Here is a 72089-nt window from a genome sequence, read left to right on the forward strand (position 1 = left end):
GTAAAAGCTTTACTTGTAATAGCCCCAAAATGGAAACAACCCAAATGTCCTTCTCTAAGTGAATGGTTAAGCAAACTGGGGCACATCCATCTCATGGAACACGACCCAGAAATAAAAAGGAACAAATTATTGATACACACAACAACTAAGGTTGCATCTCCTTAGTCTCTGGATGAATCTCCAGAGACTAATGCTGAGTGGAAAAGACCAATCTTGAAAGGTTATATACTGTATGAGCTGGTTTATATAGTTTTTGAAAAGACAAAATTATAGAGGTGGAGAGCAGATTAGTGGTTGCCAGGAGTTAAAGAGGGAATGGGGGCAGGAGGGATGTGGATGTGACGAGGAAAGGGCAACATGAGGGAGCCCTTGGGACAGAAAGCTTCCATCTCTTGACTGCATCAGTGGCAAGATCTATGTTGTAATATTGCACCGTAGTTTAGCAAAATGTCATCACTAGGGGAAACTGGATAAAGCATTCATGGGATCTCATTGTGTTATTTCTTAGAACTGCATCTAAATCAATCATGATCTCAAAATAAAAAAAAATTTAAATAAGTAAACTATTGTTAAGTAAAGGTGCCAACACCTCCAAACAATACGGAATAAAAGAAGGATGTTTTTGCTATGTGCAAACACACGACTCTCCAACACAGAACGCATCATCCAGCTCTGTTCATTCCTGTTATGTGATGTTGTCACTTCATATTTACATTATCATCAAAGACTTGGAAAAACAAGTATGTCTTTCCTCTACCAATGGTAATCATGGAGCTGCCCACTTCCTTAATTATACTCTGGAGAAATACACAAATATCCTACTACTACACTGAAGATGATAACATTTTTTCGATGGAGGAATGAAATAAAGTAAATTTACAAACATCTTTCTCTTGACCTAAGATATTTTATAAATTAGACAGTAGCACAAAATATCTAAATCCAAACCGCTGTTCAGAGTAGCTAGCTTAATGAGCTGTTAGTAGTTATCATTACAATATTTAATGTTCTTTTTTTGGGAGTGCTTGCCTCTAGATTCCCTGTGTTCAAATTGCAGGAGTCTGTCTTTGCTAAGCATGAGAACGAAAACATAGGGAATGGGAAATTGGCCAAGTTATCATTAGCATCAACCAGCATTCTTTGTACACTCATTGAGAGCCTGGTACCAGACTATTGAAAAATCAGAAGTCAAGGAACTAGATATTTCTTGGATTTACCAAAGGTTTTTTAACTGCCTCTACAAGTTAAAAAAAAAAGTCATTTTACAGACCACTGAGAAGAGTGTGGTCTGCTTTCAACTGCTCATATTTATAATTGGATATGCCGCTTCACGCTACAGTGGTACCATGTTCAAGCATCCAGTGCAGGGAATAAGAATTGCTACTAAACAAAGTAGTTTACAGTCCTTGCTAGCAAGCCAAATACAGGGGTAGGTAATTGGCAAAGTGGCCGGTTAGGTCCCTTCCCAATTTAAGATTCCACAATTTCATAAATGGTATTAAATGTTCATAATGAGAACTCACATGCTTATGATGCTTTATGTCTGAAAAAGCACTTTGATTCCAATGATTCATTTCAATTCTTATAATCGACCCTATGTGCTAATTATTCTCTTTTACACATGAGAAAATGAGGTCTAAAGAGGCAAAGAGACTTTAGAAGATGAGATAACCCATGAGGAGTAGCAGATGGACTTGAACCTCTAGCTCTCTGACAACATCATATCCTGGTCACAAAGTATGTGGTACCAGAGGAGCAAGTGAAAACAAATAATTCTTCCAAAGAAGCAAAATTGGCTCTAAGCTCTCTTTCCTATGACCCAGTTACATATTAAAAAGTGACTTGATTACAAATCTGACAATTGGATAGTCTGAGGATGGTAGTCAGAAAACCACCCCCCACATCCAACTGCCAGTGAAGGCATTAATTCTCTTTATTTTTTAATATGCAGCATACTCTTTTATAGACCTCAAGCACATTTGCACAGCATATTAATAAAAGCAGTGCCTGAACCAAGGATTACAGACTCAGCATGTAAAATAAAAGCAAACAGAGGGGATATGTACTCACAGAGAGCTACACACACACACACACACACACACACACACACACACACACACACCTGCTGGCATCTGAATGAAAAGAAGCTAACTGCTGACACTCAAAGCCAAATATAATGGTTAGTAGGTAAGAAGCCATTTTCCTAGAAAGCAATTTCTGAAATGGCTAAGATGGGTTCCTTTCTCAAGGACTGCAGGAGATCATTTTTCAAGGTTTAGGATCATTCTCCATATGAAATTCTGTTTTTAAAAACAATAAGCTACTATTAATAATTCTTTTTTCTATAACTATTTTGTATCGGGCACTGAACCAGTGAAAATTTACATATACTAAGCCTACTTATTACAAAAATACTCCAGGGTAGGCATTTTTATCCATATTTACCAGAAGTATAGTAAGGTCCAAAGAGATTAAAATTACATGCCAAAGATATTATAACTGATAGCTGGGACTTCAGTCTAAGTATGTTGGACTATAAAATCTATTTTTTTCTTTCTTCTTTTTATTTTTTTATTACAAAGAGAGCACAAGGCAGGGAAGGGCCAAGAGAGGGAGAGAATCTTAAGCAGGCTCCATGCTTACCACAGAGCCCAAGTCAGGGCTTGATCTCATGACTCTGAGATCACAACCTGAACCAAAATCAAGAGTCTGACACTTAACCTACTGAGCCACCCAGGTCCCCAAGTCTACTTTCTTTTTACTATACCATCCCACCTCAATTTGATTCAGGGATATGATCACCCATCCTTTTCTATCTCTTGTCACAGATATTTGGCAGGCACCGGAGTTAAGAAAAATTGGATACTCTGTTAATGCCCCTTTTCTGTCATTTCATAGGAGGAAGATACTCTTGCTTTGGGGAGGTACTCATGTGCCAAAATTAAACAAAGCATCATCAGTACGATGTAGTAATGTCACAGGGATAGACTTGTAGGCCAACGGAATACAATGAGAGTCTAGAAATAAACCCATACACATATAGTCAATCAATTTTGACATGGTTGTTAAGATCATCCAATAGTGAAAGAATAGTCTTCAACAAATTATTCCAGTAGAGATGGATAACAATATGCAAAAATAATGAATCTGGACCCCCAACTTCACACCATATATAAAATTAATTCAAAATGGATCAAAGACTTAAATGTAAGAGCCAAAACTATTACAAAAAAAAAAAAAAAACCCACAAGGATTAATACTCATTACCCTGGATTTAGCAATGGATTCTGATATTTAACAGCCAAGTACAAGCAGCAAAAGGAAAATTAGATAAATTGAGCTTCTTAAAAATCAAAAACTTAGGTGCAACATTAGACATCAAGAAAGTGAAAGGACAACATACTGAATGAATGAAAATATCTGTAAGTCATATATGTGATAAGGGTTTAGAATATATAAGGAACTTAAACTGAATAAAAAAGGCAAATAATCCAATTAAGTAACAGGCCAATGACTTGAGTAGAAATTTCTCTAAAGAAGACATACAAATGGCTAACAAGCATATGAAAAGATGTTCAACATAATTGGCCACTAAAGAAACTAAAATCAAAACCACAATGATGAACTACTTCACACCCACTAGGATGGCTGTAGTAAGAAAAGGAAAGAAAGGAAGATAAAAGGGAAAAGGAAAAAAGGAAAGAACCCAGAAAATAACGGGTGTTCATGAGGATGTGGAGAAACAGGAACCTTCATACATTCCCATTGTGAATGTAAAATGGCACAGCCATTTTGGAAGCTGGTTTTGTGTTTCTTCAAACAGCTAATCAAAATTACAGTAAGATCCAGCAATTCCACTTCTAGATATATACCCTAAAGAATTAAAACAGGTACGCAAATACTTGTTCCCGAGTGTTCGGAGCAGCACTGTTTACAACAGCCCAAGTGTAGAAACAAATCTCATGCCTGTCAACTGATGAATGGATCAGCAGATTGTGATGTGTGTAATACTACATCATACAAAGAAACCTAATAATGATGTATCCTATAACTGGATGAAACTTGAAAATGTTGAAATGAAAACAGCAAGAACCAAAAGGTCCATGTATGATTCTTTTTATGTGAACTGTCAAGAACAGCAAATCCATAAAGACAGAAAGCCCTCAGTGGTAGCAGAGGATGAGGTCAGGGAGAAATAGGGATTATTTAGTGAGGATGTGGTAGGGATGTTCTGATGGGATTAAAAAAGAAGAAAGTTTTGTAACTAGAGAGAAATGGTAGTTTCACAATACTGTGAATGCACTAAATGACACTGGGCCATACACTTTTAAAAAGCTAATTGTGTGTTGTATGAATTTCACCTCAATCAAAGCAAGTGAGCAACTCCAGGCTTAGTCATGAGATCAAACATCTCAGATGCTTTATTTCTGGGATGCACTGAAGTAGACTGTGATCTCTGTGTTTATGTTCATATTCCCTGTCTGAATTCCTTGCTTTCATGAATCTACTTTTACACCCCTCAAAGTAGATTTCAAGGAGATCCAACCCCTGAGTTTATTTAGCTCCTGTATGTTTAAACGACCAAAATATATATCTTTATAAATAAAATGTCCTTATGTCATCAGCCTTTTCATCTGACATATTTTTTTTTAATTTTGAACTTTTCTTCTTGAGTATCATGAGAAAATGTTTGATAGACAAATCTTTTTGTATTTCATCAGAGTACTGAAAAAATGACCATCCTCTAAGAGAAAAATATCAATATCAAATTAAAATCGTTAGCATTCTAACTGCCCCACAGAAAAACTAAGGAGACCTATTTTGATTTAACCAAAAGTTTTTGTGATTGTAAAATAAGATAAAAGGTACGATGAGGAAAATTGAAACAATCTGGAAATATTCATCATGTTCACAAACAGCAGCATCACACCATTGTTGCCATCTTGACATCAACAGTCACTGAGAATTATATGATTCTCATAGACTGGCAGGTGTGGGACAGGACTAGATCTATCCTTAGAATTAAAAAAAAAATCTCTTTGAAATCCAGGCTATGCTACCTTTTTGTTTGTTTTGTTTTGTTATTTTAACTTTGAAGAAGTTACTTAATTTTCAGAGAATTCCTTCAGGCACAAAATGTGACCATGTGCAAGAAAATGTTCTGTGAAATACTGAAAAACAAAAACCAAAATCTGAAAAGCAAAACAAACCCCTAAAAGCATAAAGTAGCATTCTTAACATACTGGTAAGGAAAAAAAAAATATCAATTAAGGTGCTGTGTCGTGTAATGAGATTATTAACAAGTGTTTTCTTTCATTAAATATTTATCGTACTTACTTTGTGGAGGTAACACAAGAGGCATCGAGGATGTTGAGATGAATCAGAAAGTCTTTGACCTCAATTTATTCTCAGTATGATACGTGCTACCACTTGGGTAAAGATAGGACACAGTCGGAGGGCAGCTGGAACGTGGGGACTCAGGGAAGGGAGTGACGGGTCAAAGGATGCTTCCTCTAAGACATCATTTCAAAGCATCCCTGCAGTCCTCAGACACGGGTTAGGCAAAGGAAAACTAAAACTCAATTTCCGGCTGACAGTTAAACAGGCAAAGGCAAAGAGTTCAGATAAAGGACGTTCTAGGAAAAGAAATGCAAATATTTCAATAAAACCAAGTACGGAAGGAAGAGTTCTATAGAAATTCAAGCTAAAGTGCTCAGCAAAGATCAAACCATGAAGGAAATCAAGTCAAGCTCCTTGATGAGGAAGACCACGTCCTTCGAAGATGTTCAAGAAGAATCAAATGTTTTGAACTAATGAGATACCTGAAAATATTTGCAGTTAAGTACATAACCTGAACTTCAGCCTAACACCCCGGTTGGAGAGACTTTGTTTCTGGCAGCGCTGAAGACTAGGAGGTGGATCAGGTCTGCAGCACAAATCCCTTCAGTACAAAAACACTGTTACATTTCAAACAATGACTGTTGAAATTTAACTTACATTTTTAACAGTAAGAGATTTGGAAATAAAGAGAAACCATATGAGGCCCAAAATGTCAAAAGAGAATGATTTTTTTTTTTTTTTTTGAGAGAGAGAGAGAAGGAATGCACGCACACATTCACAAGTGGAGGGGGAGCAGGGGGAGAGGAAGAGATCATCTCAAGCAGGCTCCACACCCAGCACACAGCAGGGCTCAGTCTTAGGACCCGGACACCATGATCTGAGCCAAAATCCAGAGCGGGACGGCTGACCTCCTGGACGTTCCAGCCGCCCTGAGACTGATTCTTGGATATAGGTAAGCTCTGTGGTCTTCATTTTCTTAGGGGGTTGGTAGCATTTCTCATCCCGAGTACTTGGGAACCTGTTTATTAACAGGCCAGCCACTCATACCTTTTAAGAATAAGAGAATCGGCTTGGTGCCCAATCATTGTGGGAAATCAGAGCAGAAACGGTCAAGGAAGCAGAAGAGAGACATCACCAAGTGGTAAATCCAAAACAAAACAACACAGTGTTAGAAAGTAAGGAGAGTTTGGGTAGGGGTGAGGGGGAAATCTCGAAAATCCCTAACCAGTGCTCACGGAGTTCTATAGTTTGAATGTGTACCATCTACGAGCCATCCTTTCTCCCAAGACGTCAGCATCATAGTTTTGAAGTAGCCCTGGTTGGTCCTGACACCAGTACTAGGCCAAAGGGAATGCAGATACACTATGACATAATACACCTTAAAACCAGGCTCAAGGAATTCCCACAGATGGAGTTCCAAGGATACTAGCCAATAATACCTGAAATCACAGAACAGCAAGGAAATACATCATGAAGAATGAGAATTCTAGAGGAAAAAATATATATACCGAAGAGTCGGAGCTACAAAAATTTAAATATATTATAAATATCAGACACAAAAATACAAAATACGTTTCAAGGAATAAAAGGAACCGAAGGATGACCAAGGAAATGACAAAAATTTTCTTATCTGAAAATCAAATATGACCCAGGCAGATTTGGGGAAAAAAAAAAAAATCTAAACACCCTGAAAATAGTGAAATTATTGAATAATTGAAATTTCCACCTCCATAGACAGGTCAACAGCTAAAGATAGGAGTCATAAATTAAATAAGGGACCTTAAAAATATTAAGAATTCCACAGGGTGTGTGAATGAGATGATATGAAAACGATGTGAAGATAGATGGAGGAAGGACGGAGAAGGTCAAGTGATACCAGAGATGGAAGAAATTAGAGAGGATGGGGGAGGAGTCACATTAGAGATTCTGGATGAGTCTGTGGCCTATGGCTATGAGGAAGCTAGTATCAGACCACCCCTCGGACCCACAAGAACTGTAATATTAGGTCAATGAAACAAGCAGCTATTTAACACCGTCAGTGCACGACCAAGGCAGCCAGGCCGTGAAGAGCCACAGGCCCCGAGAGAAATCTCATTAACGGGGAGCTCGACTGTCCCCAGCTGATGTTCCCCCAGGACGCTGGCTGGTTTGTCAACATCTAGACTTCAAGCAATGGGACGTGGCTCAAATCAAAGAGAAGTCCACTTCTGGAAGACGGAATAACAGGAACTAGACTTACCCCCTAAAGTAAACAGAGAAAATACAAGAAATTACTTCCAAGACAGTGGACAGCAGACAAAAAAAAGAACAGTAATCCTGAGAGACGTGGGACAAATACCCGTTCTGCTTGAAGAGGTTCATGGCCGGGAAAGTGGCGGCCACACCCGAGCTTACAGAGGGTCACCAACATGGGAAGTGAAAAAGATTTTCATTCCAATTTCCTATTCTGAGAGAGGATAAGGATCTTTTCTTATCTTGAAAGACACTTTGCTGCATGCTTATGTCTTCTGCCAACTTTCTACAAGTCCTTTTTGTCCCCTCTAATTTTTAGATTTCTTTATAAATGGGGTTTCATTCTCTTTCACCTGAGCTGTATGTCACAAACACACTATATGTTTTTTGCATTTTAATTTGCATTTTTAATTAATACAAATATTTTATGAGTGATAGGTAAATGTATTTACTGTTTTTACTGAATCTGGATTTTGAGGCATAATTAGGATGTCTTTACCTACAGCATGGGATGTCTAAACCCCTACAGGGTTTTATTTTGTTTTTGTTTTTGTTTTAAGATTTATTTATTCATGAGAGACACAGAGAGAGGCAGAGACACAGGCAGAGGCAGAAGCAGGCTCCCTGTGGGGAGCTCCATGTGGGACTCATCCCAGGACCCAGGGGTCACACCCTGAGCCGAGGCAGACACTCACCCACTGAGCCCCCCAGGCATCCGTCTACACCAGGATTATACAGGGACTTATCTGTTTTCTTCTAATATTCTATTGTTTTACTAATTTACATTTACGTCTCTTCTCCATTGGTAATTCTTATGTAAATTAGAGATGTGAATTCTGTTTCATGGTGTTCACTTTTGTTGTTATTCAAATGTCTATCCAATTTTTTTTGAAGCACTTCTTAAGAAGATCACCTTCACCTACTAATTTAATAACTCACCCTCCTCGTAAACACAATTTCCTTGTTCATTTGAATTTATTTTTGAAAGACAATAGGAAGAACTGGCCTGTGTTCCGCTGACGTACCAGTAGCAGGACGCTTCAACAAAATGGGCTTATAGCACATCTTAATATCTGGTGGACCTAGTCATCTCTGACAGGGCTTCTTTTTCAGTTTTCCTAGCTATTCTGTGTTTCTTTTTCAATATTAGCTTTATTATCAACACATCGTTTCCACAGATACACTGACTTTTACTGGCATTGCTTTAAATCTATAAACTAGGGGAGAAACGAGATCTGCACTCTAGTTACCTTGTTTTAGAATAAAAACTATCTTCTTCATTTTGTATCTATTGGGATGTTATAAAGTTTTTTTTTTTCATTTAATTTCGGCATCTTCCTTGTTAAGCTTATGTCTACTACTTTGTCTTACTTGTAAGTAGGGTTCTCTACCATTTTATCCCCTATATGGTAATTGTGCTTGTGAGATTAATGATTTCTGTATGTTGATTCTACAACTGCTAGCTTGCTGAATTATTTTATTGTTTCGGTTTTATCTTGGACTATGTAGTATTTCCCAGTTATACCATCATATCGTCTGTGAATAGAGATTTACTTCTCCAGTGGTTATAACTCTAAATGGTTTCTCTTGTCTCATTTCACTTGCTAATACTTCTATTATAAATATCAGTGAATATGGTACGCATCCTGCCTTCATGATCATGAGGTACACATGCTTCTAGTGTTTCCCCATTAAATATGATGCTGGTTTAGGAATAGAATGGATATAAATACAGGCATAGATATAGATATTAAATTATGTTTAAAAAATATTCACCACTTCTATTTTTCTCCTTGGACCTACTAATATAGAATATTGCACATATTTTCAAATATTAAACCAACCGTGCATTCATGGGATAAATCCTACTGGGTGTTGTATTTCCTTATTGTGGTGTTGGATTCTGATTGCTAATATTTACTCAGCATATTTAATATTGATGTTTTGTGCCACATTAGTCAATCATTTTACTTTTTGTACTATCGTTTGTAGATTTAGCAACTAGCATATTTGCTTCATAAAAATGATTTGACTATTTTCCTTGATTTCTGTACTTTGGAACAATCTATGTAGCATTATGACTATGTAAACTTTTAAGTATTTGATAACTTCATAAGGAAAGTCTGTCTCTTGATAAAGTTTTATATTTCTTTCATGAAAGCTAACCTGTTTAAACTTCCCAACTCCAAAGGGTTCAATTTAAAAAATCAACTGTTTCCTATTTCATTTAGGTCTTCAACATGTATTTGTATAGGAGACAGTAATAGAATTTGTTTTAGAATTTCTTCTAGTTAAGTCCGTTCACATATATTGATAAAAATGATAAATTTTGGTGTTATAAATATTATATGTACTATGTTTTCTGTGTTTCCTTACCTAGATTACATAGAGTTTTTGTGATTATTTTTGTTGTTATATTAAAAGATTTGTTTTGGTTATATTGGTTACTTTTATACTTACATAGTTGTGAAATGCCCCTAGATTTCTATTTTCTTATTTGACTTTTCCTATTTAGTTTGTCAGCCTTTAATAGTACATTTTGACTCCCACATACTGCTTATGTAATAATCAATGAGCTTGTTCTGCTTTCTCATTATTTCTCCCTTTTTCCTTTTAGTTGCATTATATTTTCTAAGAGCATATAATATTTACACATTATTCTTCTACTCATCCTCACCTTTATTAATCTTATATTTTAAATTAAATAACTCTTTTGCTGAAATTACTCTAATTATTTTTTCTTTGATAAAGTTCACTTTCGTTTGACCCAAAAAGGACTCAAGGATACAGTATTCCTTCAATCACTGCATGTATACTATTTTAAAATGGTCATAATATTTAAATGATACCTTGGATAAGTATAATATCCTTGGCTTACAATTTCTTTGAATTTCTTCAAAATGATGTTCCTTTGATGGCTTGATTAACATGTTGCTTTTCTAAAGGCCCTGAGAATTTTCTCCTTATAATTATTAGTTTTACTCCAGTACCTATCAGAACTGATAATTCTGGGACAATTTTCTGAGGCACTGGTAAGTCATTAAAATACATTTTTTTTTAATTCTAGAAAACTTTTCTTACAATAGAATTTTAAATATGAGTCCTGTTTCAGTGTTTGAATTTTCATCTTCATGGATTCCAGCATGTTGGATCTTCCTTGATTGTATTAATTTTAAACTTTATCTCTAACAATTTCACTATATTATTGTTTTCTGAGTTTATTTAGAGTAACTTAGTTTTCATTCAAATTTATTCCTTCTAGGTATCTTGTAATTCGGTCTTCATTCCTGGCATCATTTTGCCATTACATATTTTTTCCCAAATTCAATCAATTCTTGATTTATTTATTGTTTTTGTTCATTTTTGTACTAAGTTTTTAGATATCACATATAAGCTATTTCTTCAGGTGGGTATTTGCTGATATATGGTGATATATGAATTATGCATTGCTGCTATCTTCTGCCTCCTGGTTGATTGGAGTGGGATTTTCTTCATTTGAAAATCTCTATTCATATGTTCTATTTTTTTTCTTATATTATCTTTGTACAATAAAACTCATATTTTTGCATTTCTGAGACCAGACTGATAGTTTGGCGTGGTTTAAGAGATTCCTAATTCAAGAACATTTTTCTGTCAGTGTTCTAACATCCAATTTCTTTAATAGGTGACTTTTTTTGAAGAGTTATATCCTTCAATCATTTAAAAATTTGTTTTCCAGGATCATAAATTTCCCCCTCTTGCTCTTTGCCATGTAGTTTCCAAAATATGCATCTTCCTTCTTTTTTCCTCTACTTTTCCCCAGTATTGCCCTTCCAAAGATATCTCCTTAGAGGCCTCCTTTACCTGTACATACCTTTCTTGTACTTAATGCTCAAAATTACCAGGACCCTTTTTTCAGTATTTCCTTACAGAGATTGACTTTCTGCTCCTGATGTCTATTTTAGTTCAGTTTTAGGCCCTTCATTTTCCTCTCTTCTCTTCCATAGTTTTTCTGGTCACATCTTGCTTTTTGCAAAGACTTGTGGTGAAGATCTGAAAAATAGCTCCATTGAAAATTGATGTTTATTTTTCTACTTAGGGGCATTTTGAAATATGTAATTTCTCTGACTTATAATTATACTAAAGGTACGGAATTTGTATGGTTATATTTGTTCTACTTCAGGAGCAGACACACACGGCTCCCTGGCCAGATCTAGTGCATCACCTATTTTTGAAATAAGAGTCACATTTATTTGTTTATGCATGTTTATGGTTGCTTTCACACTACAATAGCACAGTAAAATAGTTGTAACAGAGTCTTTGTGGCCCACAGAACCTAAAATATTTATTATCTGGTCCCTTTACAGAATAAGTCTACTAACCTCTGACCTACCTCATTTTTATAGTTTTTGGAGGATGTGTTAGAAGATTCAAATTTAGTTGCATGCCACTGACTCTTTAGAAATCCTCTGAGAAATCCAATTTTAAGAATTCAATTTCCGCAAAATGACACACCCTAAGAGCCTTAAAATTGAGACACTAAAATAAGCAATACCACACATAACCCTATTTTCTCTGGCAGCAGGAGAAATGTAAATAATATTTCTAAATGGCTACTATAAGATAGGCACCTGAGATTTTGCATATATTGTAATGTTCCATATAGAAACTCAAGATGTATTCATTAATTCTCTTTCCACAGATGAGAATCCTGCTTAGAAAGATTTTTTCCCCCAAGGGCTTTTTACTGACAAATAGAACAATTGGTATTCCAGCTCAGGCCTCCCTGGTTACAAGTCCTGTATTTCACCAGAACTCCTCTGCTAATTTATGAATGTGACTTAGGCAAATTATGCAGCTATTGCAGGTTAGACTCAAGAATGCTAGACGCCCTTTAAGACTATTACACTTTTCCATTTGAACTTTTTCCTATCCCTGATTAATTTGAACTATTTAATTCCACACCACACACTTCCAACCTTTTTTCATCCCTGGTACCTAACTTTTATGAGAAATAACTGTGCCTACACAAAGAACACCAAGCCACGCATTCTCATAATACACTGTCAAGCATGTCAGGAAACTATGCCTTGGGGACCTACCCATCTTTGTCATCAGAAAACTATCAAATTTAGCATCTGCTTTGGTCAAAGTGTAAGACGCTGAAAGCAAGGAAGATTATATATTTGAAGTCTTCTGGTTATGTCACATATTGTTAAGCCTCACAAATCAGTAAGAATAATATGTGTATACACACACACACACACACACACACTCATGCTGTACAGATTTGCCAAAGTAAGATATGGTCACTCTCTTTTGGGTGCTCCTAGAATTAAGACAATAGAATTAAGACAATAGGTGCTCTTAGAATTAAACTGCACCCACATAATAAAGAAACCTTAAGCAAAATGTGGACCTAGAGTGTCCTGAGGAAGTGCTTGGTATTCTTAGCAATACATACTCCCCAATTCAAAACAATCAATCCTTCTACCCCTTACCCTGTCTTAAGGGGATATTTCCCCAGGCTTTGCCTCTCATTACAAGCAGTAAATTGCTGAATCCATTCTTATTACACAAAGCAACTTCATATGAAAGGGAATTTGGTAGTTAAAAAAAACCCTAGTTTTGTCATCAGTTAACTATTACACATTCATGGGCTTTCTCTGAGTAGACAGTGTTCTGGTTGAAAATGTTATTCTTTAAAGTTCTTTGGGGACTTTAAGGATTTTTATAAAATCCTGCTTTCTTGATTCCTCTAAGATTAGTTTTCCTATAGTAGGCATTCCATAAATACTGTTTTAGGCAGTTTCTACTCAGAATATATTTTGCTTAATGTGAAAAGCAAAGAGATCTAGCAGGCCTGAAATTTTAGGGTAGCAATTTTTTTCAATAATAGGAGTGACAATAAACTGGATTACTTTTGTGTTTGAAATTCTGTTAGATTTGGGAGCTTTCACAAGTGAGTCACACTCTCTGAAGAGCTTGAAGGAGAAGTGCTCACATACATATTGAAAGAAAGAGAGAGATTAAGTATTTGAGTAATACTTTTCTGAATCCTTTTAACAACAGCAATTATAGGCCCACTGAGAACATCACGATATTTTGTAAATTTATAATTATATTTAATTGAGAGACTCATATTACTTTTTTCAAAAGGCAACTCTGATGAGCTTAGAAATATATTTGAGATTTTATGTGTGGCATCTCTTTTCCTTTTAGGCCCAGTAGGCACATGCTTGAAACCATACTTGGAAGGTTATTTACTGCTGATACTGCATCAGTAAATAAAACAAACACCATTGTTGAAAATTGACACAGAAATGATCAATGGGAATTGTAATATTTTTGAATATCATATTAAAGCTGATGTTCCCTTGTTCCTTTACATAAGGAAGTTCCTTTCTGAAAGGTAAGTATTTGGAAAGCTGCTGAAAAAGTCCCAAGTCTCTTCTACTGAGGGGAAAAATTTTTTTTGAAAAAAATAATTAAACTTTAAGGACTAAAAGATGTGTTGTACACCTAAAACTAATACTATATTTTATATTAACTGTTATTTAAATAACAACTTTAAAAAATAAGTGTTGTAGCTCCCATAAGGGTATAATTTTCAGTTAAAGGATGAAGTTTATACATTCTAAAATGATGCCTGAACAAGAATGTTAAGTGGGAAGTATTGGTCAGAAGGATAATCTAGGAGAGAAGATGAGAGGAAGATCAAGTTTGCTAATGCAAATAGAGCCAAATCATAAATTTAGGAAGAAATATTCAGTTTAGACAAATTTTGGGAAGAGTCAAAACAAGAAGAACAAACAGGTTGTACTGTCAAGTGGTTTGCTTTTTTTTTCTTTTCTTTTTTTTTTTTTTTTTTTTTTTACTCACAGTCATGAAGGTAGCCATGAGCATAAGGGGATTCTAATTAAATAGACACAAAGGTATTGGCCAAAGATGCACTGAACATATTCCCCCTTTTATATATTTGTGAAAGGAGAACCTCACTTTGTAATAATGGTAATAAAATATTAAGAAAAATGCACAGAATAAGAAATAAAAAGCACAAGTAGGCTCTCATATCTAAGTAGGCTACAACCATGAGAAACTATGGGAAAGATCTTATATTCCTGACAAAGAAGAATGCCATCAAATGAAATAAAGTGACTTAATGTAAGAAAAAAAAAAAAAAAAAAGGATGGATCCCAGCCTGTTTGCTTGAGAAACTTTCCAGCTACTGCAGACATTTTGCTTTTCCTGCAACTGGTTCAATGCAGGATTAATAACAAATCACATAATTATATAGCTATCTTATCTCATCTGCTCTATTTTCACTTTGCTGCTTAGAAAGAAACCCTAGAAATCAAGAATCCAGGACAGAGAAAAGACAGATGTATGCTTTACTGGGATTCTGAATGAGGTTCAAGGCAATATCTGCAGCCCAGTACTGGCAATGCTTGCCTACTCTCACGTTCATCCAGAGAAGGGGCTTAGAACAGAGTCAGCAAAATATTAATGCTACACCTAGATTTATAAAAGTCTATTAATTTTCATAAGTCGACGTGATCGCAAAACCCTGATTCTACCATTTCTTCGCTCAGCAACTCTATCAAATTACCAAATTATCTTTGAATCTCAAGTCACTCATCTATGTAATGGGGGTAATAATTATACTTACTTTCCAAGTCTGTATGCATAAAAGGAAATGATATATTTAAAGTTTTGAATTTTTGTTATCATTACAAACTTGAGTACTTGCTGCATAGAACACTCATTTTGTACTTGGGCATGTAAGTTTTTAGAATTCCTTAAATGTAGGTACTAGATCTTATTCTTCCTTGTTAATTACATAGTTGCTACGCCATGTCTGAGTCAACAACAGAGAAACAGAGACGCTGAGGAAATTTTTGACTGATGGCCTCAGTTTTTGTTGAAAGATATGATAGACTATGTATTAAGACTGGGGGTGGTGAGGTTAAGATGGGAGAGGAGTAGAGGACTCTAGGTTTGTCTGGTCCCTCAAATGCAGTTAGATAGTTATCAAGTCCTTCTGAACACATGCGAAATCAATTGGAGATCCGAGAAAAGAAAAGTGGCAACTCTACAAGTAGAAAAGTGACCACTTTTTGGAAAATAGGATGTGTGGAGACTTGAATCCAGGCAGATCTATCTGAGGATATGGTAGGTGGGGAGGGGGCCTGATTAAGGAGGCTTCCAGAGAGTGTATGAGCAGCAGAGCACAAAAATTGGAGCTTTTAGGAGTCTGATATAATGGGATAAGTCTCTGGCTTAAAGGTGCTCAGGCGGCAAAGTAAAGCAGAATCCCAGTGTGCAAGCATGGTCTCAGGCTTCTCAGGGTCACAAGAAGAATGGGGGTGCCTGAGTGCTGCAGAGCTCCCAGGCACAAGATGGGGAAGCTGGCTGAAAATGCCCAGTCTAAGGGCTGGCTTTAAATTACACTATGTTGCCATAGATTGCAAACCACTGCATGGTCCTGAAAATGCTTTCCTGGCAGGGGTCTGACAAAAGACAGAAGAAGCATGGGGAGACACCCCCACCCCCACCTCACTCCCACTGGGGGGAATAGTGCTGGTCTAGGTCACAGGAATCATAAAATTTGGAGTTTTGAAACTTATTTGAATACCTGAGATAAAAATTCTCTGTCATAGGTTAGGTGAACACAGGGTTCTGAAGGAACCAGGGAGACAAGAGTGATTGCTTTCCTATGAGGGCTCACTGAGGAGTGGGGGTACTGAGCTTTCAACTCCAGGGATAGACAGTGGGGTGCTACCATTTTCATCCTTCCCATCAATCCTAAAAGCCTTCAGAGAGCAAAGCAACACCACAAAATGGAATCCAGAGCCAGTTACACCCAGCCCTGCCTGCCTGTGTACTGGATGTGCATTTCCACTACCCCAAGTGCACCTGAGAATCAGCACAACAGGCCCCTCCCCCAGAAGACTAGCGCAAACAACCAGCTCCCAGCAAGTTTACTGATCATAGAGGGCTGCAAAGATTCAACTCTTGGGGAAAACAGGAAATAGAATTCATAGTTTTGTTTATTCTTCATACTTTCATCATTTTTTCATTTATTTTCTTATTTTGCAATTCTTTTAATTTTATTTTTATATATACATAATATATACATATATATATAATTTCAGTTTTTGTTTCCTTTCATTGCATTTTATTTTATTTTGCTTGTGTGTGTGTGTGTGTGTGTGTGTGTGTGTACATATATATACACACACATTTTTTATTCTTTCTTATTTTGGGATCTAGTTTCTTACAACAAGCAGAGCAAAACACACCCAGGAGCTAGTTTTCTCTTTTGTTTTTGGTTTCTTGTTGTTGTTTTTTTTTTTCCTTGTTTTGTATAATTTTTTTTGGCGGGGGGGTTCTGGTTCCTTTTTTATTTTTGTTCTGTTATTGTTGTTATTGTTATTTTTGCTCTTTCTTCTATTTCTTCTGAACAAAATGACAAGATCTCTGAACTAGAATTTAAAATGATGGTTATGAAAATAGTAGCTGAGCTTAAAAAAGGATACAGGATACAGGACAGGCTTTAAAAAGAATCCCTTATTGGAGAAATAAAAGAAATAAAATCTAGTCAGGCTGAAATTAAAAATGCTATTATCAAGATGCAGTCCCAAATGGAGGCTACAAAAACAAGAATGAATGAGGCAGAAGAGAGAGTCAGTGATATGGAAGATGAAATGATAGAAAATAAAGAAGCTGAAGAAAGAAAACTACTGAATCACTAAGAGAGACTTAGAGAACTCAGTGATTCCATAAAGTGAAATAATATCTAGTTAATAAGGATCCCAGAGGATGAGGAGCAGGAGAGAGGTGTAGAAGATTTATTTAAACAAATTAAAGATGAGAACTTCCCTAATCTGAGGAAGAGAACAGGCATTCAAGTCCAGGAGGCACAGAGAATCTCCCTCAAATCAATAAAGAAAGGTCAACATCTTGACATATAAACATGAAGCTTATAGATTTCAAAGATAAAGAGAAAATCTTGAAAGCAGCTTGGGACAAGAGGTTCTTAACCTATAAGGGTAGAAACATAAGCCTCTCAGGAAATGTGTCCACAGAGACCTGGCAGGCCAGAAAGGATTGGCATGATATATTCAATGTGTTAAATGGGAAAAATATGCAGTCAAGAATATTTTATCCTGCAAGACTGTCACTCAGAAATAAAAGGAGAGATAAAGAGTTCCCAGGACAAACAGAAACTGGAAGGATTTGTGATCACTAAACCAGCCCTGCAAGAAAAATTATAGGAGATCCTTTGAGCAGAGAGAGTGCCCAAAAGTAACAAAGAACAGGAAGGAACAGAGACAATCTACAGGAATAGTGAATTTACAGGTAATACAATAGCACTAAATTCATATCTTTCAATAATTACTCTGAATGCTCCAATCAAAAGACACAGGATATCAGAATGGATTAAAAACAACAACAAAAATCAAGACCCATTGATATGCGCTGCATATGAGAGACTCATTTTAGTCCCAAAGACACTTCCAGATTGAAAGTGAGGGGGTGGAGAACCATGTATCATGCCAATGGACATCAAAAAAAAAAAAAAAAAAAAAGCTGGGGGTAGCCATCCTTATATCAGACAAACTAGATTTTAAATCAAAGAGTATAATAAGAGATGAAGAAAGAAAGAAACTATATCACAATAAAGGGGTCTATCCAACAAGAAGATCTAACAATTGTTCATATTTATGCCCCTAACTTGGGTGCAGCCAAATATAAATCAATTAATAACAAAATGAAAGGACCTCAGTGATAATACCATAATAGTGAGGGACTTTAACACCCCACTCACAGCAATGGACATAATATTTAAGCAGAAGATCAGCAAGGAAACAAGGGCTTTGAATGACACCCTGGAGCAGATGGACTTGACAGATATATTCAGAGCATTTCATCCAAAAGCAACAGAATGCACACTCTCCTCAAATCTATATGAAACATTCTCCAGAATAGATCACAAACTGATCACAAATCAGATCTCAACTGGTACAAAATTACTGAGATTATCCATAATTTCAGACCACAATGCCTTAAAACTTGAACGACCACAAGAAAAAAATTTGGAAGGCCCACAAACACATGGAGGTTAAAGAGGATCTTACTAAAGGAAAAAAAAAATAGGTCAACCAGGAAATTAAAAAAGAATTAAAAAATACATGGAAGCAAACAAAATGAAAACATGACAGTTCATAACTTTTGGGATATGGCAAAGGTATAAGATATAAGAGGGAATTATATAGCAATACAAGCCTTTCTCAAGAAATAAGAAAAGTCTCAAATACACAAGCTAAGCTTACACCTAAAGGAGCTGGAAAAAGAATAGCAAATAAACCCTATATCCAGCATGAGAAGAGAAATAAGAAAGATTAGATCAGAAATCAATGATATAGATAACAAAAAACAAAACAGTAGAACAGATCAATGAAACTAGGAACTCGTTCTTCGAAGGAATTAATAAGATTGATAAACCCCTGGTCAGACTTATCAAAAAGAGAAAGGACCCAAATAAATAAAATCATGAATGAAAGAGGAGAGAACCAACAATGAAGAAATACACACAATTACAAGAACGTATTAACAGCAAATATATGCCAACAAATTAGGCAATCTGGAAGAAATGGATGCATTCCTAGAAACATATAAACAACCAAAACTGAGACCAGAAGAAATAGAAAACCTGAACAGACCCATAGCCAGCAAAGAGACTGAAACATAATAAAAAAATCTTCCAACCAATAGGAGTCCAGGGCTGCATGGCTTCCTAAGGGAACTCTACCGAACATTTAAAGAAGAATTAATACCTATTCTTCTGAAACTGTCTCAAAAAATAGAAATGGAAGGAAAACTTCCAAATGCATTCCACGAGGCCAGCATTACCTTGATCCTCAAAACAGACAAAAGACCCACTAAAAAAGGAAAATTACAGACCAATGTGCCTGATGAACATGGATGCAAAAATTCTCACCAAGATGCTAGCTAATAGGGTCCAACGGTACAGTAAAAGGATTATTTCTGGGCAGCAGGGTGGCTCAACAGCTATGAATCAATGTGATATATCACATTAATAAAGGACAAGAACCATATGATTCTCTCAAGAGATGCAGGAAAAGCATTTAATAAAATACAGCATCCTTTCTTCATAAAAACTCTGTGCCATGTAGGGATAGAGGGAACATACCTGAATATCATAAAATCCATATATGAAAACCCCACAGTGAATATAATCCTCAATGGGGGAAAAATAGAGAGCTTCCCCCTCAGGTCAGGAACATGGCAGGGATATCCATCTCACCACTGCTCTTCAGCACAAGTACTGGAAGTCCTGGCCTCAACAATCAAACAACAAAAAGAAATAAAAGGCATCCAAATCAGCAAAGAAAAAGTCAAACTCTCAGTCTTCACAGACAACATGATACTCTATGTATAAAACCCAAAAGACTAGAACTGATTGTTAGAACTGATACAGGAATTCAGCAAAGTCGCAGGATATAAAATCATTGCACAGAAGTCAGTTACATTTCTTTTTTTTTAATTTTATGTATTTATTTGAGAGACAGAGTGAGACAATGAGCATGAGTGGAGTGAGGGGTAAAGGGAGAAGCATACCCCCCTCTGAGCAGGGACACCAATATGGGGCTCAATCTTGGGACTACAATCATGACTATAGTCAAAGGCAGACATCTAACTGACTAAGCCACCAGGTGCCACATCAGTTGCATTTCTATACACTAACAGTGAGGTGAAGAAAGAGAAATCAAGAAATCAATCAGCATTTACAATTGCACCCAAAACATTAAGATATCTAGGAATAAAGCTAACCAAAGAGGTAAAGGATCTGTACTCCAAAAACTATAGAACACTCATGAAAGAAATGAGGAAGACACAAAGAAATGGAAAAAATATTCCATGCTCACAAATTGGAAGAATATTGTTAAAATACCTATGCTACCCAGAGCAATCTACACATTCAGTGCAATCCCTATCAAAATACCATCAGCATTTTTCACTGAGCTGGAACAAACTATCCTAAAATTTTTATCAAACCAGAAAAGATCCCAAATAGCCAGAGAAATGTTGAAAAAAGAAAACCAAAGCTGGAGGCATCACAATTCCAGACTTCAAGCTGTATTACAAAGCTGTGATCATCAAGACAGTGTGGTACTGGCACAAAAACAGACACAGAGATCAAGGAAACAGAACAGAGAACCCAGAAATGGACCCTCAACTCTATGGTCAACTGACCTTCAACAAAGCAGGAAAGAATATTCAATGGAAAAAAGAGTCTCCTCAACAAATGGTATTGGAAAAATTGGACAGCCATATGTAGAAGAATGAAACTGGACCACTTTGTAGACCATACACAAGGATAAACTCAAAATGGATGAAAGACCTAATGTGAGGCAGGAATCCATCAAAATCCTAGAGAGGAACACAGGCAGCAATCTCTTGGGCCTCAACCACAGCGACTTCTTGCTAGACATGCCTCCAAAGGCAAGAGAAACAAGCGAAAATGTACTATGAAGACCTTCTCAAGATGAAAAGCATTTGCACAACAGAGGAAACAGTCAATAAAACCAAAAGGCAACCACAGAATGGGAGAAGATATTTGCAAATGTCTTAGCAGATAAAGGGCTAGTATCCAAAATCTATAATGAACTTAACAAACTCAACACCCAAAAAAGAAAAAATCCAGTCAAGAAATGGGCAGAAGACATGAACAGATATTTCTCTAAAGAAGACATCCAGATGGCCAACAGACACATGAAAGTGCTCAACATCACTCAACATGAGAGAAATACAAATCAAAACCACAATGAGACACCACCTCACACTGTGAGAATGGCTAAAATTAGCAAGACAGGAAACAATAGATATTGGAGAGGATGTGGAGAAAGAGGAAACCTCTTGCATTGTTGCTGGGAATGCAAACTGGTGCAGCCACTCTGGAAAACTGTGTGGAGTTTACTCAAAAAGTTAAAATAGAGCTACCCTATGACCCATCAATTGTACCTTTAGGTATTTATCCAAAGGACACAAAAATAGTGATTTGAAGGGGCACCTGCACCCCAATGTTCATAGCAGCAATGTCCACAATAGCCAAACTGTGGAAAGAGCCCAGATGTCCATAGACTGATGAATGGATAAAGAAGATGTGAGATAGAGATAGGCAGGTAGGTAGGTAGGTAGGTAGGTAGATAGATAGATAGATGATAGAGATAGATAGAGATAGAGATACCTAAAACAGAATATTACTCACCAACTGAAAGGAATGAAATCTTGCCACTTACAATGATGTGGACAGAACTAAACAGTATTATCCTAAGCTACATAACTCAGAGAAAGATAAATACCATGTGATTTCACCCATATCTGAAATTTAAGAATCAAAATAGATGATTGAAGGGAAGGAAAAATAAAAGATTAAAATAGAGAAAGAGGCAAATCATAAGAGACACTGAACTCTAGGAAACAGAGGTTTGCAGGAGGGGAGGATACAGGGTAGGGGGAAGGGGTAATTGGATGATGGCATTAAGGAGGGCACCTGATGTAAGGAGCACTGGGTGTTAAAGCAACTGATGAATCACTAAATTCTATATCTAAAGTTAATAATATAGTATATGTTAACTAAATTGAATTTATTTACTTAAAGATTTATTTATTTGAGAGACAGGAATAACACAAGAGAGTGCACAAGCAAGGATGGGGAGGAACAGAGGGAGAAACAGACTCCCTGCTGAGCAGGGAGCCCAATGCAGCTGATCCCAGGACCCTGGGATCATGACCTGAGCCAAAGGCAGACACTTAACCACCTGAGCCACTCAGATGCCCCTAATTAAACCGAATTTAAATAAAGACTTAAAAAGAAAAGATTGAGATCAAGAGAGGTTAAAGAGAGAGGCACATACTTACTATACTCAATGATACCACGGGAGAGGGGGTAAACCAAAGACAGGTAGGAGGTTGAAACTTGTTCTAAAGACTCAGCTTGAGGGGTGTCTCTGTGGCTCAGTCAGTTAAGCATCTGTCCTTGGCTCAGGTCATGATACCAGGGTCCTGGAAATTGGGCTCTGCATCGGGCTCCCTGCTCAGCAGGGAGTCTGCTTCTCCTTCTCCCTCTGCTCCTTCTCCTTGCTTATGCTCTCTATCTCTCTGTCTCATAGTAAATAAAATCTTTAAAAAAAAAAAAAGACTCAGTTGGGTTAGGAAGCATATATTTGCATGTATTTAAATCAGCCTGGGACTTAAAAGTGAGAAAGGAAAATGCAAAATGAATTATGGTTATACTTCATAAGAGAACAGTGGATGGGTGTATAGGAAAGCCAAGTGAACAATTTATGAAGACATGGAAGAGTGGTCCATGGAAGACTTCTAGAAGAGAGAAATTGGGGCATTTCATGAAATGGATGCTCCTTAAGTAGAAGAAGACATATGGAAAGAGATACCTGGGGGACCAGGTCAGAACTTATTAGCAGAGAATAAAAAGGTTACTGGAGTTCAAAGTCAAGAGGCAAGCAAAGAAAAAAAGAAAACACTAGACAAACTTGAAGTTCCTGGCACCTATAGTTTCAGAAAATATTAAACAAAAACCACCTCATAGGCAGATAGCCATAAATCTTCCAACTAGAGGCCTACTGACTTCCGTTCCTATGGTAAGCAAAATAGTGCATCCACATCCCCAAAGATGTTCATGTCTTGATTTAGAATCTATGAATATATCAGGTTACATGAAATTATCATTGCCAATCAACTGACCTTGAGAACAAGATGTCCTGGATTTTCCAGGTAGGCCCAGTTTAATCATGAGGTTAAGTGAAAGAGGGAAGTGGAAAGAGAGAACCAGAAAGATAGCAGCCTATAAAAGAATTTTGCCAGAAGTTGTTGACTTTGGTGATGGAATAGGGACCACAAGCCTTGGAATACAGGTGGCCACTGGAAGCTAAAAAGGCTTCTGATTTTCCCTTAGAACCTTCAGAAAGAAATATCCATACCTTGATTTTAGCCCACAGAGACATTTTTTGGACTTCTAACCTCTAGAATTGTAAGATTATAAATTTGTGTTGTTTTAAGCCACGTTTGTGGTACTTCGTTATAGCAGTAATAGAAAACTAATGTGATTCTTTTTACCTAATATGTCTAGCTCTCAACAAAAAAAAAGATTAAAAGGCACAGAATAATGATGAAAATCAGCCTAAAAGGACAAAGTCAGCATCAGAACAAGATTCAGTTATGTTGAAATCATCAGCAGGGAATTTAAAATAACTATATGTTAATTAATTGAATTTAAATACAATTTTTAAAAAATTAAATAAAATAACTATGTTTACAATTTTAAGGGCTATAATAGAAAAAGTAGAAACATCCAAATACAGTTGGGTAATTCAATCAGAGAGATGAGAATCCTAAGAATCAAAAAGAAATGCTAGAAGTCAAAAACACCAACAGAAATGAAGAATGTCTTTTGTGTGATCACCAGTAGACTTGACAAGGCTGAGGAAAGAATCAGCGAGCTTGAAAGTATGTCAATAGATACTTCCCAAATTAAAGTGCAGAGAGAAAAAAAATTGAAAAACAAAAGGAACAGTGAATACAAAAAGTGTGAGACAATTTTGTTTTTTTTGTTGTTGTTGTTTTGTTTTTTTTTTTAATTTTTATTTATTTATGATAGTCACCAAGAGAGAGGGAGAGAGGCAGAGACACAGGCAGAGGGAGAAGCAGGCTCCATGCACCGGGAGCCCGATGTGGGATTCGATCCCGGGTCTCCAGGATCGCGCCCTGGGCCAAAGGCAGGCGCCAAACCGCTGCGCCACCCAGGGATCCCTATGAGACAATTTTGAAAGATGTAACATATGTCTAAGTGGAATAGCAGAAAGAAAAGAAACAGAGTAGAAGGCATAGCTGAAATAACAGTGGCCAAGAACTTTCTATAATCAGTGATGCACACCAAACCACAGTTCCAGGAAACTCAGAAAACATTAAGCAGAACAAAGAGAAAAAACTTTAAAACTCTATCATATTCAAATTGCAGAACACCAAAGGCAAAGGGGAAAAATCTGAGAGAAATCAGAAAAGGAACAAAAGCACATTACCTATACCAGAAAAGGAGTAAGAATTTTAGTGAACTTCTCGTGAGCAACCATGGATGCAAGGAGAGTGAAATATTTAAAGAATTAAAAGAAAAAAAACCCACCAACCTAGACTTCTTTACACAGCAAAGTTATCATTCAAAAGTACAGGAAAAATACTTTGTCAAACAAGCAAAAACTGAAGGAATTTGTTGCTAGCCACTGCCAGAAATATTAAAAGATGTTCTATGGGGGAAGGAAATGATATGTTAGGAATTTAGGTCTATAGAGGAAAAGCATCAGAGAAAGATAAATGACAGCTGAAATAAAGTCCTTTATCTTCTTATTCTTAATTGATCTAAACAACAACTGTTTATTTAAAATAATAATTGGGAAAAAATAACAATGCATTGGGTAATTATAGAATAAGGATAAATTAAATGAATGACAGTAGTATCACTAGAGACAAACGGAAGAATTAAGAGAACTCTGTTATCAGGTACCTATCGTACACATGGAGCAGAATAGGGTTATTTGAAGGACTTAGACTATTTATAAAATGTATATTACATATTCAAGGAAAGCCATTAACATTTTCAAAAAAGTATAAATGACACACTAAAAGAATGGAATGAAATAATATTAAATAGTCAATTAAAATAAGAGGCAGAAAAATAAGCTTTTGGCAATGAATATAGTAGTTAAAAATACGGTTATTAATCCAAATGTTTTAAAAACTACTTTAAATGTAAATGGTCTATGTAAACCAATTTAAAAACACAGATTGCCATAGTGGCTTAAAAAATAAGACCCAACTGTATGTTGTCTACAAGCAACTCACTTTAAATGTAAAGACACAAATAGATGAAAATAAAAGGGATAGAGAAAGATATACCGTGCTAACGCTAGTCAAAAGAAAGTTGGAGCAGCTATATTAATTTCAGACAAAGATGATTTCAGAACAAGGAAAGATATCATGGACAAAAAAAAAAAAAAACATTACATAATACTAAAGGGATCAATTCTACAAGAAGACACACCTAATCTAAACATGTATGTTGAAATACGTAAAATAAAAGCTGATAGAATTGCAAGGAGAAATAGACAAATCCACTCTGGTAGTGGGAGACTAGACGTAAGCAATCAATAAATGGGACAGGCATAAAATTAATAAGGATTTATTTGACCTATCACTATCAATCAAATTGATCTAATTCACATTTAAAGAAGACTCCATCCAACAACAGAATTTTAGAAAAGAAGAAATATCTAAAATCAATAATCTAAGCTTGAAAATTAGGAAACTAGAGAACAGCAATTTATGCCTAAAGCAAACAGAAGACACAATAAAAATTAGAATAGAGATCAATGAAATTGCAAATAGGAAAATAATTTAGAAAAATCAAGGAATTTCAAAGACTATCTTTTAAAATATCAAAAAAAAAATTGATAACCTCTAGTCAGACTTACTGGAGACAGAGTCAGAGGGAGACATAGAACACAAGTTACCAATATCAGAAATTAAAGAGGAGTCATTACTACTGATCCAATGAAAATTAAAAAAAATTCTAAGGACACTAAATCTCATCCTTGCCTCCATTCAGGCAGCAGTTCAATTTTCTCCATAGGCAGTAAGTTGAATTGTTTTGCAAAATTACACAGCAAAATAATTGAACTTCTCAATTTACAGAACTTCTCAATTTATTTTCAGTTTCTCACTGAAACTCAGTGTAGAACCAGTCATCTTGAAAGCCAAGGCTTTTACATTGTAAGTACATTTCTTTATTTCTTTATTTTTTAAAATATTTTTTTCTTTCTCTTTTAACTTTTTTTTTAAGGTTTTATTTACTTATTCATGAGAGACACAGAGAAATAGACAGAGACATAGGCAGAGGGAGAAGCAGGCTCCTCTCAGGGAGCCTGATGTGGGACTTGATCCCCAGCCTGGGATCACGCCCCGAGCTAAAGGCAGACACTCAACCGCTGAACTACCCAGGCGTCCCAGTACATTTCTTTAAAGAAATCAATATTTGTGTGCTCGCTTCGGCAGCACATATACTAAAATTAGAAATCAGTATTTGACTTAAAAACTTAAGCATGAAGAACATAGAACTATCATTCCACAAATGACAATGTTGGGAACTCTGCACCGTGTTTTAAGAGACACAGAAAACAGTTAACTGGGGGAAGCAGGGACATATTTTTTCATTAGTGAAAAATATAAGGGAATTTGGTCAGTGTGGTGAGTTGGGGAAAGTGTTGGGGTCCTTCTCCTTTCAGGACGATTTCCTGGGTGAGATAAGATATCTGAGAATCCTCAGAAAAGACCAGGAGAATCTTAGACCTGCAAGAATTGGCACACCTCCCACCAAAGTCTTGGCTCACTATTAGTCTTGGCCACGTATTAGTTTTCTAACGCTACTGTGATAAATTACCACAGATTTGGTGCCTTTCTTGTCTCTCAGTTCTGCAGAAGCTCAATGTGGGTCTCACTGGGATAAAAGCCAAGGTCTTGGCAAGGCTGTGTTCCCTTCCGGAGCCTCTCGGGGAGAAAACATTTCCATGCCTTTCCCAGACTCTATAGACCAGCTTCATTCTTTGGCTCATGACCCCTTCCCTCCATCTATAAAGCAAGTATGCTTCATCTGTACAACCATTCGTTCATAGTCACATCTCACTCTGACCTCGGCTGGAAAAAGTTCCAATTTTAAGGACCTCTGTGATTACATTTGACCCACCCAGATAATCCAGTAGATCCTTAATCACGTATGTAAACTTCTTTGTGCCACGTAAGGTAACTTACAGGTTCTGGGGATTCGAATGTAGACACGTTTGGGAGCAGGGTGATGGGCAGAGGCACTATCCTACCTTCCAGGTAATGCCTGAAAAAGATGTGTACATAGAGGGGCTATAATGGCATCTTGAAGTACCCTACATATAATTTTTTAAAAAAGCATATATTCATATATTTACTTTCTTTCCAAAAGGCACAGAAGTTTCTGAGACAGAGCAGGCTCACTGGAACAAGCTCAGGAGTACGATGCAGAGCCAGTTCAGAAGGTGTAACGTGGCATGCTCCGTCCATGACTTTGGAAAGACAAGGGATTTAAACAACAGATATGTCAAAGAAAGAGGCCATTGCCTAACGGCCAGGCTAAACGACTCACACATAACTCAATGGCCACAGAAGAGCCACAGACGGGCGTCACTTCCCATGATGTCCAATAACGTATAATCCCCTGGAGTTAAGACTTTATTGATATGCCTGTGTCCATTTTTATTTCATGGCATTCACATCATGGAACAACTGGGCTTACATGGAAGTGACTGCACTGTTACTTCTACTAGGGAGATTCTAGGCAGCAAATAAGCTTCCTAAAAAAATAAATACGTAGGTTAACATGTGGCTCACCTAAATGTGATTAGGAGATTTGTTTTCACTTTGCAAACATTACTTCTAAAGTCAAATAGACTAGAATAAAATCTCAGCTCCACATGTTGTAGCCGTGTGACCTTGAACTTAAAATGTGATGCCTCTAAACCTCAGTGTTTTTATATGTAGTAAAGTAACTTTGTAAACTATTTGATAGAAATAGGTTGTTGTAACAAAGAAAAGGAAAGTGCTAAATTGCTCTGCTAAAAAAATAAAATCAGATTAGAACCAAAGAAAAAGTACAGAAAGATATAAGCAAAGAAACCTCATGGCAGGGAGCTAGGGTTTAGCTTTGAGACTTTTGGATTAGAAATAGCCAACTGAATTTTAAATAGCTATTGAATTTTAAATTGTGTTACTTTAATGAAAATACTTCCATCTCTCGGATACTTTGAGTAGTTTTTTTTTATTATTATTATTCATCTGTCTTTGGGGTTGTTTTATTTTTGTTTTTGTTTTGTTTTTCCCCAGCTTTATTGAAGTATCCTTGCTAAATAAAAACTCCATATATTTAAAATATACAACTTGATGTTTCTTGAGTAAAGTCTTACACACACACAAATACCTTTTTGTGAATGGTTTGTGTGGTACTAATTAACTCAGTTAATGCAAAGTAGACCAAAGACAAACAAAATCACAGAAATAATCCTTAAGCTCAACTAATTCAGTGGAAGCAGCTGGAAGCCACCAAGAAGTTTAAGAACATAAGCCCCTAGCAATAGGCCAAGACCCTAGAGGGTTTATTTTATATTTCTGCAGAATATATAATAAGAAGTTTATAAGATCATTTCTAAAGCACTGATTTCCCTGTCCCTGTCTCCAACCTCTAACTCCTCTTCATTGTTATTTAGAACAGTACTATATACTCTCATGTGTTTTTGTGTATTATCTATGCTCCCCCCAAGACTGCAAGTACCGTGAAAACAGTTCTTATTTGCTATTGCACTCCTTTAGATTATAACTATGCCTGGGACACCCCAAGAGTCCAAAAACAGTGTTGGAGGACTGAACGAATGATTGTATATCCAGATCTTAAGTGGTAAGAAGATATTGGCTAACCTCTGAGCTACACATGTAAATAATCATAAAACAAATAGCAGACCAACACCATCCACTAACCTAGGAGTATATGCATCAGGAGATTATGAAAAGGAAGAGAGGATGAAGAAGATAATGCTATGTAACAATCCACCCCAAAATACAGTTGCATACGATTAAGATTTATTACTACTCGCTCATTCATCGGCACATTGACTGACGTTCTTTTGATCCAGACTAGACTCAGCTGAGCTTAACTGCAACCACAAATTCAGCTCATGACAGCTGGGGTGGGGAGGCGTTTCATTCTTTTGGGAAAAGTGAATAATCTGGATTACACTATTTTTTTAATAGGGGGACCAAAAAAAGGTCAAAGAATGTTACCTTAAACACACAAAAGTTGTAAGGCCTAGACTTAGAACCAACACACTGTTTTTTTCTGTCAACATTTCATTGGCCAAAGAAAATCAAATGGCCAAGCCCAAGATTAATGAGGAAGGAAAAAATACGTTCAAAAGACATGGACGTTCAAAAGACAAGGGAGAAGTAGGAAATATCTGCTGTACAATAATCTAATCTTCCACAACACACTAGCTGATAATAAACCCAGAAATCTCAATGACTTAAAGATTTATTCCTTACATTATAGCTCAGTGTGAAAGAGTGATATAGGACCATTTTCTACCGTCATTTAGTGACTCAGAGTTTTTCCATCTAATAGCTATGACGTTCTCTCCATGTCATCCTCTAGAAACCTATCCAACAGGATACCCGCTATCCATATGTGGCCATTGAGTACTTGAAACAGGGAGTTAGTCCAGATTGAAATCAGCTTTAAGTATAAAATAAACTTTGGATTTCGAAGGAATGGTATAAAAAATAAGCTATCTTTTAAGTAACTTTAAATTAATTTTTTTAGGATTTATTTATTTTAGAGGGGGGGGAGTACACGAGCGAGGGGAGGGGCAGAAGGAAAGAGAAAGGGGAAGCAAACTCTCTGCTGAGTGGGGAGCCCAACATGGAGCTCCATTTCCAGACCCTGAGATCACGACCTGAGCCAAAACCAAGAGTCAGACGCTTAGCCGACTGAGTCACCCAAGTGCCCGTAAATTAATTACATTGAAATGAAAATATACTGGATATATTGTGGTGGGTTTTTTTTATTTATATATATTGTGTTAAATAAGTATATTAGTGAATTAATGCCATCTGTTGTGTTATGTTTTTTTACTGTGGCTCCTAGAGAGTGTTTAATTACATATGTGCTTACTTTAATATTTTTACTGGACAGCACTGCTCTAGGACCAGCCAACAGACCAAGGAAGTAAAAATAATAGTGGAAAGACTTCACCAGGAATTTTAGGGACCAACCTGGAGAAGGCGTTCATTACTCTTTTTGTATTCCATTACCCGGAACTATCACCTAGGTGCAAGGGGCCTCAGGAAGTAGGGGATCCAGGAAGAACGGTATAATACAAATACTGCTGAGCCCTTTAATTCCTCATTTGCCATCTTACATCACATATGAAAGTGCATTTCTTTCTATAAATCAAGAAAAGAAAACTTGGGACAGGGGCCAAGATGTCACATTACAGAAGAGGGAAGAACTAGAACAGAGATCATAATGGAAGAGCCATTTTAAGTGGAGAGAAAAATAATCATTAAAGTAAAAATAACAAAGGCCCCTACCAAAGGTGGATAATGACTCAGGGACACAGGAAACCCAGACATAAGGACTCAGAGCTCTGGCTTTGAAATTATTATTTTTTCTTTCCCTTAGATTTTCCTTCCAACACTGATTGGTAGAATTTATTACATTACTTCGTACCTAATGAGAACAAAGACTCTGTGAAAACTTTGCTACTTATATGCAATCCCAGATTTGACTTTCTATTACATAAGTGTGTAAAATATACTATATAGCAGCTTCAAAGCTGGTACTTTTTTTTTTTAGCTGGTAAATTTTCACCAAAAACCTGTACTAAGAATGCTAATGAAAGGATTGTGCTGTGACCTATCTCCGTTCTCAATAGCATCTATGTCAGGTAAGCAAATACAATAATCTTCAGCTTGTGATTTGGTGGATTCAGGGGAGGAAAACGCCTGACATCAATGTTTGTATAACCACCCAGAGACACAGTGGTCAACATACTCAAATGACTCTGCTCAAACTTTTCTCAATACAATTTCTAGGAAATTTTCTAATTTTCATTTTTTTTAATTTTCTAATTTTCAAAAAAATATATAATTCTACCATATTTATTTCAGCAGGACATATACCATAAAAGGCACTCTGTGCTTGGTGAGTCCCAAAGTTTGTCTCTCACTGCTCTGTGCTTCGGTCTTGCTAAGTTTGGTGAAGGTTTCTCAAGCCATTCTTAACTTTTTATTTTATTGAAAAATACATTTGTTATAAAGTGCATTCCCATGATGCCAAATTTCAAAGATATGAGAATACAAATGCCTGTGTATGTGTATATAGATATATACAGATGTAGGTTTATAGATATAAGACTTATGTATGAATATATACTTATATATAAATAACACATAAAATCTATTTATATATGAGGTTTATATATATTGGAATCGATCATATTACTTCCTTAGAGCCCCAGAAACAGAAAATTCACAATTTTTCCAAAGACTCCATATTAAGTCCAATACAGTAATTCCTCAAACAGATATTTAAGTGACCATAATGTGCCAAACACTTTGACAGGCACTGAGGACACACCATAAACTAGAAAAAGTGTATCCTTTCTTTTATGGAGTTTACAGTCTACAAGAGAAAATCAGAAAACTAATCAAGTAATCACAAGTATGACAGGGTTAAGGCCGGTTGCTTCCCAAGGAAGAAACATTTAACTGAGACTAAAAAATGAAGAAACAGTAAGAGGCAGAGAATAATGTTATAGTCAGAGAAGCAGCACAGAAGAAGGCCCAGGGACAAGAGAGAACATCTCAGATTTAAGGAATTACACGAAACACTTTCACAGGAGTGTGGACTACAAGGGTGGAGCCGTGAGTCGGGGGTGCACAGTAGTGGGTCCAGAAGAGAAAATGATAACCTGCCTGAGGGCAAAGGACAAATCATGACCACTTCACAGGAGCTAAGGTTGAGGTACAGGTTGCCCTAGATGCAAGCTGTTTTTCAGGTAGAGGAAATCATATAATGCAAGAGGAAAGGCACATGGATGTGAAGGGACAAGTAATTTGCCCAAGTGTATCCAGTATGTGGCAATTCCAGGGCAGTCCTACTCCGAAGTCCAATCTCTAACCCCATAAACAGGCTCGGAGCCATATAAAACAGCAGTGGGGCCTACAGAATGAAAGAGTGCTAAAGCAGCTGGTCTGTGTTATGCCCTAATGTCAATCAGACTTTTGCTTAAATCCTTTTTACTGACAGCGCTCCTTCCCGTCTAATCCTTGCAACACCAGCCACTGAGCCTCGCATAAAACTTAAGAGTAAAACAAGTAGCCCAATTAAAAACTGGGCTAAAGAACTGAATAAACTTTTTCCAAAGAGGATGTACAGATGGCCAACAAGTAGAGGAAAAGGTGCTGGACATCAGTATTCATCAGAAAGAGGCAAATCAAAATCACGATAAGACGTCACCTCATACCTGTTAGAATGGCTATGATCAAAAGATGAGAAATAACAAGTATTGACAAGAATGGGGTAAAGGGGGGATGCCTGGGTGGCTCAGTGGTGGAGCGTCTGCCCTCAGCTCAGGGCGTGACCCTGGGGTCCTGGGATCGAGTCCCACATCGGGCTCCCCACAGGGAGCCTGCTTCTCCCTCTGCCTGTGGCTCTGCCTGTCCCTCTGTGTCTTTCATGAATAAATAAATAAAATTTTAAAAAAAAGAATGGAGCAAAGGGAACCCTTGTGCACTGTTGGTGAGAATGTAAATTGGTATAGCCACTATGGAAAACTGTATGAAATTAAAAATAGGATACCATACAATCCAGTAAGACCACTTCTGGATATATATCCCAAGAAAAGGAAATCAGTATCTGGAGAAGATATCTGCCTACTCATCGTCATCGCAGCATGAGCCACAATAGCCAAGATACAGAAAGGAAATAGGCGTCCATCATCTGAAGAATCCGTAAAGACGTGATGTATGATACTTTATATATCAATGTTGTTCAGCCATAAAAAAGAAGGGAATCCTACCATTTGCAACAACATGGATGAAAAGAGAGGACATTAGGCTAAGTGAAATACGCCAGACAGAGAAAGACAAATAGTATATGATCTCACTTACATATGAAGTTAAAAAAAAAAAAAAAAAAAAAAAAGCCTAACTCCTAGAAGCAGTAGAATGGTAGCCACCAGGGGCTAAGACGTGGGGGAGATGAGGAAATGCTGGGCAAAGGATATAAGCCTTAATTATAAAATGAACAAGTTGGGGATCTAATGTACTTCACAAAGACTATGGTTAATAACGATGTAGACTTGAAATTATCATGGTAAGTGAGTTGATCCTACAAACGTAACTGTGTCGTGCTGTGTTAATTAGCCACACTCTGATCATCATTTCAGAAAGTATATCAAATCATCACATTGTACACTTTAAACATATTCAATTTCATCTGTTCAGTACAAGTAAATAAAGAAAATTTTAAGTCGTGTTAGGTTTCACCAAAGAAGTTAAGGAACGATTAGTCATCCCTATAACCTTTTAGATGGGGAGCATGGAGGCCTGTTACCTGCTGTTTATCTGCTGCTTATTTTTAGTGTGTTCCAGTCAGTGTTAGCTACGTGGTCAACAAGTTTTAGCAAACACCTACGGTGAGTCCACCACGTTAGGAGCAGTAAGGGGATAAAATAGGGTCATGGTCCCTGCACTAGAATCAGTTATAATTTAGTGGAGAAGAGATAATAAAGCAGATACAATCAATGATTAGAGTAGACGTACTCAAACTATAGACCAAGCAGAGCCAAGTGGAACAATATCACCAAACCATCCAAACTTGACTTGGTAACATTTATCCCGTTACCTCTCATTATAAGTCAGTGAAAGGTAGGTTCTTAAAGCTGGTCTCTGGAATGAAAAAGACCCAAGTTCTCTGTGACTCACTTGCTCTTAGAGGTGGAGCAAGTCCCACAAGTTCTCTGTACCTTAGTTTCCTCCTTTATTTTATTTTTTATTTTTTTAAAATATTTTATTTATTCATGAGAGACAGAGAGAGAGAGAGAGAGAGAGAAACAGAGACACAGGCAGAGGGAGAAGCAGGCTCCACGCGGGGAGCCCAACGTGGGACTTGATCCCCAGGACTCCAGCATCACACCCTGAGCCGGGAAGGCAGACGCTTAACCGCTGAGCCACCCAGGTGTCCCAGTTTCCTCCTTTATACGATACAGTTAACAACACTGTCTACTTCATCAAGCAAAGATGAAAAGATAATGCACATAAAATTCTTAGCATAATATCTGGCACAATATAAGCCACTATTATTCTTCATCAAATATTTATTGGGGGATTTCATAGGTACCAGACACTCACATTATACCAAGAATACAAAGATGAATCACAGAACCCTGGACGGCTAAGTTACTTGTAAATAATCCCACCAAGGTAATGTGTAAAGCAGATTACTTCTGTCGTCAGGGCTCTATGACTCGTAAGCTAATCATGAATTCTGACAAATTCTTCAACTGTTGAGGGTAAGAATGATTCAATGTTGAGAGGGCAAGTTAAAGAACAGCCTTAAATTAGACCTTCTTGAAGGAGAATTAGCCCCATTGTTCTTATTGTCCTTATTAAAAATATGAAGAAATCTCTCATGCGAGTTATAAAGAAAGCTCTCATAACCAGTACCTACTAGCACCTCAAAATTATTGGTTTAAAATTCAGATTATTCAAGCAAGGCTAGTTCCTGTAAAGATATATTTGAGCATAAAACAGGAAACTATCTTGAACTAAAAAACACAATTGCCTTAAGTGCTTACATGTTACACAGTTCTTCCCTGTAGCAGCAAATTACAATATACAAAACTGAAAGATACTCCCTTTAGTGGAGAAAAAAAAAGAAATAAAACCTTAGTATGATATATGCTAACTCTATATTTTATATGTCTTTGTCTATATGGAGAATGTTTCTTTGTTGTTTTCATTTACATAGAATCACTAGAAAAGCACATATAAGACATGAAAACTAACATATTGTATAATAGGTCTCAGGGCAGATATAAGGGATTCAAAGCAGTAAATACGCCATTATAAGAAAACGGAGCTGAGAATTTTCTGACGGACATTTTTCTCCTTCCCTCCCCACCAAAAATTGATTTGAGAGAGAGAGATCGAAAGAGAGAGAGACCTTGGGCATGCATGTGCACATATGAGCAAGCAGGGCTGGCTGGGTGGGGGACAGAGGAAAGCATCCCACTGAGCACAGAGCCCTGACTTAGGGGCCTGATGCTCAAACTGAGCTACTCAAGTGCCCCCTGACAAACATTTTTCTTATCCACCCTCTGTATCAAAACCTTTGGCAGAAGAGTTGGTATTTTTAACAAGACCCCACATATTATTCTAAACAAGCACAGGCTATTACTGGGTCACAAATACTTATTGGATGGGTATAAAAATGACAAATAGGTCATTGTTATTACCAACATATTATCTAGACTCACCTTGCTCCTCATTTTATATGCATTAACTCATTTAATTCTTGTAATCATGTGAGCTGGTTTCCATTATTATCCATACTCTACAGATACGAAACAAGTGTTGAAAGAATAAGTAACTTGACCAAGGTTATAGAGTGAACTTCAGTTTCCTCATCTGTAAGTAGTAACGATAACAAACATGCTAATAACAGTTTTTCATTCTGAGTATATTTTTCTCTCTAATCCTCAAAAAAAACCTTCATAAGATCAGTAATGAAGTTATTAGCCTGTCTGTTTCACAAATAAAGTCATTTCACAAGTTTTATGACCAGAGCTCAAGCCACGTCCTCTGACCATGTTCTCATTTTCTTTCCATTCTCGTGTCAAACGTTCATTTCAATCCCATGAAATTGCAAAACTCTTTTCATATGTACAGAGACACAGTTCACGTAGCACTTCTATTACCAAGGCTTTTTCCGACTATGTCATATATATTTTAACTCATTTAATCCTGACAATTCCATGGATAGGTACTCTTCCTATCCCCACTTTATAGATGAGAAAACTGAGCAACCAAGAGGTAATCATTCGTTCAGTAAAATATTCATACAGCTAGCAAATGGTAGGGCTAGGATTCAGACCCAAGTAGTTGAACTCCAGTGACTGAGCTCTTGACCATCGCATGGCCCCATATATCATTACATTATATTGTTCTAGCAGGAGAAAAAAAGGAACTCAATCCTTAATGATTCTTTTTAAAAAGAAATAAAGAAAACATTTAAAATAGCATCATCTGACTTAAAACACTGTTTAGAAGGTGAGGGAAATGAATCAGTCAATAAATATTTATTGAATGTTTGCTTTGGGCAGATAGGATATTAAGCGCTGCTGAGAATATAAACAAAAGAGCTGTATCCCTGTTCTCAGAGGGAGTTTACAGTCTAGTTGGGGAGGTCTACATATGTGAAGTAAACCTTCAATAAAACTGGAACAATCATGGTTTATTGACTTAGACACAATATAAATATCAGGTGTGTAATAACGGATAATAAACGCTACAGAAAACTACTAAGACATGGAACGTGAAACTGAAGCAAAGTAAACCATGAACAGAGAAGTCTTAACTGCAGCTTAAACCAAAACAAAAATTAAGATACATCCTTATGAAAAATAGCATCCTTTTCATAGAGAAATACAAAATTTAGCCACGGATTTACCCTAAACCTCATCAACCCTTTTTTAAAAAATTATATTACTTTGTATTTTGGAACACGATTTGGAACAGAGAGAATAAGAAATGATAAATGTCTGACATCTTTTTTTTTTTTACATAGACCTGAATTCTTTAAAGCTTCTGATTGCTGAAGAGGTTGTCTATAAAGTTTAATGACATGCTTGGTCGCTAGATAACATAATAGGCTGCATTATTTCTTAAAGAGATGATCACTTTACATCTGCAATATTGATGATGATACAGCACACTACGCATGTCCAAAGAAAATGTTCAACCTAGCCTATTTCTTCCCATCTAACACAAAAAATATGAGTACCCGCCTCCTCTTCCAGTATCCTCTTCCAGGTGGATCTTACAGTATTTACATGGTAAATACAAGGTCTATCAGGAACAAAAATAAAGGCAGGGTGGAAAGGGGATCATCAAATATCATTAGTGAACATCATCCTAATTACTCATTTTGATGCTAATATCAATTGTGTTGCCAGTTAATTATATTTAGATAAGAAGACAAAAATGCACATACATACATACTGAGAAAAAATTGAAATGAATCACACTTGGACCTGGAAATCTACTACAAAGGGATAGAAGCTATAGGAGAAACTTCTATGTCAGGGGGTGAATAATCTGTCAGTCTTTTATACTGAAGGACTTTTTTCATATAATAAACATTTGAAAAGCTCTTACCATTATGCTAGGTACTAGCTATAGGAATGTGGAAAAAAGAAAACCTCTTTGATCTTTAGGTTCAGATTGATCGAGAAAAACATTGTAAGAAACATAATGGAGACTGGTCCCTACAACCGGAATACGGAAGAATTTAAGAAGAAGCAACTAACCCTCGAGAGAAATGAGAGAAGGATATAAATGAAGGGATGATTCTACGTGGTATACTGAAGCTTGCCATGTGGGAAGGAGGAAGGCAGGAAAAACAAAACCCTGGAATTACACCAGACTTTTCTCTTAGAAAGGACAAAGTTTACTTCCAAGTGGGCAAAATGAGTGAGATTTTCTTCTTAATAAAAATTTTCTGTAGAAGACTGACTAATTTTGGCTAATCTGTTAAAACAACTTCTGCATTTGCAAAAATCTTACACCTGTCTCTCAACAATCTTCAGATTAGCCAAAAATCTGGTGCATTAAAAAAAAGAAAAGGGAGGACCGCTGGGTGGCTCAGCGGTTAAGCGTCCACCTTGGGTTCAGGGCGTGAATAAATAAATAAAATCTTTTAAAAAAATGGAAAGGATGCTACCCTCCTGACCACCACTGCCACCACGGTACTCCACTGGTAAAAATCAGTTTTAATAATGTAGGCAAAATTCACAGGTTAATAAAATGGAAATTCAGGATTTAAAAGTACAGATTCTTTGTAAGACATTATCTGCAGCAAGCATACTTAATGCTGTTCTTAATGTGATGCAAACACAACTCCACCCTTACTGTAAGGACTGTGTTTGGACTGGTCAGAATCTTTTTTTTTTTTTTTTTTTTTTTTTTGATAAATGATAGGACTAATAATACTCAGAAGAGGATTGCAGTTTTCCTAATAAGCGAATGCAGAATCTTGAAAACCGATTGTTGCATACTTAATCAAAATGGCTCACATTCCACAAAAACAGAAAAGGATGGCAAGCATAGAAGGGTCCTCTTCAGCAGTGACCCTCTGGGTAAGCCAATATTGAAGGACTGGACAAAACTAAAATCCCTTGAGGACAGCCCCTCAACTCCATAATATGTAAGTTCCCTACGGGCATCAGGAAGGGACGGGGCATTCCTCTATCGAACGTGTAGTAACGAGTCCTGCAAAAGCCCTCAAGCTCTGAGCATTAGTCCCTTGAGCAAATCTGGCTAGGTAGCTAGTGTCCTGTAGGAGATTTGTTAAACCCATTTCTTTTTCTTTTCTTTTTTTTTTTAATTTAAATGTCGTTAGTTAACATACAGTGCAACATGGGCTTCTGGAGTAGAATTCAGCGACTCATCACTTGCATACAACACCCAGCGCTCATCACAAGTGCCCTCCTTAAGGCCATCGCCTTCTTGCCCATCCACCTCACATCCCTCCATCATCCCCCAGTTTATTCTCTGCTGTTGAGAGTCACGCACGGTTTGCCTCCCTCTCTCCTTTTTCTTCTCCCCCTTTCCATATGTTCATCTGCTTTCTTTCTTAAAGTCCACATATGAGTGAGGTCATATGGCATCCGTCTTTCCGACTCATTTCACTTAGCATAATACCCTGGTTCCATCCACATCATCGCAAATGGCAAGATCACATTCTTTTTGGTGACTGAATAATACCCCATTATGTGTAGTACTGCATCATCTTTCTAATGGACCAGATGGAATTATTGTTGCCAAAAAGAGATGACCCAGTGCTTTAATAGAAGATACATGGGTTGGTTTTTCCCCTCTTTCTTTCCAACTGCCTCTGGGTTCCTGTTTCTGAGAATACAATACACAAGGACACACAATGTAAACAATACTGTGGTTTTAGAAACTACCCAAGAAAAGTGGTCTGAGACACACAGGACAAAATGACAACCCACCACTAAAAAAAAATGAAGAAAAATTCCCAGGAAACTACACTTTACATTTAAAGCTTTGTCAATGGCAAATGCCTCCAAGGAGTAATTTAAGTGAAGAATATGGATTGTTTGCTGAATTTTATCATTCTTATTACTAGGGACATAACTTCCTCTTAATTTGGGGGTAGTATTACATTCAGAACTTTCAGGAATTTATTTTCTTAATACAGAATAAGTTTTCTGAACGTATCCTACTTCTCCTTGTTACCAGGGATTGCTAGCAAAAAAAGGAAGGCTACTTTCTTTGTATGAAAAGGAAATAATTTGTTGATCTCTTCCAAATCCATCCTCTTGAATACAATAGAAATTAAGTTATCAGGTCTTTAGTTTGAGCTTTGACCTTCAAATCTTGAGACATGAGAGGAAAAATGCTATTTTTAAAGCAATAGCTTTTCCTCATTCCCTAGATATTAAGGATTTGATTCACCTCTAAGAAAAGGTTGGGTCTTTGTTTTAGGATAAGACAACTAAAAACATAACTTAGCTAGATAAAAACAAGCAAAGAACCCATAGGGGCATGGAAACGTAGGAGATCTTAGGGTGCTAAAGTGCTCCTCATGAAATGTCTGTAGCCTATGTATTCATTGCTGGTAATACTACAAATATCTAGACTACGTATCTTCTTTAGAATTGTTGTTTTTCAGGATCCCTGGGTGGCGCAGCGGTTTAGCGCCTGCCTTTGGCCCAGGGCATGATCCTGGAGACCCAGGATCGAATCCCACGTCGGGCTCCTGGTGCATAGAGCCTGCTTCTCCCTCTGCCTGTGTCTCTGCCTCTCTCTCTCTGTGTGGGACTATCGTAAATAAATAAATAAAAATAAATAAATAAATAAATAAATAAATAAATAAATAAATAAATAAATAAATAAATAAATAAGAATTGTTGTTTTTCCTTTAGAGAACCTGAAAAGTTGGGCTTGAACTTCAAGGAGGAAGTGGCAGCAGGACCTCCTCAAGGGATTGTGTCTCTAAACATGGTAGAAAGCCAGACACTAAGAGTCTTCTCATGGAAAGTCTTGGTATATGAGTCTGATATATTGTATCACAATATTACTATAGATAGCTAATTTTTAAGTATTTTTCTTGTTATTTCAGCTACTATTACCCCAAATTACTTCATACTTAGTAGCAAAAAAACCCATTTATTTTGTTCATGCTTTTATACATCAGGAATTCAAATAGGCCACAGTAGAGATGACTTGCCTATGCTTTATGATGTCTTAGGTCTCAGATGGAAGACTCAAAGCCAAGAAACTAGAATCATCTAAAGGCTTGGCACACTTAGGCATCTGATGTCTACCGTTGGCTAGTAGTCTCCTCCAAATGGGTCTCTCCATTAAGTCTCTCCAAAAGCACATGTCCTGAGAGATAAAGATGAGGTAGGACAGAAAAAGAGAGAGAGACCAATCATCCTCTAGGACTTTGGCACCACTTTTACTATGTTCTAATATGATAAAAGCAAGTCACAAAGAAGGACTCATATTCAAGGGGAAGAAACACAATAGACCTTACCTCTTGATGTACGAATGTGTCAATAGCACCATAGTGGACACACTTTAAGAGAGCCCCAATGAGACATGTGCTTATATGATTCCCTCCCTGTGAGTATAAACCTTGTGATTTGCTTCCAACCAACAGAATATGGCAAAGGCAGCAAAACATCACTCCTTTGACTAGATTATGGTACAGGGCAAAGGTGGTATTATGTTGCGCCACAGAAAGTACTGCTTTAATATGCTACAGACAAATGTCTGTGTCCTCCTCCCTCAAATTCATAGGTTGAGGCTCTAACCTGCAATGTAATGGTATTTGGAGATGGGTATTTGGGAAGTAATTAGTAAAAGGGTGGGGCCCTCATGATGGGATTAGTACCCTTATAAGAAGAGGCACCAGGGAACTTGTTCTCTCTCTCTGCCTAGACATAGCCAGGAAGAGTCCTTACCAGATGTGCCCATGCAAGCCTGTGACCTTGGACTTCCAGACCCCAGAACTGTGGGAGAATAAATTTGCCATCTAAGCCATCCAGTCTATAGTATTTTGTTATGACAGCTTGAGAAGACTAATATGTTTTATAGCAAAGGTGATTGGATCTAATTCCCAGGATTATGTTATGCTACGTGAGACTTGATTTTGGCAAAGCTGGAAAGAGATTATCCTGCTGGCCTTGAAGAAACAAATTGCTATGACGTAACCTGCCTGTGGAGAGGTCCACATGGCAAGTAATCGCAGTCACCTGGAGGAGTTGAAGGTCTCAGTGCTACAGTTGTAAGGCACTGTGGAAACACCTGAACAAGTCTGGAAGTAGATCCTTTCCAGCCAAATCTCCAGTCAACACCTTGACTGTTACTCCTTGAGACCCTTCAGCAGAAAACCCAGCTAAGCTCTGCCTGAGACTGGACTTTTGACCAACAGAAATGGAAAGAGTACATCAGTGTTGTTTAAACCACTAAATTTCTGGTAAATTATTACACAGAAACAGAAAACCAACACAATCACTTTGTAGAGAAGAGCATGTGGGATGATGTGGCCATCTTTGAGGACAGTGTGCCATCTGAGGCAAATACAATCCACCACAATTATTCATTCTTTTCTGTCATCCCTAAACCTTCAAAAACCTAAGCTGAACACAGCAGTTGAGGGCAGAAGAGCGGCCTAGGAAGAACCATTCTCAAGATCCCAGTAAATAATCTGCAAAAAAAAAAATTGGAGCAAAGGCTCACAGGTAACTGGATGAAATCACAAACAATATCCAGGACAGCTCTGTCCAACATGTCCCTCAAGGATTCCAGGAAATGACTGCTATTGGGAATCTGGTAAAATGACAGGGCTTCTGATTTCAAGTGGATTTGAGCATCAGACTGTTGATATTTGGGCATTCAAGGGAAATGCGATCTAGACAATGGCAAATTCAATGATTTAGAGGTCACATATATGTAACATAACTAGAAAGGAAATATTGGAATGGACTATTTATACAAATCACAGAAATCTCTAACTTCTTAAATTCAATTATTTTTTTGTTTAATCTTTTAAGAGTTACCACCCAAAATTCAAATCTTTTTAATACAATATGTCTTTATATTCATCAGCAAATATTTAATAGACATCAGCTATGTGCTAGGCTAAAAGTACATAGACAAAGCCATTCTCAATGGAGAAATCAAATATGTTCATCAAGCATATGAATTTTTTCATGGTTCCCATTATTTTACTAGGGCAATTTTCTTATTGCATTAAAATACATAAAAACACTTCCTTCATGTTTTCTCTTTTGAGGAGATTTAATAATGCTGATGCTAAAGAAAATAAAACTAATGTTACTGAGTATATTTATGCACCAGACATTGTGCTAAAAATTTATACTCATTATCTCTTTTAATCTTCATAATTTCTTAAGGTAGATACTATCATTATCCTTATTTTACTGAGGAGGAAATTGAGAATTAAACACAAAAGTTGCCTAAGGTAACCCAATCAGTGATAGAGGGTTGGAGTATTAAAGTTTCCTTTCAGGGGATCCCTGGGTGGCTCAGAGGTTTGGCGCCTGCCTTCGGCCCAGGACATAATCCTGGAGTCCTGGGATCGAGTCCTGGGTCGGGCTCCCTGCGTGGAGGCTGCTTCTCCCTCTGCCTATGTCTCTGCCTCTCTCTCTCTGTGTCTCTCATGAATAAATAAATAAAAATCTTCAAAGAAAAGATTTCCCTTCATATTCAAAATCATGCAGACTAATAAGAGATCTCAAAAATTATTTAATCTCACTGCCCTTCTAAATATTCTTTTGCAAGTAACTTATTGAGGAAATTCTCAACTAATATAGATGTGGTTTCAGAATTCTAGTCTCAGCTGATCTCCTGGGGAGACCTGGGATAGGAATTACATCAGAGTTTTTTCCACCCGGAGGCAAGGGTACTGGGCTGTTACACCTCCACATCCTGATAGTCACTGGCTGCAAGCTGGGGTGGGGAGAAAAGGAAGAAAGGACAGATATCTTCTGGCATCTCCAGAGAAGGTGGCTCCTCCTGGAAATCCTCAGGAAAAGGATGCAGATACATGCTGTTAATGGCCAACACCTTCAGAGGCCAGAATACGAATAGAAAGCCTGCTAAAGGGAATCTGGGCAAAGCTCCAATAACACCTGCTACATCTGCCAGGAGTTGAGCCAACTCCTGTTTGGGTACTTTCAGTAAGAACTAACTCACCATCATGCTCCCTTCTGCACCCAGCAAGATAGCCCATTACAATCACTGGAAGGCTTAGAAGAGTCTTCCTCTTGCTGGATGTGAGGGAATTAAGGGAGGTCATTCCAGGACAGCATATGCAAAGGCCCAGAGTATAAAAGAAAATATTGTGTCCATACTTATTAGTAAGATTTATTATAGTTAAACTTAGGATGTGAAAATATAAAGTGAAAAAGAGGGTCTAGGAAGATGGTTGTAGGCCAGATAGCCAGATAATGAAAGACCTGCATGCCTCATCAAGGACTTGTGATGATGTTATAAGACACCAATAAATATATTTTTGCAAAAAAAGGGAAATGATCATCTCCTGTATAAAACCCATTCTGGCAGCAACGTGGAGAGCAACCCTACCTCATTATATCAACTTTATGAGCTTTCTCATGTGTTTCTTCTGGACTATCAGCTCTTCAGGACAGAAACCTAAATACCTAAAACTGTGTTTATGGAACTGAAATGAACTGGTCATAAGGAAGAGAAATCATTACAACAACCCAGATGAGGAATGCTAAAGGACTAAATCGGGAGTCAGCAACCATAGCCCGCAGGTCTAAGCCAGCCTAACACCTCTTTTTGTAAGTAAAATCCTATTAGAATACAGCCACAGCAATTTGCTTACATGTTGTCTGTAGTTGCATTCATGCTGTACAGCACATTAAATACTTACAACAGAGACCATATGGCCTACAAACCTAAAATAGCATCTGGCCCTTTACAGAAAAGTTCACCGATCCCTGGACCAAACTGAAACAATAGTTATATAAATAATAGGTGGGATGGATGGAAGTTATAGTTAGGAGGGAAAAAAAAAAATCAATTGGAGTAGCCACTACTCATTGCTCCTAGTTCTATTTCTTGATATTATGTACACATTAGGCACCCACATTATAAATATGTATAAAAAGCTTGCAAGTGCACCAACACGTATTTGGACAATTCCTATTTGTCAAATTTAAACTGAACTATCATTTCCATAAAGTTCTTTACACTCTGAAGAACACACAGGCTAGTCCATGTACCACCAGCCCTACATATTCCAAACAGAAGCATCATCCTGTTTGGTCCACTTAGACTAAGATAGTCCTGCAGTAATGGGACAGTATCAGCCCTGGGGTGTCTTACATAAATCTTCTAAAAGACTCCCAACCTCTAAATCATTGCTACATTCTGGTCTTCAGAGATGGCCTAAATCTTTTTCACCTCATTAAGCTGCTGTGCACCAGAGTCCTCTAAAAACTTTTCATCTGAAAAGTGCCCATAAGGCCTGAAATTTCTTTTCCCTTCTCTATGTGGTCGGAACATAAAAGATTGCAATTCAAAGAAAAAGTAAAGAACTGTCATGGTCCTTTTTGTTGGTATTAATCTCTGAACAGCAGATTTAGGGTGACTTTTTTTTTTTTTCCAGTTCCTGGTTCTCCACTTCCTGTTTGAATATACACTACAAAGTGTCAGTGAAATGTATTTATAGGACACAGTGAGCCAGTTGCTAGGTCTTTTGTATCAGGACTTAAAAGATAAAGGCAGGCTCCTTTCTTAAAAAAAAAAAAAAAAAAAAAAAAGGAAAGAAAGAAAAAGAAAGCAACCAAGCAATCTGCAGCCATAGAAACATCTAATCGTAGTCATAGCACCACCACCCCCAGATGGAGGAAAAAAAGATAATTTAGATTAAAAGTTGCTCATAAAAATAGATTTTTAAACATCACACCTTGAATAACAAACCAATGAGGATAACTTTTCCTGCCTTCCATGGAATAAATTTAAGAAAAATGAAACAACAAATGATAGATTGGTACTTTTATATTTGAAGATTATTTACCTCAAATATTTAGTTGCTGTCATTATTTGGAAGAAACTAAAGTGTAGTCTACCATATATCATACGCCAAAATATTTTTAAAATCAATTAAATATTTAAGTGTGAAGACAAGCATAAAAATAAAGACCTAGAGGAAAACATAAGCAAACATTTCTGATTTTACAATGGGCAAGGATTCTTTAAGAACATGAATGAGTAAAAGCAGAATCTGAAAGAAAGACTCATAGATTTCAATATATAAAAACTTAAGACTTTGGATATATTAAAACAGAAAATTCAAAATTTGAAAACAAGTTAATAATATGTTTCAATGGCTAGGACTAGAAATTTCATTCTTTTATCTACAAGAAGAAATACATGAAAACATAATTTTAAAAAATGAGCACAGAACATGAGAGTATGCATAAAGAAGGAATAAAAATTATCATATATGAAAAATTCTGTCTTCCATATAATCAAATAAATATAAATTAAAATAGCAAAAAAAAATTTTTTTGCCTGTATGTAAGCAAAGATTTTTATTTAAAAAATAGTACACAGATATATTAGTTCAAATGTTTTTGGTTGTGAATAACAGAAAACCAATTCAAAGTAATTTAAACACTGAAAAATTAGTGAACCTTCGGAATTTTCTAAGTCCAGAGATAGGTTTGCCTTCAGGCATGGTTTAACCAGTAATCGAGCTCCAACTCTGAAATTTTTTGGATCTGGTCTATTTATCAGCATTGTGCTAAACCTGGCCAGCCTCATGAAGGCAAAATGGCTACAGTAATTCCAGGAGTTGGCTCTGTACTACACCATTCAAAAAAAAAAAAAAAAAAAGAGAGAGTATCTCTTCTATCAGACACCTCAGTCCTGGCATTCATTCTGATTAGATAAATTCAGGTCATGTTTCCAAACCTTGATCAATCATCCTTGATCATATGATAACTGATCACCATAATTTGATTAGGCCTGTGTTAAATGTCCATGCCTGGACCAATCACTGTGGCAAAAGGGAAATAACAGTTTGATAATTCACTTAAAGCATTCAGGGTCCATTCTTGGTATTCCAGGTGGGGCATATTCTCTTCAAGTCACGCAGCTGATACATAGTGGGGCTTCAAAGAGACTAGCTGCACTGATAACGTGCAGAGAAACAAGCTCCATTAGGCACAGTGCATGGAACAATAAATCACTTAAATATTTATAAGAAAATTGGACTATAAATATCAAAGCCTTAAAAATGTACACGCCACATTTTTTTCCAGAATGCCAGATGTTAAGATTTATTCTAGGGGAATAATCATGGTGAATACAAAGATATATTTATTATGCTCTTTTAGGATACCCAAAAATTAATATCCAACAATGGAAAATTAATTAAACAAATTACAATACATGAATGGTATATTATATAACCTTTAATATCATGGTGTAGAAGAATATTTACTGACATGTAAAACTGTTCAAGATGTATTAAATACTTAAAACCAACAGAATAAGCCATATTTGTTATTTGTTTTTGAATTCTTAATAATATGTTTTGAGATATCCAAAAGTCTTGAGATATTACCTTATTTTTATAAAATACATACACACATATATATACATTGAGAAAAGACAAATATATCAAAACAGTTATCTCTGGATAGAAGAATTATGGTTTTTACTTCTTTTTCATGATTTTCTGTATTTTGTAAATTTTCTAAGTGCTCATGAACTATTCCAATAATGAAAAGAATTCATGTTTAAGAGAAAGGATTATAAATAGTAATTAATAAATAGTTTTAAAGAAATAAACAAATCCACATTTTGAAAAGATTTGATGGAAACTGTAACTTTAAGAACGTGTTGGTGAAAAACTCCAAAAGTTCTCAACTACAGGTTGAGAGAGAATCCACGTAAAAGCAGAGCTCCACAAATGAAATCTTTAAATAATCTGCATCTTATCCCTGGAGGAGCAATAGCATGAAGCCACCCTTTAGTGGTACAGCATTAGCCCGCCTGAGTTTAATGCTCAGCGTAATGCGGACTTCATCCATAATGACTCTTCTATCCTCTGGGGAAAAGCTTAGGATAAACAAAGAAATATCAAACCTCCTGAGAGGGCTTTCCAACTCCCTGAGGAATCCTCTTTGGAGGATTCAAGATGTATACATCTGTGCAAGGGATGGCTAATAACCCAAAATTGCGTTACATGTAGCTCCACCTGTACTATATGCAGTTTCAACTGCATCATGTTGTTTCAGAGAAAATGTTGGTCTGGCCCCTGGGAAGATATATGTCTACTAGGCTACAGGAAGAATCATCTAAATTTAATGTGGTAATTTTTTAAAGTCAGTTAAACTATAACTAAATGTACTGGTTTCGTCTGTTGATGTATTACAAGGCACAGACCATAGAAGCTAAATAAACATCATCTAAAGCAGAGCTGCAGAGTTGAAAAATATCCAGCCCTGTAGGATGTGAGAGGATTGCATGCATATATGCTGTCTACACAGGTAGCTGATCCTAGCTCCGAACTCTTACTGAAGAAGAGAGTACATTCTATAGTAAACAGTAATGCTGCAAAAATAGACCGAAAACACAGCAGCCAGCGAAGAAAAGGGGAGAACGCAAGGTATCAGGGAAAAGTTTACTCTTCTGATTTCTGATTTAAGAAAGAAAAAAAAAACCTTAAAAATTTTTTAAATCATAAGTAAAAAGAAATTAAAAGCACCCATAATATTCTGACAATCAGAAATATTTTTGAGGCTTTTGTACCAGCTCAGAATGTGTACATATACACACGTGCTTATATATGTTTAGTATATTTAATATATTTAGTAGTGATATGTATTAACAGATTATGCTTATATATATATATAAAAATACACATATATATGCTCATGCTTTTAACCTGCTCCTTTCACTTAAATATATTATAGATATTTCCATGGCAGGAAACAATCTTTGCTATTATAATATTTTATCAGTGCTATTTTATTTTACAGATATACCATAATTTAATCAATTCACCATTGTTAGAAATCTAGTGTTCTTTTCTCCCATGTTTTGTTAATTCAAGTAATTTAAGTTTCTAAAATACTGTTTTATCAAAGTGCTACATTTTCTGATCATATGATTATAAAATCTTTGTATCAGAATTGCTTGGTTAAAAACAATTCAAAATGTTAAGGTTCTTGATATGCATATCAATTATGAGGTCTTCAGTGGCTATTAACAATAAAAATATCCAAATTGAAATTATTGTGTAAGTAGCTTTAATGAAGACTTTTTAATGGATCTCATAAATATAGTCCAGAGTTAACAGCTCGCAGAATTGGTTTGCACCAATAGTTCAACAATGTCCCAAAGACCCTGCTTCCTTTTGTCTCCGGCTCTGCCTCCTGTGATACTCTGAAATAATAAGTAGCTATCAACAGCTCCTGCAAATGCATTTTTTTCTCCTTTAGATTCAAAGAAAGCAAATCTTCCCCAACCCTCAAACTAAAAAATCCTAAACTTCATTCTAGATCAGTTTGGGTCATGTGCCCATTCTTGAGCCACAGGCTTTGGCAAGGGGGTTAAACATGGTCAATTTATAGTCCCACAAATAGTATGAGTTCAGGTTTCCTCCAGCCTTCACTAAGATTTGAGAATTAACCTTAAAAAGAATCACAATAAAATCAAAAGCTGCTTTTTGAATAGTGAAATCTTGAGCTCTAAAATCAGATGCTCAGGTGGCTAAGCAGTTTAGCGCCGCCTCCAGCCCAGGGCCTGGTCCTGGAGACCCGGGATCGAGTCCCCCGTCCAGCTCCCTGCATGGAGCCTGCTTCTCTGCCTCTCTCTCTCTGTGTCTCTCATGAATAAGTAAATAAAATCTTTTAAAAATATAAATAAAATCAGATGCTCTATATTTGCATTTTGTTTTCTTGGCCAGGTAGACTTGTTGGATCTCATTCAAATTAGGGCAATCTTCTGAAAAGCAAGAATAAAACAGAATCCCCTTCCTGAGTTCCTATGAGGGTAAAATGAAATTTAAAAAAATTTAAAAACAAAAAATTAAAAAACAAAACAAAACAAAACCTTGGAAGGGGCACCTGCAGGGCTAAGTGTCCAACTCTTGGTTTCAGCTCAGGTAAGGGTTTTGGGATTAAGATCAAGCCCTGTGTCAGGCTCCCTGCTGAACGTGGGGGGCAGTTGGGATTCTCTGTTCCCTCTCCTGCCCCTCCCCAACGGACCCTCACTCTTTTCGCAAGACAAACAAAAACACTTGGTAAATGTTAGCTTTTGTTTATAATTATCATTTTATTTGTATTACTAAATTGTTGTGATTACCTATTCATTCCATGAGCTCATTTTTCTATTGGGAATAGCCATTTTTTAGAAAAAATTTTAAATCCGATATAGTTAACAGTGTTATATTAGTTTCAGGTGTACAATATGGTTATTTAACAATTCTATACATTCTTCAGTGCTCAGCAAGACAAGTATACTTGTCATTTCCCTGATCGTTGATGATGTTGAGCATTTTTTTCGCGTGTCTGTGGGCCACCTAGATGTCTTCCCTGGAGAAAGGCCTGGACATGTCCTCTGCCCATTTTTAATGGGATTATTTGTTTTTTGGTGTTGAGTTATTTAAGTTCTTTATATATTTTCCCTGATGGCAAGTGATGCGGAGCATGTTCTCATGTGCTTGTTGGCCATGTCTATGTCTTCCTCTGTGAGATTTCTGTTCGTGTCTTTTGCCCATTTCATCATGGGATTGTTTGTTTCTTTGGTGTTGAGTTTAATAAGTTCTTTATAGATCTTGGAAACTAGCCCTTTATCTGAGACGTCAATTGCAAATATCTTCTCCCATCTGTAGGTTGTCTTTGAGTTTTGTTGACTGTATCCTTTGCTGTGCAAAAGCTTCTTATCTTGATGAAGTCCCAATAGTTCATTTTTGCTTTTGTTTCTTTTGCCTTCGTGGATGTATCTTGCAAGAAGCTACTGTGGCTGAGTACAAAAAGGGTGTTTCCTGTGTTCTCCTCTAGGATTTAAAAATAGACCTGCCCTACGACCCAGCAATTGCACTGCTGGGGATTTACGCCAAAGATACAGATGCAATGAAGCCCCGGGACACCTGCACCCCGATGTTTCTAGCAGCAATGTCCACAATAGCTGTGGAAGGAGCCTCAGTGTCCATCAAAAGATGATGGATAAAGAAGCTGTGGTTTATGTATACACCGGAATATTCCTCAGCCATGAGAAATGACAAATACCCACCATTTGCTTCAACGTGGATGGAACTGGAGGGTATTATGCTGAGTGAAGTAAGTCAATCGGAGAAGGACAAACATTATATGGTCTCATTCATTTGGGGGATAGAAATAATAGTGAAAGGGAATATAAGGGAAGGGAGAAGAAATGGGTGGAAATATCAGAAAGGGAGACAGAACATGAAGACTCCTAACTCTGGGAAACGAACTAGAGGTGGTGGAAGGGGAGGAGGGCAGGGGGGTGGGGGTGACTGGGTGATGGGCACTGAGGGGGGCACTTGAGGGGATGAGCACTGGGTGTTATTCTGTATGTTGGCAAATTGAACACCAATAAAAAATAAATTTATTTATTTATTTATTTATTTATTTTAAATTTATGATAGTCACACAGAGAGAGAGAGAGGCAGAGACACAGGCAGAGGGAGAAGCAGGCTCCATGCACCAGGAGCCCGATGTGGGACTCGATCCTGGGTCTCCAGGATCATGCCCTGGGCCAAAGGCAGACACCAAACCGCTGCGCCACCCAGGGATCCCTAAATTTATTATTAAAAAAAGAAAATAAGTTCTTTATATATTTTAGATACTAACTCTTTATTGGACATGTCGTTTGTAAGTATCTCCTCCTGTTCAGTGAGTTGTCTTTTAGTTTTGTTGTTTCTTTTGCTGTGAAGAAGCTTTTTATTTTGATGTAGTACCAGTAGTTTAATTTTGCTTTTTTTTTTTTTTCCCCTCTTGCCTCAGGAGACTTATCTAGAAAAATGTTGCTATGGCCAACATCAGAGAAATTACTACCTATGCTCTCTTGTAGGATTTTTATTGTTTCAGGACTCACATTTAGATACTTAAATCCATTTTGAATTTCCTTTTTGTGTATGGAATAAGAAGGTGGTCCAGTTTCCCCAGCACCGTTTGTGGAAGAGACTCTTTCTCACTGCATATTCTCGCCTCCTTGGTTGAAGATTAACTGACTAAATAACGTCGGGTTCATTCTGGGCTTTCTTTACTGTTTCATCGATCTATGTGTCTGTGCCAGTATCATCCTGTCTTGATCACTACAACTTTGTAATATAACTTTAGGTCTGGACTTATGCTGCCTCCAGCTTTTCATTTTCAAGAATGCTTTTGTTATTTGGAGTCTTTTGTGGCACCATACAAACAAGGATTCTTTCTTCCAGTTCTAGAAAAATGCTGTTCGTATTTTGATAGCGATTGCATTAAATCCGTAGATCACTTTTGGTGGTATGGATATTTTAACAATATTCGTTCTTCCAATCCATGAGCACAGAATATCTTTCCATTTGTTTGTGTCATCTTAAATTTCTTTCATCAATTTTTTTATAGTTTTCAAAGTACAGGTCTTTCACTTCCTTGGTTTATTCCTAGATATTTTATTATTTTTGGTGCAATTGTAAATGGAATTGTTTTCCTAATTTTATTAGTATATAGGGATACAATAGATTTTTGTATATTGATTTTGTACATTATATATATATACAAAATATATAATATATAAACATATATTTATAGGGATACAATAGATTTCTGTATATTTTGTATCTTATGACCTTACTGAATTCATTTATCAGTTCTAGTTTTTATATATAAATATGAAGTATATTTATATATAAAGTATATGATCTGTAAATAGTGAAAATTTTACTTCCTTATCAATTTGGAAACCTTTTATTGCCTTTTAAAAAAAAAAAAAAAAAACCTGATAGTTATGGCTAGGACTTGCAGTACTCTGTTGAACAAAAGAGGGGAGCGTGGACATCCTTGTCTCGTTTCTGACCTTAGGGGAAAAGCTCTCAGTTTTTCCCCATTGAGTATAATACTTGTAGTGGGTTTGGGGAATAGCCATTTTTAATCATAAAAAGGAGGTTTATGTTATTGTTTGAAATGTGTATTTCCTCATTTAAGACATATTTAGGTATCAGTATTGTCTTCAGTAGTTAAATGGCAACACCTATAAACAGTGGCCAAGGGTATCTGCAAACTTGAAAAAGCAGTCATGTTAGAAAGAATGGAAAATCAATCACTGATGAGACGGTGAAAAAAATGTTGGCTTGTCCTTCTCCACCTCCAAGACACCACATATAAGGCACTTGTGTTATTATAACTCCCTGGAACCTGCAGAACGCTAGACTTTCTTCACTGTAGCATTTCAGACAAAAAATGCCAGCAGTGTTACTTACTGACAGGACTAATGTGCAAATGAGTCACTCTCAAGACACCACTGGAATCCTATATGATAAACATTATGTTAGACTTTTTATAAAATCCACAAATAACTGTAAACCTCAGCCTTTTCTTATGATAATATCCTTAAAAACTAAAGAGAAGCCTCTCATTCACAAGTTATGAATACACTTGTCCTAATATAGGAACGGCTTAATTTACAAAAACCGTATATGAAGCCATTCCTCTAACTGGGAATAGAAATGACATTTTTAGTTTGTTCAATGTGCAGTGTGATTCTTATCTGAGCACTGTTATTTCTGGCTCCCCGATGAGCCACTGTTAGGATTGGTCAAAAAGGATCTGGGCTCCCTTCTTCCCTTTTCGATGTTTTCTTCCTCTGAAATTGGTTAGAACAGAAAGAGCCTTTTCCTTCCACCTCAGAGTTCAGCAGTTCTGGTTCCCGAACAGAGGAGCTCTAAGGAAACCAAACCTATTTCAGCTGTGCCCCCCAAGCTCTCTCCCTGCCCTATACGTGCAGCGTGCCGTGGCTACATCACTATTGAATGTTGTTCAACCTCATGGTTATTTATCCTCCATTATATATAAATGGTGATTGTGAAGAGCTCTCGATCATGCAAATAGTTCTTATTATCTCAGGCTAAAAAAACACCCTTTAAGAAAGTGAGAAGTTATACCCCGTTCTGCAATATTTGGCAGTGTTCATTTTAACTGAATCATTTGTTAGGGCAAAATTACTGTAACCTGTAATAAATGCTAAGATTGTCAGATGCATACTTGTACTGAATTAATATTTTATAGCTTCTTGGCCCTGTGTGGGCTGACTGTTCTACTGGAATGCTCTAGTACCATGGAAACGCTTGGAGATATTTTCTCTTAATTGTAAGAATGTTTGACAGATAACAGTACAGTACCATGGAATTAAACTCCATTACTGATGAATTCTGATCAGCTTATAACCTGCTTTATCCTATTATTCCAGGGTTTCTTTTTATTTTATTTTTAAGCATTGCAACATCTGTCCTTGTCCATAATCACTTCTTAAAAGCCTTATTGTTAGTATTATATTGTCTGCATAATTATCAGATGGAGGAAGACAGTTTTTTTAATTAAAATTTTCTCTATTTTTAAAAAACCCAACCTGTGAACTATGATTAAAATCTTTTGAAGAATTACTTATTTAAAGAAGGAAGGACTCTGCTAACATCTTTCTATTGCTAAACTATTATTTTTTTAGCACAGTTATATTAACCTTAAATTCTAATATTAAAAATATTGGTATTTAGCTAGAAAAAATATTTGTAATCTTTAAAACAAAATATAATGTGCATCATACATTTTTATATCTAAGAAATATGCTAGGCTTCCATCTTTCCAGTCCAATGAGATGCAATAGAAAATACTTATTTTTCTACTTAAGAGTTCTGAACAAGGTGACTCAAGTTTCACCCTGAAGCTCCCCCGACCTTCATGAATCAGGCTCATAATGGAAGCCAAGCCTCTAAATCTCTAGGCAGAGTCTCCAAGAGGAACAGATAACTGCTACTGACCTTCTTTCTTGCTTGTTCCTTTTCTCAGACACATTTAAGAGAGTTCAAGGAGCCGTCTGTGACCAACTCATTAAAATGTTTGCTTCTCTCCGATTACAGCACTACCGCAACCCTGGGGGGCTCTGGCTCCCTTTGGAAGAACAGTCTTGTGCTCGGGATTTGGGTTCTACAAGTTAGGCCTGGCTCACCATGGTCCCTAGCGGGGGGCCTCACTCAGAACCATCTGGACTCACCACCAGCAGCCTCACCAAGAGCAGAGCCCTGGGAAGCTCATCATCCGACTAAACTGTCTTTTCTCAAGAGCCTGCCCGTGTAGCTCTTACCGTGCGTCTCTGCCTGGGGTTGCATAGTGAGGAGTAGCGGGAAAGTGACCCTCAAAATAAACAGTTGAGCATCAGTGGAGAAAACCTGCAAATACATTGTTTCTCCTATCACAGGGAGTTCAGACGTTACCTCTGTTAGCAACACCTGGGCAAGGTTTTACGGCAGAAAGGGCACTTGCAGATCATGTGTGCAGGTGTTGGAAAGAATAGCAACCCAAGGTGGGAAGAGGGACTAATAAGCTAAGTGTAGGCAGAAAATGTTCCTCCAAAGGCAACCACATCTCAATCCCTGGAACAGAATGATGTTACCTTAACGTGGCAAAAGGGACTCTGGAGACGTGATTAAATTAGCAAGTGTTGAGATGGGAGGTTACCTTGGATTAACCAAATGGACCTTAAATGTCACAAGCACTCTTATTTAAAAAGGGAGGCAAAATATTGTGAGTCAGAGAAGGCGATTTGAGGACAGAGGCGGAGGTCAGAATGATCCAGCCTCTAAAAGCTGGAAGAGGCAAGGGAATGAATGAATAAATAAATAAATAAATAAATAAATAAATAAATAAATAAATAAATAAATAAATAAATAAATAAATAAAATAATAATAATAATAATAATTAATGATAATAATATCAGAAGGCAGGCAGCTCTGCACCACCTTGGCTTCAGCCTACGGAGACTCATTGCAGACTCTTGGCCACTAGGATCACAAAACAGTCCATCTGTGGCAAGGCACCGGCTGTGACTACTTGTTACAGCAGCGACGGGAGACATACACGAAGGCGAACGGGGCATGTGTGGCACCTGGAGAGGAGAGCAAGCGCCTCGTGGTGGACGGTGCCTGGAGTGCTCAGTAAGGGAGAACAGGAGAGGAATGGTAAACTCAGGACAACGTTTTACTGTCTGCTTACGGTGCTTTCATATTCATTGTTTTTAAAAATACGATTCCCACAGCAACATTTAATCCAGGCCCTACGATCCTCTCCGGTGTGAAGATAAAGTAGCTTCGGCTTATGGAAGCTAATCGTTTGGCCCAAATTCACGGTGCCAGTGCTGAGGTGCTGAGCAGAGGCGGATGCCCACCAACGCTTCACCTCCCGCTGGACCGCACCCCCTGCTCAGACCAGGCCACAGGGGCTGGAATGTCACACCAAATAGTGTAAAATGTATTCTCCAGCAATACCATAGAGGCTTTTAAGCAAGGAGTGGGGTAGTCAACTAATACGACAGCATAACAAAGTGGGTAGAGAGGGAGGGCGAAAAATCTAGAAGCTGATTAGGCTAAAGGAAAGTTGGGGAGACGGGAAACCTGGGGCCAAAACAGTGGGAGCAGAGACAGGCATATTGTTTCTACATATGGGAAGGGGGTAAGGGCAGGTAAAACCAGGAGCAGGAAGTGAAGTTTTCCTTTGGTAATAAACGAGAAAGATGAAAGTTTTCTAATATGCACGTATCTCTTGGAAAAATAAGTTAACATACGTTTAAGTGGGTTGTAGGGATATAAATCATAGTTTTCAAATAAAGATGAGGTTTTTAACCTGCCATTGGATTATTTTTAACTTACATCAGATTATTTTAGCTTTCTAAATTCCCACTTCAAAAGACCTAAAATATTGCTTAAAACATAAATGAATCTCAATACTGTATTTCTTACAATAATACCCGAGTTCTTTTTTATCTCACCGAGGTCAACTATCTGGCAACCGGTGAAAATGGAGAACAGAAAAGTGCTGCTCTGTTCGTCTCAGAGCAACGCGATATACTCTCTAAACCATCACCTTTCTGACAGGTCTCCCTTGACCCCGTGCCTCTCTCCTCTGTTAACCTGCGCTCTCTTCCCTTCGTACGATGTTGGTAAGCTACCAAAATATCTTTGGGTGCTCATCCTTGTTGCACGTCTCCAGCACCTGCTGCTGCATCAGGCGAGGTTAGTCAGTGTTCCTATTCGTCTGTCAATTTTCATCATGCCCGTTTTTCAATCTTGATTGCCTTTTCTGACCTTGTTTCTTAGAGGTTTTTACCAACTTTTTCAGAGTCCAGAACTCTGACAATGGCCTTAACAGGCTGGATAACGGTCCACCCAAGATGTCTATGTCCCGTGACACAAACCTTCTCTAACCCGAGTGCCCGTCTGATGGTTCCATGTTCATGGGGTGCCCTCCAGCCACCACGGCCGCATATGCAACCCCGAGGACCCACAAACAAAACATGACGCATACTGCTACTTCCTAGGTTTGTCCACTTCAGACGACCAAGCCCAAATAACAAAATTGAGGGTTCTTTTGTACTTCTTTCTCTTGGTTCAGACATATGTTCATGTACAGAATACACAAAAGACTATTTTGTTTTTGATTAAAGCTTCTAATTTGGGAAAGGCAAGAGCTAAACTTGGATGCTGCCGTGCTCATCCATTTTGTTCCTACCACTCTTTGAAAATGTGTGTTAATTTATCCAGAGCTGGTGCCACAGTAAAAATAGCTTCACATGTACCTGTAATACCTCACAGCTCAAGGAATATGAAAACAAAAAAAGTTCATGAGAGTCACATGTGTTCTGGTGAGGATACAAAAGAAGCTACTAATTAGGAAAAACAAAATAACCATCGATGGAGCAGCTGCAGTAATTTGCTGTGCCTTTCTGGCATTATGGGAAACTGCATGCATTATCACAGTCACTTTTCACAGCATAAAGAGACTTCATTAGCTTATTTTTTCCCCCATAAATTCATCCACTTTAGGCTACAGAAAAGCAGTTCGCAAACCTAAGGTTGAAATGCTGAGTTTCAGAAAATGTTCAAAAAGTGGCCCTCAACAGATTTTGGAAACAATGTCTTTGAATAATTTTCAATTAGAGTCACAAAGTGTTTAGTTGCAACATTCCCTTTCCCTTGATGAGAATCCAGGAAAACGACTATTTTACTTGCTGAAACATGGTAGGAATATAGTCTCGGTTGGCAATAAATAAAACAGGAAGATAGGGAGTTGGATGGGAAAAGGGAAAAAGGAAAAGCTGCCAGCCAAACAGAAGAGTAAAGAAAACTAGTCAAAATTCAACAGGACTTAGAACCACATTTCCTTGAGATGGGATTGGAAAGATAAGGGTTCTATGCTCTTGAAATAAAGGATAGCATGACCTGAGCCAAAAATGGACAACTCTCTATTCAGAGGACAAATTTTGACAAACCCCACCCAAATCTGACATATGGAGTTTCCAAACTGAGAGTGCCTATAAATATGAAGTCATTCTGGTATTAAAAGTCATTAGAATATCCAGAGGAAAAATAAGAATTCACCCAATCCACCATACAGAGGACTGTGCTCCCTGTGTGCCTGCTATTTTTCCATGTAAAATGAAGATTTTTTTGTTAAATTATAGGGTGTCAAATGCATAATTTTAAATAGCAATATATTATTTAAGACTAAATTGCGAGTTCAGGATTAAGTTTAGCCACGTTCCCTCCTCCCATGACAGGGAAGCCATGTGGGAAGCAGGCCTGGCCAGTCCATCTTACACAGCTGGCGTGGAGAAAAAGCAGCACACCTTTCAACAGTTGCTCTCAACAAATAGTAACTGAGCACCTGCTGTGTTCCCACCCGAAGATAATGAGGCTGGAAACTGTCTATAGAATATGGTGTGGGAAGTCGATTTCCAAGGCTGAACCAAATAAGCTTATACAAAATAGAGAGTCAAACAAGGCAGGATGAGAACATTGGGAATGGATATACAGGGGACGCAGCAGATAAGAGCCCATATACAAAAGCTGATCTAAACAAAGTTGGCAGGTAGTTGTTAATGCCCACTGAAAGGTATTTTTACCTGCTTTTGCTCCATTCATGTGAGTATATCAGTGTCACTTGAAGGAGCTAGAACGTGAAAATAAATTACACTATTTTTAAAAGCAACAGGCTCAAATAAGCAGCTTATGGTATAGGGCAATCATTTGAGACTATGTATTTAACACCCGCCTTCCTGCGTTCTCCTTGCAAGAATCAAAGAAACATAAGAAGTAGGAAAACAACATCTGTATCCATATAGGACTGAGCAGTAGTGCCAAAAATAAACTTTTTTTGTTGTAAGCCGATGAAATTTGGGGGGTTGGTTCCAGCAGCATATTGATATGCTATTTTTTCTAAATATGAAATAAATACAATAAAAATTTTATACAAAGGTGTAGGCCTGGATTGGTAGTTTATACATCAACTTACTCTGGAAAAGTAGAGGAAGTGGTGCTGAGAATGGTGGATAAAATAGACCATTTCTCCTATTTAAAAAAAAAAAAAAGACTTGAAGCAAATATAGCAACATGATAATTACTAATTTAGGTTTTGGGTACATAAGCATTTTTTATACTATCCTTTGTAGTGTACTATATTTTTACTATCTCAAAATTAAAATTGAAAATAAACACAATTGTATACATTTGCTTTAGAAAATTGGGGTATGTATAAAAACAAAGAAAATTAAAACCACCCATAATCCTATCAAGAGACAAAGTGTACCAACTCTGTGAATATATATATAAATATATACACATACTATTTTTATAAAATAATTTTATAAAAACGGGCCTTGTATAGTCTACAGTCTGCTTTTTTCTCTATAACAATTACAACTTTTCCAAAATATTAAATAATATTTAGTAGTATAATTATTTTCTTAAGTAAAATACATAGAAAACAGATCAAAAAAATTCTTATTTCCCACCATCACCTAGTATTATTCCTCTAGTATTTGTCAACTTGATGAGTGAAAAACATTTCATCTTCTTTATTTTGCATTTGTTTGATTGCCAGTTAGGCTGTATGTTTTTGAATGTATATATAATATTGCAATGCTGCTTACCCATAGTGGCTACTTGCTCTATTTTGCCTGGTGTCTTTCCTTTTCTGAGAAGAACTGACCCTCTCCTCTCCAACATGGTTCTGAAGGAAGTGACACAGAAAATACCTCTCTGTCCATCGCTGGTTGCAGGGCTCAGCATGTAATCCCAGTCATCCTCCAGGTGAGATTCTATTCCCTGACTACAGTGATTACTCCAAGGAGTGGGTCTTTGCCCCAACCAACACCAATCAGAGAATCTCCCTGAGATTTAATTTTTGGATGCTGGGAGGTAGTAGGGGTCAGGAAGCTATCATTTTCTTCCTCAAAGTTCATGATGCATGATATAAAGAGATTAAATTTGTGACATGTAAAACAAAATGTGGGGGAGGGGTAGTATAAGGGTAGAGTTTTTATATACAATAAATGTTATCCACTTGAAATATCTATAGGAGGTGTTATGTAAGCCTCAGGATAACCACATAGCAAAAAATTACAGTAGATACACACAAGATAAAGAGAAAGAAATCGAAGCATACCACTATAGCAAATCACCAAATCACGAAGGAAGCCAGCAAGAAAGGAAAAAAGGAACTAAAAAGTCCAGAAAATAATAAGATGGTATTCATAAGTTCTTATTAATAATTACCTTAAATATAAATGGATATATTCTCTAATCAAAAGGCATAGAATATCTGGATGCATTAAAAACAAAATGGAACAAAACAGGATCCATATGCTGCCTAAGAGATTCACTTCAGCTTTAAGGATGCACATAGGCTCAAAGTGAATGGAAAGATATTCCATGCAAATGGAAACCAAAAAAGAGTAGGAGGAACTATATTTATACCAGACAAAATAAATCTTAACTCGAACACTAGCAAAAGAGACAAAAAAGGTTAATCTACAATGATAAAGGGGTAAACTCATCAAGAGAAATAACAATTGTGAATATAGATGTACCCAACGTTGGAGTACCTAAATATATCAAACAAATATATCTGAAGGGAGAAATGGACAATACAATAACAGTAGAGGACTTCAATATCCCACTTTCAACAATGGAAAGATCATCCACACAGACATCACTAAGAAAACTCTGGGCTTGAACTACACCTTAGGTCTAATGGATTAACAGCCATATACAGAACACTGCATCCAAAAGCAATAGAACACAATCTTCTCAAGCACATATGTGAAATGCTACATGATAGGTCATATGTTAGGACACAAAAAGAGCCCTAGTAGACTGAAATCATGCACAATATATTTTCTGACAATGGTATGATTTTAGTATATGTGCTGCGAAAGTGAGCATTCTGACAATGCTATGAAACTAGAAATAACAAGGGGAAAATTGAAGAATTCAAAAATAAGTGAATAATAATAAGATCCTAAACAACCAATGGATCAAAGAAGAAATAAACAAAAGTGAAACAAAGGAAAGTGAAAATAGTGTATTAAAACTTCTAGGATGCAGCAAAAATAGTTCTAAGAGGGAAGATTATGGTGATAAATGACTACAGGAAGAGGAAAGAAAGATCCCATACAACATAACTTTATACCTCAAACAACTAGAAAAAGAACAAACTAAGCTCAAGGTAAGCAGATGAAAAGAGTTAACAAAATTCAGAACAAACATAAATGAAATTGAGAACAGAAACAATAAAAGATCAATAAAACTATGACTTAGATTTTTGAAAAGACAAAATTGATAAACCTTTAGCTAGGCTTATCATTAAAAAAAGGAGGATTTAAATTGTAAATAAGGGAATTTGAATCCCTGGTTGGCTCAGTGGTTTAGCGCCACCTTCAGCCCAGGCATGATCCTGGAGACTCGGGATCAAGTGTTGCGTCAGGCTCCCTGCATGGAGCCTGCTTCTCCCTCTGCCTGTGTCTCTGCCCCCCTCTCTCTCTCTCTCATGAATAAATAAATAAATAAAATCTTTAAAAAATTTTTAATTAAAAGAGAGGTTACAACTGATACCACAGAAATACAAAGGATCATCAGAGACTACTGTCAACATTTATATGCCAACAAACTGGATAATCTAGAAGAAATAGGTAAATACTGGAAGCATACAAGCTACCAATACCGAATCATAAATAAATAGAAAATCTAAACAGATAATAATGTGTAAGGAGATTGAATCAGTAATCAAAGCCTCCTAACAGAAAACATCCCAGGACCTGATGGCTTCCCTGATGTACTCTACCAAACTTTTAAAGAAGAACTGAGGCCAATCTATCTCAAACTGTTCCAAAACCTGGAAGAGGAGAAAACATTCCCAAACCCATTTCACAAGGTCAGCATTACCCTGACACCAAAGCCAGATAAGGACACACAGGAAAATAGAACTTCAGGCCAATATCCCTGATAAATATAGATGTGAAATTCTTAAAAATACACTAGCAAAATAAATTTAACAGCACATTAAAAGGATTATAAGTGAGATGTATCCCTGGGATGCAAGGATGGTTCAACATACACAAATCAATCAATGTGATATACTACATTAGTAAAATAAAGGATAAAAATTATATGGTCTCTCAACAAATGCAGAAAAAAGGTTGGAAAAAAATTGACATCCATTCATGATAAAGTAGTCTCAAAAAATAGATATAGAAGGAAGGAAGGAACCACAACATAATAAAGTCCATATATGACAAACCTATAGTTAACATCATACTCAATGGTAAAAAGCCAAAAGCTATTCCTCTAAGATAAGGAACAAGAAAAAAGTGCCCATTTCCACTGGTTAGATTCAACATAGTACTAGAAGTCAAGCCAGAGCAATGAGGCAAGAAAAAGAAATAAAGACATCCAAATTATAAATGAGGAAGTAAAACTGTCTCTTTTTGCAGATGTTATTGATCCTAAAGAGAAAATTTTGAAGATGCTACTGAAAAACAGAATACGTAAATTCAGTAAAGTTATAGGACACAAAACCAACATGAAGATATCAGTCGAATTTCTATATACTAACAATAAAATATCTGAAAAAATTAAGAAAACAATGCAACTTACAATAGAATAAAAAAGAATACTTAAAAATAAATTTAACCAAGGAGGTAAAAGATCTGTATACTAAATCCTAAAATTGGTATAGAACCACAAAAGACTTCAAATAGACTCAGCAAAGCTGAATAAGAACAAAGCTAAAGGAATCATAGCTCCTGACTTCAAACTAAATCACAAAGCCTATCAAAATCACAAAGTTTTCAAAAAAGCACAGTATTGTTATAAAAATGGACTCAGAGACCAACAGGAATAGAATTAAGATCCCAAAAATAAAGCATATGCATTTATTTATATATTTCTATATGATCAACTAATCTTAGACATGAGTGCCAAGTACACACAATGAAATGGTGCTGGGAAAACTGGATAATCACATACAAAAGAATGAAATTGGACCTCTTACACCATCTAAAAAATTAACTCAAATTAACTCATCTGGGCATCCAGGTGGCTCAGCAGGTTAGCACCACCTTTAGCCCAGGGCGTGACCCCGGAGACCCAGGATCGAGTCCCACATCAGGCTCCCTGTATGGAGCCTGCTTCTCCCTCTGCCTGTGTCTGTCTCTCTCATGAATAAATAAATAAATAAAATATTAAATAAATAAATAAATAAATAAATAAATAAATAGGCTGTTACCAAAAAGGCAAAAGATAACAAGTGTTAGTGAGGATGTAGAGGAAAGGGAATCCTGGAGGACTACCCATGGTGATGTAAATTGATGGAGCACTATAGAAAACAACAGGAAGATTCCTCAGAAAGTTAAAAAATAGAGCTACCATGTCATACAGCATTCTACTTCTTGACACATATCCAAAGGAAATGATATCATTATCTAGAAGAAATACTGGCATCCCCCTATTCATTATAGCACTATTCATGAGAATTAAAATGTGGAACTAACTAATTGTCCATCAATGGATAAAAAAGATACAAATGGGTATATATGGATATATATATCTCCACACAGACACATATATACCATGGAATATTATTCAGCCATAAAAAGGAAATCCTGCCATCTGCAACAACATGGGTGATTCTGGAGAGCTAAATAAATTAAGCAAGACAGAAAGAAAAATACTGTGTGATCTCACTAATATGTTTAATCTTAAAAAACCCAACTTGTAAAAGCAGAGAGTAGATTTGTGGTTCCCAGAGAGTGGATAGTGGAGGTAACTCAAAGGGTAACAAACTTCCCATTGGAAGATGAGCAAGTTCTGGGGGTCTAATGCACAGCAAACACTATAATTAACAATAATACATACTTGAAAGTTGCTAAAAGAGAAGATCTTAAATGTTTTCACTGCAAAATAAACCATGTGAGGTAATGGATGTGTTAACTTACCTAATTGCGGTAATTATTTCACAATACATATGTTATCAAATCATCACACTATATACCTTAAATTTACAGTGTTATATGTCACTTATGTTTCAATAAAACTGTGTGGGGTGGAGGTGGGGGGAGAAAGGAAATATTCCTATGGTCTTTTTCTGACCTTCCTATCTCTCTATATTGCCTTCCTGACCTCTACATGCTCCCCTTAAATCAGTGACCTAATACACTCCCATTTTTCCTAATAAAACTTAATACATGTAAGGAGTTCTGGCCACCCAAAGCTTTTTATCTGTTTTCTATTATGATACTAGCTTTATTCATATTGCTTTCTAAGTATTCTTTATTAACCGATGACATGTCTTTCATATATAGTAAATATTTACTATTTTTTATTTTACTTTATTCTTATTTTCCTCTATCTCACTTTTCCACTAACATTAAAAACTATTTTTATATTCTCGTGAAATATAAAATTCATGTATAATATTTTCAAAGAAATAGGTTCCATGTTAAGCACCAGAAATACAGAGACAAAAAATGCAGTCCCTTCCCTTATAGAGTTCACAATTAAATGAAATCCACAGGTTGAAGACAGGTAAACAATTATAGTATAGTATGTAAAATGCTACCAATCTGGGGAAGAAGAGGAATAGAAAAAGACATGGGAGGCTTCCTAAAGGAAGCGTGACACTGAAAGTTGAAAGATGAATAGGAATCTAGAGAGAGTGAGTGAGTGAGAGAGAGAGCGAGTGAGTGTGTGTGTGTGTGTGTGTGTGTGTGTGTGTGTAGAGGATATGTTTATGTGGTTGGAAGGATAAGATCATAAGCATTATGCATCATTACTGAAAGCAGCACTATCAGAATAAATCCATTGTGTTCCTACAGCTCTTTGCAGGTTTACAAAACACTTCCTTGTTGGCCGCAACCACTGGATAAAAATAGAAATAAAGTGATAGGATCTCAGTCTCCAAATCCACAACCAGCAACTTGCTGGGGCTTTAGCCTCTCCGGCAGTGTTCTTGGAAATACAGATCATGCAGAAACACAGATCTTACAGACATCATAGCTGGCAAATACAGGGTATTTACTAAAAGCCGGGGCTATGGCCCCAGATCAATGAGTATTTTCCTGCCCTTGAGAACTAGACTAAGCCACAAAACAAAGATTTCTTTGGTACAGAAGAGTGCTTTGCATACTGTGGGCATTGGGGTCCCAGAGTTTTCAAGAAAAACTACACAGAATAGCACACTAGGCAGTTAGGTGTCCAGGCTCCCATTCCCGATTGCCATTTTATTGGTTTATGTATTAGAATTTTGCCTAAGATTTTTCTTGAAAAGGGTTCTGTTTTTAAAAAAATAAAAATAAAATAAATAAAAAATAAAAGCCTAAAAGCATTGTTCCACTAATCTATACATTGATTGCTTCTAGTTTTTTTCAGAATGGTATCTGGAGTACCCTGTACCTCTAATAAAATTTATAAAGATATAATAGTAGACATTCTGATTCTGAGATCTTTCCAAAGACACTTTTCTTCCTATATCCAACCCCTCTACATCCCTATTTCCTTGTCTTTTTTTTTTTTTTCTAATGTTCCAAACCTCAGTTCAGTATGGTTTCTTCCCATGGACAAAGATGCTATTCTTTCCTATGATCAGGAGACCCTATATTTACAAAAAGAAATCTTCCAAGCAGAAATCTGTGACTTTGTACCACCTCCACCATCCAGATCTCCTTCAGTTTGTATTCATTGACCCTGATAGGTTCCCAGGGATTTCTTGTCCCATCTGGCCTTTTTCTGCCAATATAGCTTCTGCCTCTACCCCCCTCACCCCCCCGACCCCAGAATTCCATCAGCCCATAGTTCTTGAGGCCAGGAAAGGTCCACCTTTTGTTCCTACATTTGTCCTGGTTATAGATATTCCTCAAAAGATGTTTTAGTTGGAGTTGCTACTACTGGTACTCGTAGGCCAGTAAGTACATCCACAAGCCCGGAGAACACTGGTATGTTCTCAGCCATGCACTCCCTCCCCACACTCCTCTCTACCTTAGAATTACTTAGGACTATACGCTGTAAACAGCAGAACATCCTTTACAGCCGCTCCTCTATGGCTAGGTGTACTTCCTCCGTGCTCACCCTGTTCCTTCCATGTACATTCAGCTGGATTTTAAAAGTTCCAATCTGCTTTTTAATTTGCTTATGCATTTTCTCTGAGTTTTTTTTTTTTTTATCTTTGCAAGTAACAAAAACTGAATTCAAACTCTCAGAAATAAATAGTCTATACGATGGGGAAGTCCAAATGATGATAACTTCAGGCATAGCTGAGACTAGGAGTTCAAAAGGTATTATCGACTCATATTTGTTTCTCTCTCCCCCTCTCTGCCTTCTCTTCCTTGCCACCCTTCTCTCTCCACCCCATCTCTCTCCCCCTGCCTGCCTTCTTCCTCTCTCTATCCCCTTCATTTTTCAGTTCATATTTCTCATATATTGGCCTGTATTCAGGCAAACAATTTCCATGTGTCAACAAATGTGGACCTTAGCACCTGTGTTTTTAAAAGCAGAAGGACTTTTTCCAGTATGCCTATCAGAGGATACCAGTTGCCTTGGGCTAAGGCGTGCATCCACCCATGGACCAGTCATGGTAGCTGTGAGGAAGAAGAATATCTATTGACTATAAACTGGATCCTGCACCCCCCTCCAACTCTCTCCCATCCCAGGTGCCTCATCACAGATGGTATCAATATGACTTAATGTTGAGGCACTTCCCAAAAAGAAACAAAAATTAAAAAACAGATATAAGAATTAACATTATTGATTGCATTTGAGTGTTCCTTCCCTTTTTAATCCTCTCAAAGTCTGTCATTTTACCGCAAAATTAAAAACTAGTCTAAGCAAATGCACTTAAACCCTGGGTTTCTGATATTCTCCCTCCAAAGCCTAAGTGGTAGCTTTTATCCTCATACCAAATGTTGCATCTTTCATTGGCCAATTGTATTTTCGCTTCGTGTGGAAGCAAACAGCTCCGGGATCCAAAGTGACCTCGGTGGATTCTTTTTAAAATTTCTTGCTTCATCTTTGGGTTTGTAATAAATCTGCTAAATTTTTCTTCCACTCAGCCCAAAAAGAACATTTGCCTGATACAATATGAATCCCTATATTTCTCTATTTCTTAGAGATTTATGCTAAATTTCACCACGCCCTTTTGATTAAACTCATTCTAATTTCCCTTACATATATAACCATAATCATCTTTTTCTATTCTGTCCATCATGGCATAGAAATATGATTGATAGATGATGAATAGAAAATGGTAGATGACAGACAGACAGGCATATGGACAGACAGGTAAATAGATAAATAGAATCTAAGAGAGATAAAGCCATCCCATCTACCAACAGTTCCAATACCAATTCAAACCAGAGACCTGCTAGGCTCTGCCTGAAATACCCATCAAATACCACTCCCTAGAAATACCCACCAAATTCCTTTTGCAGAGCTAGACACTTTGCCTCTAGCCAATGCTCTTTGAAGTTCTTTGCACAGACCTTCTCTGAACAGAGAGTTGGAGAAGTGACCTCCCATACCTGTCAAAGCCAGATTGCCCCAAACAGGTTATGGTTCTCCAGGTGGTCTTATTGTATAAGGCTCATGAATGAGCTTTGAAAAGTAATCTCTTTTCCTATCAATGTCACATCCCATTAGTTAAAGGCCCTAATCAAGATAATCTCCCAAATCAGGAAATCTTTTTCTGCCCACATTGGATAGCACCCATCAGAAAGTACTTTAAATCTTAACATCCCTAAATGAACTTGCTCCTCTAAATTTAGTTCTTGATATATATCCTACCTCCCATCTGCAGATGATAGTCATATACCTGAGAGGTGAAACCGGGCTCAGTCTCATTATATCCTCTCATGGACATAGGAGGACAAGAGAAAGCCCTTTCTTTTCATCCAAACCATCTCTCCCTTAAATTATCCCTTCAATGTTACCATCTGTACCCTGATCTACTTGATCTTGCAAGGGCCAGAGACACAAACCAATAAGAGATACCACATGGGAATCAGAAAAGAAAAACTCAATAGAAATCCAAAAAGAAAGTGATCAAAGTGAAAACATCACCCAGAAAAGGGAGCCCTGCAGAAAATATACTGAGGGATATCTCAGGAAGAAGATTTGTCCCAGTTATGAAACAGTTTTTTTCAACAAAACCCACTGAGCAATGTAAAGGAAACTCCTCAGCCACTTTTGCTTTTCTATACACACATATGCCACTTGACTTAAAGTCCAATGTATAATAGTAATAAATATATTGCATAGAGACCTACAGTAATGAGGTAAAAGTTTAATATTTAATTAGAACACATTTACCTTCTGCTCTAAGCTAAAAATATATATATTTATTTATTTATGTAACAAAGCTATTAGAGCTTAAGAAGAGAATTTTGGAAAGATAGAGGTCCATATTCAAAGAATGATTAATGCTAAAGAAACAGTATAGAATTGAGATAAGGTAGGTACATTCAGTTAGATCTTGGTTCAAATCCCAGTTTCACATCTCAGGTAAATTAATCTCTTAATCTCTTAATCTCTCTGAAACTCAGTTTTATCTCCAGTAAAACATAAATTCCCCCCACCATAAGGTTCTTGGGAGAATAAATTAGAAATCTGACATCGAGTACCCAGTAAATGATAATAAGTTATAGAATTTTATTTATTAAGCCTATTGCACTTTAAAATTTAGAGTGGTAACTCTTCCCTTTCTTCCTAGACTTAGAAAAGAATGATAGGTGTTAGAATGAACCATTAGCAATTACCATAGAACCCAGTATCTAAAAAAAAAAAAAATGTCAAATTTAGCCAGGCAAGAGTTTACTTGAACCAACTCTACCATGAAACTTTATATGGTAATACTTCACAGTTGTGCTGTAATATATTCACTCAGTTCCCATCAACCAAAAACTCTTCACTTTTTTATCCCCTGAAGTAGTTCAACAAAATGCATCTTCTTATACCTGTATGCATCAGCATTATCTGTTTACCAGATTACAAAAATGATATAAACAGATCATTCTGAGTCACTCTAGCATTGTGCCCTCTTAGTATATTGCTAATGGAACCAAAAACACACTTGATCTTAAAAGTTCTGCTCCAAGAAAATAATCACAGCATCCAATTACTAAAAAACAATCAATGTTCCTGTAAAGCAAATTCTCGGATATTTCTCAGCCTTTCATGTTCTGTCTTTCAAGTTTAAAAAAAAACATAAAAGAAAAATAAGTCTATGTGATGTAGTGCCTATTAAAGATACTGAGAATGACTCAGAGTGTGAAGAAAAACTGAATCAGTCAAAAGACCTATGATTCAATCCCACCTTTACCACTCATTAGCTTCAGCCATTTAAGATAAGCTTAAGTTTTCTCATCTGTAAAATGAGAATAATAATATGTACCTCACAGAATAATGTGAAAATTACATGAAGAATGCTAGCTCCAATATTTCCATGTAGTAGGACCTCAAAAAAAAAAAAAAAAAAGTCTAAATCCTGCAGCAATCTCTCCTTCCTTAGTCTTAGGAAAGAAAATTAATTTAGTTAATCAGGGTAATTCCTAATGGTGCACTGGTTTCCCAGTAGTTTTAGTATCAAAACTCTTGTTTTAAGCAAAACTTTACGTAGGAGCATAAAATGTTATATGTTAAAATATGGTCAGAAGCACAGCTCCTTCTTTCAACTACCCATCCACCCATTTAATATCATTGGTGTTAGGCATTGTACTAGACACTGGGAGTACAAATCAATAATATATGACTTCTGAGGTGGAGTTGGCCGGTGGCTCAGCTGGTTAAGCACCTGCCTTCAGCTCAGGTCATGATCCCAGAGTCCTGGGATCAAACCCCACCTTGGGCTCCCTGCTCAGCAGGGAGTCTGCATCTCCCTCTCCCTCTGCCCCTCCTCCTGCTCATTCTCTCTCCCCTAAATAATCTTTAAAAAGTAATATATGGCTTCTGCTCTCAAGGAAATGGTCATTAACCTATTCTGGATGAGTCTTAGAAGTTGGTTGATTCTAAGTGGAAGATCCTAGATGGACACACAGAAACTAAAGTCAGAAGTAGTGGTACATGAAATGGGCTCTTTGCTGCAGACCTCGCAGAATGTAACCTGAAGTCAAAGTCTTAAGAGAAGCTACTAGGAAATAAGGAACAGTGTGAAACATCACGTACAAACATCTAGTTCCAACAGGAAGGCTCACCACTTAAGCCAAGCAAGACAACGTAAGAATTCCAGAGGCAAATACTGGAGATATTTTATGTGGTGGTGATTTACTGAAAAGGGGTTGTAATTCAAAGGCCCTGGCTGCTTAAGGATTCTGTAGGAGGAAGTAGCAAATGGCTTAGGGCCAGTTTAAAGAAGACAGCTATGGATATACAGGAAAATGCATTCAATAAAGCAATAATATATAAAATTTTAGAAGTATAAGGTTCAGGGAGGCACCATGTCTTATGGTAAACATTGGTGATTTACAGTGCATTCAAGGGAAGGAACTGCACAGATAAAACGGCCCACATAGGATTTCACACTAGGAATGTCTGAGGCAACTAGGTTTGTTTAGCCTAGAGAGGAGAAAACTTATGGGTGCCATGATAACGAACCTTAAATATCTAAATGGCTACGGGAGAGAGAGAAAATAATATTCTGAGCTCTTAAAAAGCCATTCCCAGAGCTTTCGCTATGATCTCTAATCTCTTCTGAGATACAAACACATCTGACTACAATCTAAATAGTTAATCTAGGCTGTCCACTTGAACTTTAAACACAGTTGCCTTAAATTATTTGTATTATTTCCTTCCCAAACTCCTTCTCATCCTATATACCAAATCCTTTTTTATTGGCATCCCCAAGTTAGTCAAGGAGGAAACTTGGAAATCATCCAAGGTACTCATTTTCTCTAATACCTCCATATCAATTTAGTTATTAAATTTTCTTCATTCTATTTCCTTAACATGTAAAGGGACTTTTCTAAAAAACAGCTATGACCATAGTTTATATTCCTACCTAAAACTCTTAAATGGATCTCTGTTGCCTAGAGTAGACTTTCTCAACACACACAGCACCAAGCATAGTCCTGGGGACAACGTATGAGTGCACAGATTAGGGTGTCCCAGGTACAGAAGTCTGAGAAACAGTTGAATTGAAACCTCTCAGTGATCACAATCAACATTTGACATTAGCATACTAAAGTGTGAGAAGTCTTTATCTAAAGAAAATTATTTTGATTTATGCAATCAGTATTTCTTAGGGTTGTTTTGTTTTGATCCCTTAATACCTCTTGTTTTTCTAGAGTTAGTGTTCCATAGAATATATTTTAGTGAATACTGGGCTATAAAACAAAATAGCCTGTAAAAACATTTAGAAATGGTTTACAGCTTTATCTGCTACCGTATTTATCAATCATTCAAATCGGGAAATATGTATTGAACAGTTGTGATGTTATATGCTAAAGATATAATAATAAACAACTAGACATAGGTCCTGTTCTCAAGTATTTACCTACAGTTTCCAAGAATTATGACATTTTTTCTCTAAGTCATGCCCATTCTCTAGAATGCCCTTCTCCCAACTTCACCTTACAAACTCCTCATGCTGGGGCAACTGGGTGGCTCAGTGGTTTAGCGCTGCCTTCAGCCCAGGGCATGATCCTGGAGACACAGGATTGAGTCTCACATCAGGCTCCCTGCATGGAGCCTGCTTCTCCCTCTGCATGTGTCTCTGCCTCTCTTTCTCCCTCTCTGTGTCTCTCATGAATAAATAAATTAAATCTTAAAAAAAAAAAAACTCATGTTTTAGCTGCTTATATCCCAAATTATAAGTTCCTTGTTCACAGAGTATCTTATTTTTTATTTTCCTATGCCTAACATACAGTTCAATAAATGCATATTAATAAATGGATAAATGACTTAAGATATTAAATGAGTGTATTTTAGTATTTTGAGAAATAAGTTTAAGTT

The sequence above is a fragment of the Canis lupus genome, chromosome 6, assembly GCF_011100685.1.
Source record: "Canis lupus familiaris isolate Mischka breed German Shepherd chromosome 6, alternate assembly UU_Cfam_GSD_1.0, whole genome shotgun sequence".
Taxonomy (NCBI): domain Eukaryota; kingdom Metazoa; phylum Chordata; class Mammalia; order Carnivora; family Canidae; genus Canis; species Canis lupus.